This window comes from Erpetoichthys calabaricus, chromosome 7 (genome assembly GCF_900747795.2).
Source record: "Erpetoichthys calabaricus chromosome 7, fErpCal1.3, whole genome shotgun sequence".
Classification (NCBI taxonomy): domain Eukaryota; kingdom Metazoa; phylum Chordata; class Cladistia; order Polypteriformes; family Polypteridae; genus Erpetoichthys; species Erpetoichthys calabaricus.
Window position 1 is genome coordinate 144,565,865 of NC_041400.2, and position 72,089 is coordinate 144,637,953.

General features: G+C 35.5%; 1 protein-coding gene across 6 annotated transcripts; it reads left to right on the plus strand.

Moving 5' to 3' along the window:
- The first annotated feature begins 754 nt into the window (after positions 1–754).
- Positions 755–55,044, plus strand: pik3r1 (phosphoinositide-3-kinase, regulatory subunit 1 (alpha)). 6 transcript variants are annotated; one of them, XM_051929694.1, is made up of 16 exons: positions 755–1,111; positions 5,238–5,914; positions 36,496–36,588; positions 39,525–39,602; positions 40,271–40,402; positions 41,560–41,761; positions 41,853–41,935; positions 47,685–47,787; positions 48,211–48,309; positions 48,439–48,619; positions 48,865–48,990; positions 49,289–49,431; positions 49,614–49,790; positions 49,917–49,991; positions 50,076–50,246; positions 50,550–55,044. In XM_051929694.1, the coding sequence occupies exons 2-16, from the start codon at positions 5,584–5,586 to the stop codon at positions 50,737–50,739; spliced, it is 2,184 nt and encodes a 727-aa protein (XP_051785654.1). In that variant the 5' UTR covers positions 755–1,111; positions 5,238–5,583; the 3' UTR covers positions 50,740–55,044. The 6 variants fall into 6 exon arrangements, with proteins under 6 accessions (XP_051785654.1, XP_028661329.1, XP_028661330.1 ...); XM_028805496.2 differs by having other exon boundaries at positions 755–1,107; positions 5,233–5,914; XM_028805497.2 differs by having other exon boundaries at positions 755–958; positions 5,233–5,914.
- The last annotated feature ends 17,045 nt before the right edge of the window (positions 55,045–72,089 follow it).

Sequence of the window (72,089 nt, forward strand, 5' to 3'; positions counted from 1 at the left end):
CAGGTCTTCTTAGTGCGAGGCAGCTGCGCTACCACTGCGCCACCTATGTAAATTCAGCTCGAGTAAAATGATTCTGGTATTCCACACAATTTATTTAATTTGCATTGAACTTAAAATGTTAGCGATTTCAATCAAACCATCGAGAGCAACATATCTCTTAGAAATCCCACTATTTCGAGCGGTTAGTATTAACCGTTACGTTATCATTATGTGGAGCTGCGGCGTTGAAAAGTAAACATTGAATGTTTAATAGGAAATAATTGGGGGTTATATGTGGGTGGAGGCGCAATATTGCCGCTACAGTTGCACCGATGACACAGCTGTTTTAGTGAAGTCACATGACATACACTAACACGTTAAAGTTGATCGTAATATAATCAAGTAGATAGAGTAGTTTTCTCTTGACTCGTCACTACCCAAAAGTTGCTGAGCTGGCGCAGTTCTTCAGTATAATCGGATCGAATGCCAGATGTTGAATTTTTCCGCAGCGTCATTAAAACGTTGTGTGTTGATTTTAGTAATAGAGGCCGATCGTTCTTATGGAATTGTAAGTTTTGCTTGTTTGTGATAGAATTCATATTTTTTTCTTCTTCACGGAGGGGCGATACCTGCATTACCGCAAAGACAGCACAACCATGAGCGCGCTCCTCCTGTCTAGTTGCATAACAGGCGAGAGGCCGGGCTTGCTACGCGTCTGGTGAGTGCGTCCCAGATTCCCACGCGGAAGGAGAGGGGCGCTGTGTGTGTGACGCTGCTATGACTGACGGCTTCGCCTTGGCGAAGTCGCTGACTGTCTAGCTGGGCGGATTTAGTCGTGAGGCGTACCAGCGAGCACAAAGAAAGCCTCGTGTAGACGTGTGCCCTGTCCTACAGCTTTTGCTTCACGGTGGTACAAAAAGCCAAAAAGGAAAGAAGACCGATTCACGCCGGTGTGTCTGGATTTCTCCTTGTATTGGAGGTGACCGAAATCTGATTTAAAAAAAATTTTTGGAGGGTGTAAGAGGTGGAGCTCAAAGTTGGAATAGCTGCAGTGTTCTATAACAACGGGAAGGAAAGGAGAGAAGTCGAGGACTGTGGCATTCCGGTGGTTGTCAGCCTCCAACTGCTGTAAGTGAGTGGCACCCTGGTGCGTTTCTTTTTGCCCATGTGAAGCACGGGGCCCGTAGTGGTGGCTTTACTTGCGTGCAAAAGCGTCTTAATCCTTTATTCTTGTTTATTTTTTTAATTAGTTTTTTATAAATACGACGGATGAACCTTTGTGCTTGTGCTATTTGTCAGCAACAGTTGTTTCGTGTTACGCTTTCTGCACGTCTCCTACCCATACGGTGCCTCCAGTCCATTGTCTCGACTGGGCTTACGGTCAGCAGTAATCTGTTTGCACCTCGAGGTCTTTAGTTGACTGTTTTGAAACCATAATTTATTTTTCGAAATATTGTTCACATAGGCAGGGTTGTGGGTAGAAACATTGTGAAACAAGAAATCCGAACTGCGGTAGAGTGGTTCTGTTGACAGGGATTTTAAGTTCGATGTGCTGATCTAGAATTTTGACGCGTATAGAAGGTACTGGAAGCTAAAGTGCAAAACGGTTCTTTTTCTCCCACTTTGGGTTTAAGTTGATCGAACTGATTAGGTCAGTATGGATGCAACCATAGTAGTCAGTTTAGCCAGTAGGCTGGAGGAGCAAATTAAAGACTGCGTGAGAGCTCAAGTTGCTGCAAGTCTGCCAGCCGAAAATGAGGAGTAGTGCAGGCAATGTATTATGCGGGACAGTCCAGACCAGTTCTGATGTCCGTACATTAGCAACCAGGAATGTTTGTAACTTGATTATCGAATTGTGTAGGTGTATCATTTTATTCATCCTTAAAATGCCTTAGGGCGGCTTTGCCCAAGTGTAGAGTGCATTCTCATAATAATCGAGAAAGTTTTTTTGTTAGTGCACCAGTCCCTATTTTATTAAATTTTCTAACCTTGCCTGATAGCTAAGAGGAAGTCCGTTTCATGCAGAAGAGGAAGTTAAGATAAGGTTTTAAGGAACAGAAAATTGGGCTGATTTTAGAACATAATCAATTGCCATGAAGTAGTAAAGATCTTCAGTTGTACGTTTAATCTCATCTTGCATATTTTTGCAGTATTTTTTTTTCATCTCCTGAAACAAGAATATATAGTTATTACCAGTGTTATACATCCAGTCGTGTGTTGGTTTTTAGATGTTTATTCAGCATTGATTGTAGTTCCCCCTTTTCAGCACTCACCATATGTACTGCTTTTCTACCTGCGATCTTCAGCACCGTTTAAAGAAGCATTTACTTTTTCCTAACACAAGTTCCTAACATTTCCCAGGTTGAGTTAGTTGTTAGGAAAACATCAAAAATGCCCCTCGGCGTTGGCAGGCAGTGTGCTTCAATTTTGATTTAATACAGTTTTTGTCTAGACATTTAAAATTGCTGGGATAAAACCAGACAAATCTATAAAAAGTAAGTAAAATAATTTGTGCTTAACTGCAGTTTTAAACTGTCAATTTTATTTGACATTTGTGCAAAATTCATTTTTGGAGCATAAGGCAAAACCTTTTTCCCCCATATTTCAACTTAAGTTATGTATTATGTTGCACTGAGGTATGTTTATGTTAAGATTAGCAGCATTCTGGCTGCGTCAAAAGGGGACCAAGTGAGCAAATTGGTGTATGGTTTAAACTAATTGTGTGTGTGTGTGCAGTTCTTGCTGGTACAATTCTGAGAAAAGAGTCCACAATTTTTGTCAACCTTGTTTGTTCATCGTGGTTTTATACTGCATTCTTTAATCAGAAGTTGTAATTATTAATTTGTAACTTTAGCTTGTGCTTGATTCACCAATGCATTTCTCAACCAGTTTAGGACTGTGGATGGCCAGAGCCTGGCCTTGCAGAACAGGGCACAAGCCAAGGTAGCAAATCTGTAAGTTGTTCTGCAGGAGTGATTTAATGGTTAAAGTTGTCTAGAAAATGTCTACAGTAGAACATTAGAGTTTGAGTGGTGGCATGTTTTATTTTTGAGTTTCTCCGCTTTTTGAAGTGTCTTATTAGTTTCTCTCATCATCATGTTCTGGGTTTGAACCACTGAGACTGTGAAATTAGGACAGCAAAGAGGGCAGAGGTTAGTGTGACGCTGTTGGGTATTGGGGGCAGGATTAGATTAAGGGTTTCATCATTTCTTACACATGGAGTCATTTAGAATTAGAATTTCATGGCTAGAGCAGTTCTAATTCTTGTTTTCTAAGAAGGATTATGTTAATAATAAAAGGCCACAGGCTAAACTTCAATTAAAAATAATTATCGTAATCAATGACAGACATCTACTTTTTTATTTTAAGTGCATGGTTTTGAAACATTTCATTTTCAAATTTAATTTTAGTATATTTTCTGCATTCTTGGTTAGGGGAATGTACCTTTAAACGTTTTCAGTTTTATTTTGTTGTTAAACAAGACCCATGCATCATAAAATGGTAAGGTTAAAAATCTCAACTTTTGTTTTTGCTTATCCTGGGGATTTAAAGTGTTATTTTTTGATATACTGATCAAAACATCCATCCAGTTCTTGAATCTGCTTATTCAGGACAGGGTTATGGGGAAGCTGGAGCATTTGCCAGCTACCTTTGGGCACAAGGCAGAACAATCCCTGGTCAGGGCGCCAGCCCATCGCGGGGGAGTGTGTGTTTGTGCATGCGCGCACGCATTCACGCACAAAGACAGACAGACACACAGGACAATTTAGCAACACCAGATCACCATCACCTAACCTTCATGTGCTTTGGTCTATGTGAACAAAGCACAGTACCCACAGAAAACCTTTGTGGACATGGGAAGACCATGCAAACTCCACAAAGAGAACACCTGGTGCACAAACCTTCATTTCCTTACTGCAAGATAACAGCACTACCACTATGCGAATGAAGTTAGTACACTTGGATGTATAAACTTATTGATAGCATTGTTCACTGTTTTTGTGGAGTATTGCAGAGTAAAAGCAGTTAGTCTAAAAAGAGGAGCAGAGCATGAGTCAAGAGGATGGAAGGTTGTACCTATGGGGAGAAAAGTTGACTCTATCTGCTGCATGCCTTATATGCATGTTACTCACAATTGTTTGGTCAAAGTCACATATAGCCAGAGTCTGAGGCTGCCCTTCAGCAGTGAGTTGTACACAAAAATGGATGACTAGGAGCAAAAAATAGAAGCCAGATAACTTAAAGGTGTGTCTTTGAGCTGTTTGGCAAACCTAGATTCCTGGGAAAAAATGTATCTGTAATATCCATAAGCATTTCACAACTGTCCAAATTTAGAGCTGTAAATCAAATCAATTGCTTCATCCTGAACACATACGGTGAACTATGAAATTTATCTATCCATCCATCTATCTTCTTAACCCACTTATCAAGAGGAGTGTCACGTAGCAGCTGGGGGCTGTCTTAGCAATCAGGCACAAGGAAGGAACAACACCTGGACAGAATGCCACAACATTGTAGGTCGAACACACACAAATTAGCAATGCCAGGTCACCTACCCTTTATGTACAATTAAACTGTGTGAGGTAAGCGGATCATCTGGATGGAGCCCACAAGGATATAAAGAAGGTCATGCAATCACAAGACAGGTTGTGGAAGTTTATTGTCATTCATTGTTATTTTAATTCAGACCAACTTAATCCAATTAAAGATAACTTGCATTTCTAGAGCCAATCCTGGCAGTCCTGGGTGCAAAGTGGGGAAACAACCCTGGGCAGGTTGCCAGGTGTACACATATCTATACTCACTCTGGTGTTAATTTAGAGTCACAAATTAGCCTAACAATCACCACTTTTGAGATGTGGGAAGAAACCCCATGTAGACATGAGCAGCCCATGCAATTCAAATGAGCAGATTGTGGGATTCAGTTTTAGGAATCTGTATCAGTGAGGTTGCTGTGTTGACCACCATGCCATCAGGCTACCCAGGTTTATTTTTATTTAGAAGAAAATCATACTATCATGGAAACTTTCTGATTTTTTTATATGGGTGTGTGTATATTTTATCTGTAAAATTCAGACTGTAAATTGTGTATGTCTGCACACAGAATGTATATGATAAAGCACTGAAAGAGAAGAGCAAAATGCAATGAGGAAGGATAGATCAGCTCTTTCTCAATAATTGGAAACAGTGTTTTTCTGTGGGATATTATATATTTACTATTCATATAACAAATAATTCTTCTGTGTTTTCTAGGTCAGGTGTGCAAAAAGACATCCACAGCAGAAAGTATTTGATAGATGGGCACAATGAAGATTCAGGAGATTGCAGATCTTCAAAATCAGTCTGCATTGTGATGGTTTAATGGGATATAGAATTTACTAGTTCAAACCAAAAAGGTGCCCAGCAGCCTTTTCAAAAAGATCATTTTGAATAGTTGACTCTCTTTTTATTTTTTTTCTGGTTTCAGCATCCTTTACAAAAACTGCCCTGTTTCACTGAAACACTTGTGTTTATCTATGATGCAATACTGGAAGGTTTGAAGACGGAGTTATTCTTTTTTCTATATTAAAATTTTGTTCCAGCTTCTTCGAAAAAGCTTTCAAAATGAGTGCAGAGGGATACCAGTACAGAGCGCTCTATGACTACAAAAAGGAGGCAAAGGATGATATTGATTTGCATGTTGGAGACATTTTACTTGTTAGTAAGGGCACTTTGCTGGCTCTTGGATATTGTGATGGATTTGAAGAAAGGCCCGATGAAATGGGCTGGCTAAGTGGTTTAAACGAAATGACTCAAGAAAAAGGAGAGTTCCCTGGAACATACGTTGAATTCTTGGGTAAGAAGAGGATATCTCCTCCAACTCCAAAACCACGACCTCCACGACCCTTGCCTGTTGCACCTGGAGCAGGAAAAGCTGATTCAGACTCTGAGCAAGGTAACAATCTATTAGTCTGTTTTGCTTATCTTCATTCTTCGTTATTAATATTAGCAATGAAAATAGCGATTTCAGTAAATGCCTTTTTTAATGCCAATTGTTTGTAGGTTTTGTGCATTAATAAATTGTACCAATTACATTCAAAACAACTTTTAAATGTAAGCTCTTTAATTTTTAGGATTTAGTAGTTTGTTTTTCATTCTTAACGTTTTAAAATATTTTCCAGAGTATATTGTTATTGTAGGTTGAAAAGCTGAAAATGGTACAAACTTAAACATGTACTTATATGTCATTGCAATGTAGAAATTGGCTTGAATGTCCATTGCTGTCTCAGTTAGCTGGTTTCTGCAGAATTCTTGCTTGTTCTATAGCTGGAAAGAGAGGCCAAGTTTCACCATTCAGTGATGTATGTAATAAATTGGTTAAAAATTTTACAGTATTTGAAAATACAGAAGTTCTGTTTTGTTTATGTATTATTTTGCAGACCATTTCAAATCCTGCACCATGCTATGCCTGTACAGTTTATCCTTCACCCTATAATATTATGGCACCTTCTTTTTTATATATATATATATATATATATATATATATATATATATATATATATATATATATATATATATATATATATATATATATATATATACATATATATATATACACATACATATATATATATACACATACATATATATATATATATGTGTATATATATATATATATATGTATGTGTATATATATATATGTATGTGTGTATATATATATATATATATATATATATATATATATATATATATATATATATATATATATATATGTATGTGTATATATATATATATGTATGTGTATATATATATATATGTATGTGTATATATATATATATGTATGTGTATATATATATATATGTATGTGTATATATATATATATGTATGTGTATATATGTATGTGTATATATATATATATGTATGTATATATATATATATGTATATATATATATGTATGTGTATATATATATATATGTATGTATATATATATATATATATATATATATATATATATATATATATGTATGTATGTATATGTATGTATGTATGTATATGTATGTGTGTGTATATATATATATATATATATATATATATATATATATATATATATATATATATATATATATATGTATATGTATATATATATGTGTATATATATGTATATGTATATGTATATGTATATATATATGTGTATGTATATGTATATGTATATATATATGTGTATATATATGTATATGTATATATATATGTGTATATATATGTATATGTATATATATATGTATATATATGTATATGTATATATATATATATATATATGTATATATATGGAAGCGAAGGTCTGTGATACGGTTTTCATATTTGCAGCTGGAGATCCACAAAGGGAGAAGATGAATCACGTATCATAAAGTAGTTTTTATTCCTGAGCTTTCAGCTCCCGCCAGGAGCCATTATCGGAGGATAATGCTTAGACATACAAGAATCCAAGGCAATATATAGCGGATCGGTGCGGCATCCGCAGTAATGCGGGCGCTGCATCGGTCGGTCGTGGTGAAAAAGGAGCTGAGCCGCAAGGCGAAGCTCTCAATTTACCAGTCGATCTATGTTCCTACCCTCACCTATGGTCATGAGCTATGGGTAGTGACCGAAAGAACGAGATCGCGAATACAAGCGGCTGAAATGAGTTTCCTCCGCAGGGTGTCTGGGCTTTCCCTTAAAGATAGGGTGAGAAGCTCAGTCATCCGGGAGGTGCTCAGAGTAGAGCCGCTGCTCCTCCTCATCGAGAGGAGTCAGATGAGGTGGCTTGGGCATCTGATCAGGATGCCTCCTGGACGCCTCCCTGGTGAGGTGTTCCGGGCACGTCTAACCGGGAGGAGGCCCCGGGGAAGACCCAGGACACGCTGGAGGGACTATGTCTCTCGACTGGCCTGGGAACGCCTTGGGATTCTCCCGGAAGAGCTAGAAGAAGTGGCCGGGGAGAGGGAAGTCTGGGCATCTCTGCTCAAGCTGCTGCCCCCGCGACCCGACCTCGGATAAGCGGGAGACAATGGATGGATGGATGGATATATATATATAATCATGACCAGCTGATTTAACATACTTGCCTAGCACTAGCTATAATAGTACAACATGCAAGCATAACATTTTCGTGAAGTATAAAAAGGAGTATCTCTGTAAATTAAAAATGGCAGAATCTAACAAATGTTAGTTCTGTGAAGAAAGACTGGTTTCCAAAATGCTCTAATCATTTTGGCTTTGGAAGCTTTGTCATTTTACATGGTTATAGTGCCCCAGAGTAAATTGTTACTGAAGCAATAATGTTCTGGGTTGAGCGACAGGGCATATTGGAACAGGAGTACGATAAAACTTTAAATAATACTCTGTCAACAGAGCTGAAAAAAATGGAATGTGTTGGGAGTATGCTTAAAATGTCAGGAGCAATGTGCATACCTTTTTAGTGGATTTGAACTTCTCGTCATCATTGTAGCGGCATTGTAGTTTGAGTCAAATGTTTTTTAATTGGCGGAATGAGTGAAAAGGCAAGCGGCTTGATTGTGCTTTTTTTTTTTTTCTTTCTAAATTTTCAGGAAATGATTACTATGCCGTTTCTAAAATAAATGTAACCCTGTTACAAATTTTTAATCTCTCCCTCTGTAAAATAACAGTAATTTTTATTTAAAGATACATAATAAATTTAGAATTTATAAGTGGGATTAAGCTTACACATTTCTAGGTTTTATTTTAATTTTCCTGCTGTAGAATAAAATTATGAAATGTAAAAATAGCAGTATAGTATGTTTGGGTCTGATTGGATGGTTTCATATTTGGTATTTGAAGTTTCTTTGCATGTGCATTTCTCCTTGTTGCAGTTCTCATGGGTAATATGGATCACTGCATTTACAGTTTTAGTCTTAATAATTTGGACTGTTACTGATTATGAGGTTCTAAAATTTTTGTTAAGTTACACCTTTTGACTTTTTAAATATAGATCATTTACTAATCAGTGGGCATTCTCTAATCTGCACTTGCAGTCGATTCAAACATAACCGTACCATAAAATTAAGTTTAGCAGGGTTGGCTTTAATTGTGGCTGACTATTAAATATAGGCTATACACGTTTACTGATGTGCAAGGATTAATTTGGATTACTTTAGTGCCATCTTCTGGTAGGTACTCCTCCATCTTAAACTATGCTTCTAGAAGTTTTGGTTTTAATGTAAAATTCAGTATAATTTTAGAGTAGCTCATCAGATTTATGTTTGATTGTAATGGTTGCCGTTTCTTAACATACATGGATGGAAATTCAACAAATTTATTGACCACTGCGGAAAATTTAAACAATTGAAAAGCAATGTGATCTATTCCTCTGTTGTGTCTGAGTAAGCCAAAACTAAACTTCATCTCCTGTTGCTTCACTCCTTTGTGCCAGGAAGAAATATAGCTTTGAAAATGGATGAAATTTCACAATATTCCCACAAACATTGATTCTTTATTAAATAAAATTATATTTACTTTGAACATTTTTCAAAAGGAAGCAATGACCTAAATTGGTAGTTTGCCAAGTTACTTTTTTTTATTTTGAATTTTTAACTTTGTGAGCTTGTTTTCTTCAGAACTATGGAGTTATTGGTGCAGTGGTGTTGAAGTTTAAATCTTTTTTTTTACTTAATTTTTTTCTTCATCTAAATTATGTTTTGGGTTAAAATATAACATGTTTTTGTTATATTTTCAGTAAAAGCTTTTCATGAGGTCCAGCTGCTCATATTTAAGGCTCTCTGTTACATAGACATGTGTGTCATTTGATGCAGTCTATGTTGCTTTATTAATAAGCACTCTCTCAATTTAATTTAAAATGCATAGTTTATATTGATTAGTTTAAATCACAGATCAGTAATTATTAGTTGTATTGGTAAATGTAAGAAGTGTGATTTTTTTTTTTTTTTTAATACTGCAACATTTAATTTGAAATCCTAGTAAGTACACTGTAAAATTATACAGATAAGTGTAGTGTATCTTTATTTTAAAGCATCTAATTTTGTTTGAGTGTTTAACCAGGACTTTTTTTTTTATTTGATGTTGTGTAATGGAAGTAAATGCTAAAAAATACCTACATATTTACAAGCTGCTCTTTTAATACAAATATGTGGATGAATTAGATTACATATGTTGCAAATGGGGCGGCACGGTGGCGCAGTGGGTAGCGCTGCTGCCTCGCAGTTGGGGGACCTGGGTTCGCTTCCCGGGTCCTCCCTGCGTGGAGTTTGCATGTTCTCCCCGTGTCTGCGTGGGTTTCCTCCGGGTGCTCTGGTTTCCTCCCACAGTCCAAAGACATGCAGGTTAGGTGGATTGGCGATTCTAAATTGGCCCTAGTGTGTGCTTGGTGTGTGGGTGTGTTTGTGTGTGTCCTGCGGTGGGTTGGCACCCTGTCTGGGATTGGTTCCTGCCTTGTGCCCTGTGTTGGCTGGGATTGGCTCCAGCAGACCCCCGTGACCCTGTGTGCGGATTCAGCTGGTTGGAAAATGGATGGATGGATGGATGTTGCAAATGGAAAGTGCAGGTAGAGGGTGAATCTGCTATTAATAAAGCTCCATGCCCAAGTAGCGAAAGATAGAGTTTTTATTTATAGCTTCTCTTATGATGATTAAGATTGTATCCTCATGGGTATGTTAAAATACTGCTGGGCGGATATGGTAACCCTTGTTTTTAAATACATTTTTTGTTTGATGTTTTAACTATAAAAATCCTTTAGCGGTCAATTTTCTAATATAAAAAGACTTCATTTTCTCATTATCCATTATGGCTTACTGTTGCCTTCTCTGGAACACTTCTGTATGATAGAGCTTGCTAATAATGCAAAAAAGAAGGAAAAAACATCTTAAGTAATAGCTATTTAATTTGCAACATGTAATAACACCAGCTCCCATGTAAGCGTTGTGTCTATTCAAGAGTGAAGTTCTCATGGCCTCCTCCAACACCCCCTATTACTATTTCATCATGTGAGATGCACAATTCACAGCACTGAGAATAAATCTATAGCACCACATCTAGGCACTAAAGGATTTAACCACTATATGCAACAAAAGATTAACCAGTATACTACAATATAAACAGCTCCATGAAAATAATGCAAGAGGAATCTGAAATTTTTTTTCAATATCCGGCTTTCTAAACTGGATATGAGATCAAAAAGTGATTCAAAATTATTATATTTTTTTGTGTTGGGGGCTTTACTTCAGTAATTTAAATACTGTTTACAGCTGGTGGACATTTAGCGCAAACATAGTAACACATGGAGTATACTGGGCATGAACAGTTTAAAAACATTAAGGTATACATTTCGGCTGCCCATTCCCAATCCACCAAAATGTTTGTCCAAAACATCATGAATTTTGTAGTATGTGGCTAATAATTACAGATAGTTACATTGAATTGTTACATTCAGGCTTAAGAAAAATGGAGAAAGTAAATAAATAGGATGTTTTCAGAAAATTTAAAAGCCTTACTCTAGGTAGAAATAACTAAAATAAGACATTTCCAATTATTTTGGTAAAAAAAAGGTAAAGTGTGACAGCAGAAAAAGTGTTTTGTCAGAGAAGAATGCTTTTCTTAACTGCATTGTAAAGACTAAAAGACTTTAAAATGGCAACTTAATGCTAATAATGCAGCAGCTCTAATCACCTTTGCTATTTAAGAGGAGCTTTTAATCCTGAAATGTCAATCATCTTGACAGCATACAGGCATATATTTCCCTGATTCCCAGAGATTAGGTTTTTCCAATAGAATATTTTGAAAATGTGGACTGTGAATTAAAAGCATCTGCAGCTACTGCTTCTGAGAGAAAAATAGCAATCACTCTTGTGCAACATTGATGCTCATTAATAGCACTTCAGCTTTTCAATAGGACAACTTTCAAAAGGACTGCTTTAAGAGTGTAACACTTTGAGTTCATGAGAAATTAGTATTAAAACACTGGTTAAAAAAAGTAAGCAGAGCACATTACATCTTTTTATGGTTGTGTGTATATTTTTGTGCTGCTACTTCATTTTGATCGAAAAGGGGAACATTCTTTTCTATTTTTCTTTAAGTCTGACATGAAAGCAGTAAAAGCCATTGATTCAAATTATTTGGTTATTTGTTGACTACTTTGTTATTTTTGTCTCATTGTAAATTGTTAATTAATTAAGAAAAGATGAATCATTTAGAACACTTGAAATACTAACAACTAAATGTACTAACATTTTGTTGTGTGTAGAGAAATTCAAATTTAAAAATGATTTGCATTTGTGAAATGGTACATTCCAAAGTGTCTAATGCAGTGTAGCATGTTCACTATGATTCACCACATTTTGTTAAAAATAAAACTTGAGCTTGAATTATTGCACAGGTTATGGTCTCAAGTAATGTTTAATGTGTACAGGAGCTGTAGCTTTTAATCATCATGGATGTCAAGCTGGCCACTTTGCCAAGTTGGTACCACCCTGCTGACCTAACAAAAAAACCTAGCACTAAAGTTTTTTTATTGTTGCAATACACAGGTATTCAGTAGTGCCATTTCATATATATTCCTGGGAAGAGGAAGTGTCTAAAGACACAATTAGGCTTTTTTCCATTTACTTTAGGAGAATTTGATTTGAAATGACTTAAATTCCTGTTTCCCTAGTTCATTAATTTCATTATTCTTGTGAAGTGTGTTTCCTTTTTGGTAGAGGAACTTTCTAATTTTTTTCATTACTATGGAAAGGAAATCCAGTGTTCCAGCATACAGCTGTTGAACACTAGTCTTGTAGAGTGGTACAATTTCTGTGGCAACAGCAACTGGCTAAATCCTTTCTTTGCCATATCAAATGAGAACCATTAATAATGGTTTGCAGATTCACTTTCTGTGGTACTCTGAAAAGACAAATGCCATTTATACAGTTGCTCCCTAGTGATCCCTCTGTGTTACATAACATTTAATTAAGAAATTGGAACTTGAAATTGGCATGAAATCTGTAGTTAGGCAGGATTGTTTAAATATGTTGAGCTGGGTGTTTCACTGGAAAATTTAACAGATTCCTGTATTTTGTCATATGTATCTGTAAAACACAACAGTATTCACTAAATGATATGCGTAATGTGTAAACTTATTTTAAAGTACAACATATAAAATGCATTCACATGTTTGTGTGTAATAATGACAGAGAGAGAATGATGTCCAAAAATGAAAGTGGCATAAGCTCAGAAAAACTATTAAATATTGTTTCTTCATTGTATTAATAGAAGCTTCAATTTTTATATCCTGATCTAGCTATATAAGACACTGAAACTGCTTATGTAGCCTGAGTTTCCTTGTAGTGCATGCATTTTACAAATTAAATAATTTTATATATGGATTCTTTGAAATCTTTCATTGAAAATATGTCCTTTGGTTTGTTGCGGGGCATAGACTCATTGGTGTTTAAAAATAAATAAATAAAAAAAAGTATTGTGACGGCTGGCCCTGTGTATAAGGGGAATATACAAGCAGGAATGGGTAGCCTGAGATGGGATCAAGCCTATACCCTAGGGGAGAGGAGAATACATATAATGCCATTAACAGTAAGTAACATTGAACATGGTGCCAGTCAGAGGACACATTGATACAGGCCCAAACTCACTCACTTAAAGCAAACCAATTTAGAGTATATAGTTAATATAATATGAAAGTTAATGTAATATGAAAACTAGTGTACGTAGAGAAAAACTCATGCACATTCCACACGGACAGTGATGAAACTTAGGTTTAAATACAATCTCTTGGATATATGAGGCAATGGTTTGAACTACTGCACCACTCTCCCATCTCCTGTGTTATGAAAGAACTGTACTAATGCAGCAGCACGCTACAGAAAGATTTTTTTTTAACAGCAGTTTAGGTATCCTAGTCTTATAGTAAATACTCATTATTATACCATTGACCATTCCTTCATGAATTTTTAGACCAAGGTATCAATGTGAAAAAATGTGACTTTTTTTCCCTCCTTTATGCATACAGTATATGTAAGAATGTGTATAAACTACTGGATAAAGCTATTTTGCGCATAGTTAGCTATTGATAACTGCATAATGTGTTAAATTATAACCTTTTGCACTCACTGATGTTTGGTGAAATGCAAAGTATTTAGTTCAAGCCATCTAGATGTCAAGTTGCTTTAACATCTGCAGAAAGATGGGGTGGGGGTGGTGGCCTGTGATCTGGTACAGATGGTAAAAATGTTTGCTTTTTTATTTTATTTTTTTTTCTTCTGTTTTTTCTGTCTGACTCTCACACCACCCACAGACTCATCACTCCAAATGAGTAAAACAGTCATTTTGTAGACAGGGAGTGTTTTTGTTACCACAGTGAGTATACTGTCCCTGCATGCTACTCTGAAAACTGCCACAGCAAATATCACTAGGAGACTTGCATTTTGCATATCTGACATGGGTTAACAACAAAATTGATTCTCTGCTAACTGAAATGTGTATAATGTTTCAATTTATAGAAAATTGTTTTATGTAACCCTTGTTTGTGATAAGCTTATTGATTATAGCTAGTAGTGTGAAGACAGAAACACCATTGTTAGATCTCTCATTTTAAGATATTAATCTTCATCAAACAATTATCTAACATAATTGTAACTTGTAACTATGGCCATGTACTGGACCAAATATTTTGATCTTCGGTATTGATACCAGCTTTCAGAACTTAGTTCTGGTACTGAAATGGTACTGAAGCAAATAGCAGATAGTTCCCAAAAACCCCACAAATGAGCCTTAAAAATGTGAGCCTTCTCGATGTTGGCAAAAGCCCTTTGAAGAGGAGGGGGTGGTTTAAGGGGATTCTACAGCACAGCACATCTCACTGGCTTGCTACAAGAAGCAGTTCCCCTTTGAATTCCATAGTGTAGAGTTTCTTAATTTTTTTTAAATCTGAGGACCCCAATAAGAAAATGAATACTGCACTTGGACGCAAGAAGAGGATTTTCATCATAATGATAGTGGAGTCATAAAGGGTCAAATCAAAAATGGTCATTTAATAAAAAAGTAAACATTTTTGTTTCCTTTCTAGCATATTTATCACACGAGTATTACTGAAAGTGAAAAGTGGGAAACAACATATTGTAAAAACAATACTCCATCCAGACTTACGATCAGGATTGCAGTGTAGCTGGTGTTAGCAATCAAAGGACACAAGGCAGGAACAACCTCTGAACAGAGTGCCAGTCCATCTCGGGGTTAAAATATGAAACACAAACTAGAGCTAATTTAGTATTGCCAGTCCAACTAACCTACATGTCTTTAAAATGTGAGAGGACACCAGAGCACCTGGGTTAAACATGCGTACACACGGGAAGAACATGCGTGCTCTATACAGGGAGCACCTGAGGCTTGAATTTAAAACCGTTACATTCAAAACTGGGATAGATTAATGAAATATATTGCTACAAGTCGAAATTTCAGAGGGACAGCACAGTGATATTGGGATTTTTGAAAGTATAGTATAGAAGATCATTTAACTTGGTCGCTAGATAAGGAATGAAGTAGTTAAAAAAAAACAAATCAGATGATGCAGCTTATTTGAATAATATATTTAAAATGATCTCCACCATTATCAATACATTTTTCTAAAAAACTCTGTAAATAGTTTAATATACCCTGGGTTCCATTAAATGGTTTAATTAACAGAGCAGAAAACAAACAAAAAAAAAAATCAAAATAACCCCTAAAAAAATGTAACCACTATTTGCACTTAATAGGAGTTATGGAATAAATCTTGCTGAAAACTTTTAACATAAGTTGGAAATGTTCAACTCTACTACCTGATATCTTGCTGAATGTCTAGATAAATAGATAGATACTTTATTAATCCCAAGGGGAAATTCACATACTCCAGTAGCAGCATACTGATGAAAAACAATATTAAATTAAAGAGTGATAAAAATGCAGGTATAACAGACAGTAACTTTGTATAATGTTAACGTTTACCCCCCCCCCAAGTGGAATTGAAGAATCGCATAGTGTGGGGGAGGAACGGTCTCCTCAATCTGTCAGTGGAGCAGGACAGTGACAGCAGTTTGTCGCTGAAGCTGCTCCTCTGTCTGGAGATGATACTGTTCAGTGGATGCAGTGGATTCTCCATGATTGACAGGAGCCTGCTCAGTGCCCGTCGCTCTGCCACGGATGTCAAACTGTGCAGCTCCATGTCTACCATAGAGCCGGCCTTCCTCACCAGTTTGTCCAGGTGTGAGGCGTCCCTCTTCTTCTGATTCTCTGTGATCATTCCAGCGTCTTTCACACTGGCACGGCACTATACATGCCCACCCCCACCCAATTCACTCACCCCTCATAACCTCATCACATGTAAATTGTCACATCCTTGCCCCACACTGGCTGTTTTCATTTTGACATTTGAATTTAGTGCCACAGTTGCGTCACTTCACAAGCTTGCCTGTCAGTTCCTGCTCTTTATCTCCATCTTAGTTGTGTCTGCTGTGAGTCTTCTCAGACTGACTGTTTAATAGGTTGTGAGATGGCACATGAGGAAAACATATTTTGTGCTACTGAAACAAAGGCTTTCTGTGATGTGTTAATGGCGTTGCTTCACATACTACCGCAAAAAAAAAAAAGTATGATTAAATAGTATCAGGAATATCACTCTGCGCAGAATTCACACTTGGATGAACTTCTGACTCCTCACAAACATTTGAGGCCTATAGTTAAGAAACACCGCTCTATTGCAACAAAAGGGACAGGAAAGTGTCCTTCACAGAGTCTACAGTGTGTCGGACAATGGAAGAATGAAGAATTGAGCACAAGGTCTTTGAAAGGTACTGTTTATTTCTGGCACCAAAATCCCTATTTCAGAAATTGGGTTTTTCTATACCTTTTCAATACCAGTATACCACGCAATCCTGGACACAGTATATTATTATTACTGTTACTTGGAAATACATTATACAGTGGTTTTTATTGATGCTATACATAAAAGTAAAATTAATACTTTGAACATCATTTGTTGATTTAGAATTTGGTTGTGTCAAAGAAAATTATGTGTTAATATTTGTGAGCTAAACACACGTGTACACACAAACACATAGCAGAAACTCATGTCCTTTACTATTTTGTGGGTTTTAAGTAGTTCTTAAAATTAATTTTTTTTTTTTTTAAGTAGAGTTTTAATTAGTATTTCTTTGTGTTCTGTATGTAAAATGGTTAATAGTTCTCTTTGGTTCTATTGATTAAATCTAAATCTGCTGAATTACTTCTGTGAACTGCTTTGAAGAATATATTTGGGAGAGATCAAATGAAGCCATTGAGGAATCTTGCATGTAATTAAACTCTTGGTTTTAAATGATAGGTTTACATGCATGTGGTTCTGTGTGCATTTCAGTAACAGTCCTTGCACCCTAGATGTTTTTTCTTAACATATGTGGACTCAAGCTGAAAAGAACAACACTCTGCCTTTGTTGATGTGACACATTGCATTCTTGGAGTTTGAGATAATGTCCTTACCCCTTGAATGGGCCCCGCTACTGCTATGGTCTGCATCTGCTAAGATGAGAATATTTCATGGAGGTTTGGTTTGCTGGGCTTTGCTTATGATCCTGCTCAGATGTTTTACATGGTATACTAGACAGCTGTTGTACTGTAGGGTTTGCAAATTAATAAACCAATGATATGTTACAACTTTAATTGTTTAATGTTGATTATTTTAAGGTTTTTTTATATATATGTTTTTATATGTTACTTCTGACAACTTTGTCACCTTTGTGCATAAACATCAGTTGCTGTAGAAAATCCATTCATCAATGAATGCATTTATATTCAAGCATGTATTTATCTACATGTGTACACTGAACTATCCTAGCAGTAGTGGGTGGAAGACAGAAACCAGCACTGGAAAGAATGTACCTTTTATATGCTTGTGTGTGTTATTTTTTAATTTTTATTTATTCATTACTTATTGTTTATGATAGCATGTAAACTTGAAACAAGGTGGCTTCTAGGTTGGTGCAGCAATCCTAAAGAAAGGGAAAAAATTATCATTGAACCATTCGATTAGAAGTGTAACAAAAAATTTAAGAGCCAGATTCTGTTTTTATGGTGAATATTTGTTTACCCCTCTGCTGTTGCGCATATCATCAAGGTCTTTGCAGAGGAAGCTAAGAAGTCAGAAAAAATTATTGGAGAAGTATCCAGCGAATATTTTAAAAAACAAAAAGGTTTATGCTGCAAAATGGAGAAAAGCTGAGCAATCCTCACTCCGTAACATGAATTTACTCACTAGCGGCTTAGTGAATTTTATATATATATATATATATATATATAATATATATATATATATTCTAGAGAGAGATAGATAAAAAAAAAGTATGAATTTTTTTTTTTTTTTTTAAATTTTGGCATCTAGTTGGTCATGCAAAAAGTACTCTTCACCTTTTGCAGCATTTTTTATTTCTCTTGTTTATCTACTACCGACTTCTGTGGGAAATTTTCATGTGAATGCCCTACCAGGTGAAATCTTAAAAATGTTAGTTTTAATTTCTGATTTAGCTGAATTGTGATGTAGTCCAACATTTATGCTATTTCATATATTTTTTAAATGGAAGAATTCCACATTAGTATTTTAAAATGTATATCTTATTACAGATTTTGGTAAGTTATTGCATATATGTTTTTTTTTTCCTTTACTACTCTCATTTCCACCATCTAGTGGTAGTAGATGCTTTATGCATATACTTTTGAAACTTGGAACATTTTCAAAACCTGTTTCATCAAAGTTTGTAAAATATTGTCATTTTTAATCTGGTGCTATGCATAGATTTTTTCCTTTTTACTAATTTTTTTTTTAATTTTACAAGTCATCTACAAACTATCAGCCACTGATTTAATTAGCTATAGGACAATAAGTTCAGTTTTTACATGAGAAGGATGCAAAAGCAGATGCAATTTTTCCAGAAATTTGCACTGCAAATTGGATACAATTTACATGGCATACAGTCCATATGCATGATACATTTATGTGCTATAAACTTCTTTATTAAGTATGGCTTGAGTAATGGACATTTGATTTATTATTTTATTATTTTTAGTAGTTTGTCATATTGCTGTGTGTGGCTTATTTTTAAAATTATTCTGAAATTTAAAAATTGTTTCTAAACTGCATTTGCTGACAGTCTTCCACTTGCTCATAGTATGATTAATGTATTGTTAATGGTGGGAAAACTGCTGAAATTCTCAGCAAATTAAGGCTCATTCAGTCCAAACCCTTTTACGCTGTGTACTGTGTGCCAGCAAATCATATAGATGGTACTATTTAACTGAACTGAAAATTTTTACTAATGTTGCAGAAAAGAATTACAGCTAGTTTCAAACAGATTGATAAATATATAAGCTTAAGTATGAATCTGTTCAGGTATACCTACTACAAATTTTGGTTGCATCTTGTTCTTTTAGTTTGAAATTTGCATTACAGACATGAAACTCTCTGTTTAACTGCAAACACTTGACTTCGTATTTAGCATTTAGTTGTGTCCACTCACTAAATTGTGTATGTTACGATAAAAAAGAATCTCTTGAAGCTAGCCAGTGTATTTCCCGGATTCTCTAATGTATTCTCAGAAACCTTTAATGCCATGAACATCATTAAAACATTAGAAACATTTCGATGATAACGGACCATACAGCCCAACCACGCTCACCAATTCTATCCACTTCTCCCTCCAAAATAACATCAAGTCTAGATGTGAAGGGCCCTAAAATCCTCCTTGGTCGTTTTTTTTTTTTTATGTGTCTGATTCTCTGTGTGGGAAAAAATGTTTATGTGAAATTTACCCTCAACAAGTTTCCAACTCTTTCCCTGTGTTCCTGTTGAACTCATGTTAAAGTAACTCTTGCAACATAAAACATCTACACACTACACTCGTACTCCCACTTCTTTTAGTTTGAAGCTCAACCTCTCATGTAGTACCTTGTCAAATGCTTTCTGAAAACCATTATTACATATGCACTGCTTTGATTGTATCCTTTTGTTGGTTTTTCATAGAATTCCAGCATGTTAGTAAAACAGGACCTCCTTTGTCAGGACGCATGCGGACTATTCAGTGAAACTCCTGCACTTTCCAAGTGTCACTTTATTTTTTTTTTTTCTTAATTCCTTCCATAAATTTACCTGAGATGCACATTAAGATTACTGTCCTATAGCTACTTGGAACTGCCTAGTCACCCTTTTTATATAACAGGATAATAATACCTATTTTCCAGTCCTTAGGAATTTCCCCAGTACACAGTGACTTTCTAAAAATATACATCAAGAGTTTATATATGTACTCACTAAATCATGTGGCCTGTTTTGAGGGATTTAGATGTTTTGCAGGTATTGCATGAATTTTTGGTTTATTATTTTTATTATTTTTTTCACACATGTCAATACTTATAGAAAAATAAGAAATAAAAAAAAATCATGCCTTTAGGCACTTGTCTCAGTTGCAGCCATTTTAGAATATTTAGCTGTTTTATTACGGTGTATGTGCGTGAGAGATTTCCATGTGTGCTTTATTACTTGATCACCTCAAGAGACTGCTATTTAAATTGCCAAATCTTCTTACTGGAAGCAAGGCATGTCTGTTGGCTGGATTAGCGACATGTCCAAAAAGCAAAACCGTTTAGGACCCATGAAAGAGCAGAAAATTATGTGTTATAAGATGCATGTGGAAACTCTGAAGTTTACAAGAAAGAGTAAAAATGTGGTCTTAATTTCTCCTGAGCTCTAGATGAAGGAAAGAAGGTAAAATGGTACCAAATAGTACTTTTATAGAGTTGCTGGTTTTTATTTAACTGAATTGCAGTTTAACAATTAAAAACTATTTTTTTTTCATAACTAAAAAGAGGGTTTTTTTTTAAATGATGATGACTTCATCTTTGTATCCAGAGCTGCTTAAAATAGTAATTTTTGAGCCTCTTTTAACTTAGTAATACTTTAAGAACCATATTAATGCTTTTTGCATTGAATATTGTTATGCAGATGAAAATTCAATCTGAAGGATTATTTTAATTTGTGTACAGTATTCTTGAAATCTTAACTTTGTAGATCCACATCAATTTAATGTTGTTATTGAGCTGTTAAGTAATTAACTCTGTTGCTGAAATTCACAGTTCTGTACTTCTTTAAGTACAGCATACAGGACAGCATAAGTCTTTATATTGACTTAATTTTTCTTTTGAATCTACAGCCTTGGTGGGTAAACATTGGTGCTGGAAGCAAGAAAGACTGCAATGTCAAGTCTTGGCATTAACATACTGTATTACCAAAAACAATTTGCTTTTACTTATGTGCACTCCAGCTGTAGAAATATGCAAATTCTGGGTTCATGTAAAGCTCTTTAAAGACCTATTTACTGTGAAGGATGCCAAAAAGATTGGTTTGTTTTTAAACTTTTTCATTACTAATTTATGTTTCTCAATGGAACTCCTACCTCAGGGCAATAAAGATATTGTCAGAACACAGTAACACTACTCTTCCTGTATCACACTTTAAAAGAATGACACATGGAAACACAGCTTTGGTAAACTTGCCAACAAACAGACTTTGCAAATACATGACAAGGAGAATGGATTACTTGTGTTACATTGAAGGCTTCAGTTTCAAGTGTAATTTGGAGATTAATTTTAGTGAATCTTCCAACACATTGATTATGTAAGTGATCCATTGAAGTGACTAAAGGATCATTGATGAAAATAAGGCTTTTAATGTTTTAGGGTCTGATTTTTGTGGTATTAAGGCAATACATAATCAAAAATGTGTGAATTCCATGGGATGCTTTAACTGTGTAAAGTTACAGTATTTGTTACCTTTACTTTAAAACATTCTTGTAAGCTGTAACCGAATAAATAATAAAATTAGTGTTGATAAAAATCACATTACTTTTTTTATTTTACTTGGTGATGTTTAAAAAATTTTATGGGTATTCTAAGTGAATTCTAGATTTTGGGTATTTTTACATTGCTAATAGGCATAATCTTAAATATTTTCTTTTTGACCAGTTATTAGGGTGGTGCAGGTCCACATTCAAAACATTCTGGAATTAATGTTCCTGGGCTGATTTGTTGTCTTTGGTTTATTAATGAACATTTCATAGCTGTTAAGCATTTTCTTTGAAAAGTACAGGAATTTAGGAATGCCACTGCTAAATTCATTTGCCAAATGCTAATGATGTTTTTCCCTATTCACCATTTATAATATGTAATCTACTGCACAAAGGAAGAAAGCATTTCAATTCAAAGTGTTTCAAAGAAAATGCTGTTTGTTGCAAAAAAATTACGTTTTTAGTATTTGCTTCCATCACAATTAAATGGAGTGAAAACTCGGCACATTTCATAAGGGCAGTTGCATGAAATTTCCCAGAGGGTGGAAAATAAAAAAAACTACTACAAAACAGGGAGCGGGGTTGTTTTGTTTTTTTTTAATTGTTCATCTCTTCCAGGCCTTTAACTTTTGGGCTGTCTCTTTCATTATTTAAACTTGAAGATAAGAAGCTTAAACACATTTCTGCATGTATTTGATTATTTATTTTATCCTTAGAAATAACAAGTCCAAAATCGTACCGCATTCCACCTTCTTGTTGTCTATTTAAAATACGAGAAGGTTGTAAAAATAGACAGGTTATAATTATAAATAAGGAAGATCTGCATGTCCACACTGGATGCAAATATAGCTTATCTGATATGTAGTGGAAAGTATTCTCTGACATGAAATTGAAGTCCCTTCAATGCATAGACAAGCCTTGGTTAGGCATGTGAGTTGAGTGCCTTGGCCATTTTTTTTTTTTTTTTTTTTTTAACCTACCAAAAGAGAATTTTTGTCAATGAGATGTTCTCAACTTCTTACAGGTACATTGTGGACTCAACCTGCATTGCTTACATTGTTAATTTAACATGTTTTGTTTATTTGGTCAAAAACTAAGGCTACTAATATATTCAGTCTAAACATGAAGTTACAGATGCAACTGCCTTTTAAGCTCCTGTGTTTTGGGTTTCCATGTTAGTTATTTAGTGATTTAGCAGCTACCAGGCTTTTGAGCTGTACTGTTAATATGCACTTTGACAACAGTATAGTTATTCTAGAGTATGCTACTGAGACAGGCGTACCACTTTTCCTGAATGAATCGGCACTCATTAGTTGAATCATGTACAAGCATCTGTATGCCTTATGAATGTCTGATTTGTTCACTTTTATTCACACATGCCATCAAAAATGGCATAGATGGAATTCCATCTAGTGATGGAATACTGGAATACTGAATAGGACAGTGTTTATGCAGATTCTACTGTTGCTGTTTTAAGATGAGAACTTGCAGTGTCACTGTGGTGGCAGTCTGTGAGAAGACAGTTTGTAGAATTCCTAATTTATATATGGTAGATTTATTTGTGACTGTTCAAGATCATGATATGCAGTTGTTCTCAGGCAGTATACACTAATGCACTAATTGTGAAGTTCAGATTGTGCTCTGTGATAGACTAGTATGAAATCCTTTTGAGACCTGGTTCCTTACTCCTGTCTTTTGGTATTTTCATGTTGCCCTGGAACTCTATACTGAGTAAAGCAAGGGAAAGAGGTACTTGCATATCTACATGAAGATTGTTTTCACTTTGTAACCTCCTAACATGTCAGTTCAATTGTTGTTTGGTTTAGGGAGAGCTTTTTTGGAAAAACAAATTTGTGGAATCAGTAACCACTCAGCCTCCAGATATACCTTTAATCTTCTTTTTAATGTGGAAAATGTAATAAAAATAACAAATACCACATGCAACCCTTTATTAATACCATTCAATACCTAAAAGTGCTTTGTAAAAGGAAATGCCTTCATATGGTACAAGCTTAAAGTATCATAAAATCCTGTACAATTATAGTTTATCATAAGCAAAAATTGTTTTGCCCTAATCTCAATCTGATTGTAGAAAACTTTCCTTCAACCCCACCTATTTTCAAAATATGATGTCTTCCTCTCTGCCTGAGTAGAGTACTGGAATGGACAAGAATATAAATTGTCAAAAAATGGCACTTTACTCTGCAGACTGCAAAAGTGGAACAAAGAAACAATGGTACATTTGGTAAAAATACTGCAGTTTATACATTTTATTAACACCATATAATCACATCATTATCAGTTGTTTGTGTGACTACCATTCTGTCTTTTTTTTTAATAAAAATTTGCTTTTTCTACAGAATGTTACAATTGAATATTGAAATTTAGTAAGACTTTAAAATATGCTTCAATCTATTTTCTGAAATGCCCTGAAAATGACAAATACTGTTTTTTATTGTGCAGTTTCTGATTTACTTGGACTAACTTTACAAAACCAATACTTCAAAATCATAGTTTTTTTTGTAGTTTGATTTGGCCCAGTCATATACTTCGAATTATATAAGTATAGTTTCCATGGAAATGTGTTCAGATTTGTGTTTTATGGGAGAGGAAGCATATTCATGAATTAGTTCTGCAGTGAACTGTCATTCTGTCTGTAACTGTTTCCTTTTGTGCACGCAAAGATGGAACAAATAAAAGCATAACCTTGCTATTTTGTAATTTCAAACCTGGCTCAGGAAATGTTTTGACTAGTATATCTAAGTGAAGAGACAAGCACAGCAGGGTAATAATAATGCTTTTTAATTAAAAGTACTAGCATTGAAATGTCAGTGAAGTTCTAGAAGTGTGCCAGGTTACCCTTTAATAATGAAGTAGTATTGCTTCATAATAATAATTAGCAGATACATTGTTTGTATCCAGTAATATTTTAGATTATATCTACTACTGTTTTTGTTCATAGGAAAACAGAGACTTCTGAAGCTGCATAAAGCTGGCACAAATCTTTCCAAAACAGCTACAACTAAGGCATTTGTCACTGGTTAAATACCACTAGAGTCTTAACCACTTTCACCACAGCATCTGCTTGTTTTGCCTGTAGCTGTCTGTTTGTTTAATTAATACTGCAGGGAGTATGTGAATTTTCATCTAATCATCTTTGAACGGTCCTAAATATTTCTCCAGTTGACATGTTGATAATTCACGTTATTAGAATAATTGCTTTCTGTGTATGGTGTTAATTGTAATGTGTGTATACATCTTTTTTTAGACTTACTCTTTAGTTTCTGAGTATACTTGTCAAATGGTTTTTAAAAGATTCTGACATAGAATACTTTTGTAAAGTTTGATATAGGCCTTATGATTAAGAAGAAACTTTTTTTTTGTAATGTGGTAAAGAGTTTTATGCAGCCACTCATTGTGGTGCAAGGCCTTGTATTAACTGTAGAGGGAGTTGTTTATTTGATTAAATGAAAGCAGTAAAAAAAAGGTGTTTGCCAATGATTGTAAAATGTGATACATTTGCTTCCAATTTTAGGTGCCTACTTTCCTGCATTTTCATTCCTGTTGTTGACAAAAAGAGGAGGTTAGGTGTACTACCCCAGATCTCAACAACACACACACACTTTTTGTGCACCTAACTATAGAAAACTTTTCATTCTGTGGCAGGGTAAATCATACAACAATTTGACTACTGTACATAACCCAGAGCATGGGGTATCACACTCTGATCCTGGAGGGCAACATTGATTGCAAGTTTTCATTCCTCCTTCTTGATAAGTAACCAGTTACTACTTTTGCCTTAATTATAATATACTTCTTTAATTGTCAGTCAGTCATCATCCAACCCGCTATATCCTAACACAGGGTCACGGGGGTATGCTGGAGCCAGTCCCAGCCAGCACAGGGCGCAAGGCAGGAACAAATCCCCGGGCAGGGTGCCAGCCCACCACAGTCTTTAATTGCTTTTTCCCTTAACTGGCACTCACAGTAAAAGATGCAAACCATGTTAAAAGATTACCAGCTAACTCAGGACCTGTAACAGTCCAGAAGGGCCACCATTTTCATTTAACCTAATCTGTTGTTCACCTGTTAATTAAACCCATTGTTGAATTATGTGGCTTGTTTGTGTTCACATTATGCCTCACCAGTCATTTACAGAACTGATTTTCTTTATTCTGAGATCACTGTCCGATCCAGATGATGTGTGTACCACAGCAGATTAATATTTCTCAGACCTTCACTTTTTCTCATTAGATTTTTTATTAAGACAAGTATTGTATGAAAGACACAGGTGCAAGTGGGATCAGAGACAGACAGCTTTTCTACTCGCGTGCTTTACATGTCATTATTGCTTGTCTGCTGGTTAAAGAAGAAATTAAACAATTAAAATGCAAGTTGGTTAAAATTAAAGCAAAAAAAGGAGCGATTGTAATGAAAACTTGTGGCCACTGCCACCCTCCAAGTTCTGACTTTGACACTTTTTTTTAACTTTCTAAGTCATTTGCTTTCAAGATTAGATTGTGTGGATTGAGGGGCTTATTCTGGCAGAAATAAGCATAAAGAGAAAACCAACCTCAGATTATTTTATGCACACTCACTCTAGGAGAGGATCACAACCACTGTTTTGGAGGTGCTCATTCTCATCCCAACCACATCACAATTTACTAATAGAACTTTTCTAATGTATACCAGAGAACAATCTAATGAAGCCACTATTATCTGCAAACAGAATAGATGGCATTTTTGGGTTCTCACCTGAGTACTCCTTACTCCACAGATGCATATTGATAGATAAGACAAACCCTTGAAAGATTCTCCAACAGTAAATGTCACAGAACAGCAGTCCAGGAGCTGCATATACTTAAAACACCACCCACAAAATAAAACAAGGCACAAAGCTTTTTACATATTCATAAAGCACATATAAACTAGATTGGCTGACACCCATTGCCCCTTAAATATATAGAAGGTTAGAGAATTGGTTTTCTGTTTTCTGTCCAGACTTCTCATTGTTCATCCTGAATCTGGAGTTCAGCTACAGTATATTGGAGAGACTGTTACTATTAGTACTAAAAATTATCTGAGCATATGGCCTAAGATCAGATGGCACACCAGTAAAGTTGAATATTGACCTTTGGCCAAAGTGTAATGCGGTACCAGGTACAGTGTTCATCCATGCCTAGCACATGAATTCAGTAATAAGTAATTTCTTGGGTTTAGATCAGGCAAGCTGTTTATCCCACTCACACCTGTCCAGGTATTTTACCACCTTGTGAGAATTGAAGTCTCCTAGTAGGACTATAGGGTCAATAGATGACACCCTTTTCATCAACAAATGTAGTGTTCCTAAAATGGCCAAATACTAACGAATAATTGTATAGTGCATACATTCAAGCTACAATTAAGATTTTAACTACTGATGTTCAAAGTCGCACAACTCTGTTGTTCAACCACAGTCTCCAACTGTATGGGGTCCAGCTGAGGATTGTATTACCTCAACAACTTAGTGCTTCCCCCTTACAGCAACTCATGAATAGAAAAGGAGACACCCTTCATCAAAAAGTTTAGTTCCAAAGCCAATTCTGTGCAGATAGGTGAGAATGACTATACTGTATCTAGCTGGTATTTTTCAGCCTCCTTCATGATTCTGACTCCTTCCCCACATTAGAAGTTATGTTGCATATTCGAAGAACCATTTTTAATTGCAGAGATCTAGTGTGCCTGAATCAGTCCTACTGTTTTCTGTTACACTGCACCATACCCTATTCAATTCCTTTATGGTTAGTGAGATTTTTTTAATTGGGTTGTAGTGGGCAAGTTTGGTCACATGATTCCCGATTGCTTGATGGAAAACTCCACTAACAAGCATCGCTCCAGAAGTGGGAAAGTAGTATCCAATTTCTGAATGATGAACGATGTTTAATTTGTTTGAGACTATCATGAGGGCCTTTAATGGATAGTTGTTAGGGTTATCCAAAGCAAACTGGTCTAAAAGTAAGGGCCAGACCTTTCAGGAGCACATATCTGCATATTACATAGTTCAAAGAGTCCTTGAGGCATACAAACACACGACACCTCCCCACCCCATGCCAAAATCACAGTCCAAGGAGGGGTAATGGGGGTGGAAGCTGTATCATGCTATTTTTAGTCTGAACTAAGACCTTGAATACCTCAGTCTGAGTTTATTATACTCCTGGTATGGTGTAATAAACTGTAATACATACATATAACCTCAGGTTTTGAAGCCTACAGCCTTAAACTCTACACTACACTGTTTACTATCCAAACAGCCAATTTTATTTTTTTTATTTTTGGAACCATTAGTTTTGTTTCTAAGGATTGTTAGTTCATTAAAGATTTTTTAATTTGAAATTCCTTTTTGACTTTCTCATAAAGATGTGTCTTATTTTCATTAACTACTGTAAATGTTAAACAGCAAGTCCATTTGCCAATAACTGGATGCTGTAATGGAAAGTATGAAAGTGAATGAATGCTTAGACTTGCAAGCTTCACCTGTCTTGTGCAGTTTAATAAAAACTATTAGCGAAGGCATCATCCTGGTGGGTGGCTTAATGTCTGAAATACTTTTTTACAGTAGCTCTTTTTGTTACAAAACAATGGATATTTTATTATTAAATGTTAAATGTGGGTGCAAGATGGCCATTCCTTGCCCTGACATTTTTAAGTGGCTTAGTGCCCTGTCTATACCTCAGTTTTTTCCGTACCAATTTGGAGAGACATTTCTCACCCCTGCTGCTATAGACGCATTTTTTTTTTTTTTTTTTTAATAAATTGGACATGATTCCAGTCTGACCGTGTGTTGCCAGGGTGACTGTTCCCACGGATTGGATGGAAATACATGAGAAGATGCACCTGATTGGTTAATGTTATAGCCTCTGATAAAAATAGATGTGAAAGGCATGTATTTGGAACAGTGATGTGTAATGCATGCATGTGGAGCAATCCTTACAGTTTATGCAGTGTTGTTAAATCAGTTGCTTTTTAAGTCATCTTAAGCCAAAACAGAGGATAACAACAAGTGAGCACCTTGGCAATTATGATAACAGTTGATGAAAATATTCTACTGGACTGCAGGGAAAGCATTTACAAGCTTTACCAAACCTTTGACAAAAGATGCATGGACCTGGGTTGGTGTGGGATAGTGCAACAATCAATATTCCAAAGCCATAATGTGAAACCAGGTATTTAAATGTTATACATAACAAGTGTTTGTGGATTGAAGAACTGTATATTTTTGAACTGTTTAAATATATTTGATATATATTTGATGATGGTGGCATTTATACTTAATACATGTAAAAGTTTAGTATCATCGGGATAGCTCACTATGGTTGAGGTTTTCATTCAAGTTTAATTTTATGTTTAGTTCTTCTTTCATTATCTGTTTTACAATTGCCTGATCAATGTTTGCAAATATTAGGTCTCTGAGACACATCTGCTGTAATTAGTTTTAAAGTTGAGCTGTACACCTCTAGTATCATAATACACATACAATGCTGCAGCATAAAAAGTGTTTAAGCATGAGAAGCCATTCACCAGTAACTGGAATTTGTCAATAAAATTGGTTGACCTCTAGTGCAAATAATACTATTAAACATTAAATTTCAAAACATAGCGTGGATTACATTAATGTCGGCAGCTTTTTTTTTCTCAGTAATTTTACTCTTCATTTGTTAAGGATAACACATTTAAAAAGGTACACTGAAACATTAAACAAGACCAAAGGATGTGAATTTTGAAAGAGGTACAATGAGTTTTAGTCAGAGCAAACAATAGTTTGGAGAGAGCAGTTAGAATTGTGGATTAAAACTACACAGGGATAAAGGGATATATATGAAAATGTATAAATCAATTAATTGAGTTGCTAAGTTAGTAAGATATGATTGGAACATTTGACTTTCTTAGTATATTTTGATTATTCATAATTGTATATTGTATTATATCAGACAGTCATCCTCTAACCTGCTATATCCTAACACAGGGTCACGGGGGGTCTGCTAAAGCCAATTCCAGCCAACACAGGGCACAAGGCAGTAACAAATCCTCGGGCAGGGCACCAGCCCACCGCAGTATTGTATTATATATTTCCCTTAATTTCAATGTCAATTAATGAAAGAAAAAATTCCCTATTTCTTTCACTATTTGTGAAAATTCATTGAGGACATATTGCTTCTTTGTACTTAACATGGTAAGAGAACATTATAAAACTATGAGGACATAATCAATATACTTAACATGACTTTTTAGCCTTAATAAATTATCGTTTTTCTTCATGCTCATTGGAAATGATTTAAGCATGAGAAAACAATCGTGAAATACATGTATGGACGAACTGTTTTGCTAAAAGTAATATGAATGGGTTAAATACATGTAACCAAGTGACACTTTACCTAAGATTTTATTGTAGTTGTGTTTGGACTCATATTTAGACATTCGTATCTGAATATAGTCAATTATATGATGGTGCAGGCTTTACAAGGTAGTAATTTATTTCTGGATAGAAATTCATAATTTCAGAGCAGTTTACAGGATGAGAGACCTGTGAATTTCCTACATTATACTCTTCCGGAGTCTGAAATAATTGTCAACTTTAAATTTGGCATATTACAGCTGGTATTGCTTTGACTTTTGAATTGTGCTACTTTTCTGCTCAGAAAGTTCAACTACCAGCCTCTCGTCAAACTCTCAAACTAGTTGCTTGCTGTATTGTTTTGGAAAACCAGTACCAACCAGCTTAATATCACTGCTTTTCAGTCATTTCAGTAGTTGTTTATGCTGTTGATAATTTGGGGAGCATGCAAGAAGCAACTCCCTTGATTCTGCTTAGAGTCACTTTATTTCTGGCTGAATTTACTGTATTAGCCTTTGATACTTTTTTGTTTATTTAAGTAAATTTATTAAAATGTTAATGTTGTTTGATGGAAAAGAATACACATTTTTTTTTGATATAGGGAGGAAAGAGAGAGAATTGTAGTAAGTCGTTTTTCATTTTTATAACAGCCCATGTGTGGCACATGCAGAGCAACTAACTGGCAGGTGGACATAAACTCCATGGGGTCCCTAGACTCCACCCACTTACAATTGTTTGTAAATTATTTCATTTAATGGTTTGACAGAGACAAGTAGTTTTAAACAACACTGTTTCTGTATCTTTCCTGCAGCTGTGCTTTTCAAGTTGTGAATTTTATTTTAACATAAAATGTTCACCTCAGTTGTGCAATTTTAATCATTTTGGATTAGTCAGACTTTACATAGATAGTATTTTCTGATAAACTCAACATTTACTTGTGCACTAAAGTAAGCCATGGCGTTTTCTGTGAAACAGCTGTACCTTGACCACAGAAGACAGTGTTACATTTACATTTATTTAGCTGCTGCTTTGAAAAATTGAGATAAGGATGTTCAAATTAACTCCATAATGGATAAAGATGATTGTATGTTTAGTTCTATAGTAAGAACGCAGTTACCACAACATTTAACACTAGTAGTACAGGGATATTATAGTTTTAAGTATAAGAGACTTTAATGGAAAAATATTAAAAAATGACATTGATAATAATAAGGTGAGATATTTGAATGAAATGTATGCATAACTAAAATAGAAAAATATTGGATAAGGTGATGCAGAACTTGTAATGAATATTGAGAAATGTATATGATGTCACAGTAGTGCAGTGGTTACCCTTTGTGTTTCAAAGCTCCAGGGACCCAGGTTAATTACTATTATAAATTACTATGTGCAAAATGCATATTATAGTTTGAGCATCTGATACAAAAAATCTAAGCAAATTCTAAATTAACAAAGGAATTCTGTATGTGCTTTGCAAGAGTCAGTGGGTACCTTATTGTAGAAAACATCATTATCTTTTGACTGGTGAAAAGAGAAACCCAAAACTTGCAACCTCTAATTTTTAATCCAAATTGTATAGGAAAGCTCGTTGGTCTCATTGACAAACATTGTGATCCTGCGGTGTTAGTTTATGAAAACATTCTCTTTTTAGAGGGATGTACAGAAACAGCTTGGCCAGTTCCTTAACCTTATTCTACTCTTATACACACAAGTGTAGATTTTCCTAGGCTTCTGAGTGTTCCATTATAAAACCTTAATTTAAACTGTGAGAGTGTACTTTAAAATTATCGAATGGATAGGTGATATATACACTGGAGTTAATGGTGTTCCTTTTTACGTTTAGCACTCCTTAAATCATGTAATAACATTTCTGATAACGAAGTTGTGTAAAATATCTTTGTTGCTTTAAGTTTAAAGGAAATTGCAGTAAAAGTATTATTAACCCAGTTCAAACATTCAATTTCTGTCTTAGAAAGAATGTTGAGCAGAGTTGCTGTGAAGTTAAATAAGGTGGAGGTTTGGGGATTATGCTGTTTTAGAAAACTATTTCCTAATGTGAACACTTTCATGTTTGTTCTATTTTCACATCATTTACTTTCTTTATACAGTTTTTCCTCTAGATGTGAAATAATTGTTAGACTAATTTAGGGTGTTCTATTAATCACCATTAGCCTTCAGCCTGAATTACCAACACTTTATTGGACATTCATCATAATTTTTATAATCTTATTTGTCTGATAGGGTTGATGTATTCTGTCTTTTTCTAGCCTTATTGGCACACATATGCCGGTGATGACAGTTTCTTGTCTGGTTTCATCATGCTGCTGCGAATGTGATATCCTGCAGTTGGTGTCTGTGGTTGTGTATATGTATTAGTACTGTCTGCCTCCTTTCTCTCCCCAAACCCCCATGTCTATAACCCAATTGTGCATACACAGAGTACTTCTTGCTTCTAATTTAGGTCTATCATCATAAGGCAGTCCAAAGCATTAGGGGCTAAATCTAGTCATAGTGTATAAAGTGAAGTGAAGAAGACTACTTTCTTTTTCCTGCCATTTCTGACAGCCTAGAAACAATTTAAGCAGCACTAAGATATCAAAATGCAAGGTGGAGTTAATTTCAGTGCCATGCGTTGGACTCTTTCCTAGAACCCAGTAACTGGGAATAGGAGTTCTTTGGTTTAGAATTTCTCTTGCTATGTGAAAGGCTAAACCTGATGGAGGATTTATGAGCATGCCATTCTTTTTTTATGTAGCAGTGTGCTGGTTTTCTTTTGCCTGTTTCTAGGAATATATAATAATTTAATATGAAGAGTCAAAGAAGAGCCCTTTTGGGGGGTGTTTTTTTGCATAGCTCATTTTGCTTCATTTCTCAAGCATTTGTCTTTTTTATGACAAACTGAGGAAACGCATAAAAACAAAATTGGCTAAGATTCACATGATTAATATTCTTTTCTTTGGTAAAGACCAGTGGATACATTTTTATAACCCACCGATAAATTTTGGTGCAATGCAAAGACAACACTGGCTGATCTCCTGATATAATACACTCTTACATGAGCACACAGACATACGCCTCTATTCAGGTTGTCTTGTTCATTCACTTTAGTAGTAAATTACGGGTGAAATGTTCAACTGCTGCCTACTTTTTTTTTCTTTCTTCATTGTAAGAGCATGTGAAGATTGTGATCACCTAATTGTAACATGCATCAATGAGGATGCAGCATTTGGATGTAACTTTTGTGTATTTCGGATAATGCATAGTACAAATGCCACCCACTACAAAGACACTGCCAGTGTTAAGGAATTATTACTGTTGTAAGAAGCTAGCAGGAACCTTTGTTGCACTCTGTTTAATAAAAATTACTTTTTTCCACCTGGAAGTACTTCAGTTTTGAGTTTGATGTACAGGAAATGGAGTAAATTGCTTGCAATACTTTTTCTGGAATGCTTTAATCAAAGTCACAAGTTTCTGATGTGTATCCTGCCATTCATAGACTGTGGATTAATCATTTATTCAAGTACTGCATATACAGTGCATCCGGAAAGTATTCACAGCGCATCACTTTTTCCACATTTTGTTATGTTACAGCCTTCTTCCAAAATGGATTAAATTCATTTTTTTCCTCAGAATTCTACACACAACACCCCATAATGACAATGTGAAAAAAGTTTACTTGAGGTTTTTGCAAATTTATTAAAAATAAAAAAATTGAGAAATCCCATGTACATAAGTATTCAAGCCTTTGCTCAATACTTTGTCGATGCACCTTTGGCAGCAATTACAGCCTCAAGTCTTGTTGAATATGATGCCACAAGCTTGGCACACCTATCCTTGGCCAGTTTCGCCCATTCCTCTTTGCAGCACCACTCAAGCTCCATCAGGTTGGATGAGAAGCGTCGGTGCACAGCCATTTTAAGATCTCTCCAGAGATGTTCAATCGGATTCAAGTCTGGGCTCTGGCTGGGCCACTCAAGGACATTCACAGAGTTGTCCTGAAGCCACTCCTTTGATATGTTGGCTGTGTGCTTAGGGTCGTTGTCCTGCTGAAAGATGAACCGTCGCCCCAGTCTGAGGTCAAGAGCTCTCTGGAGCAGGTTTTCATCCAGGATGTCTCTGTACATTGCTGCAGTCATCTTTCCCTTTATCCTGACTAGTCTCCCAGTTCCTGCTGCTGAAAAACATCCCCACAGCATGATGTTGCCACCACCATGCTTCACTGTAGGGATGGTGTCCGGTTTCCTCCAAACATGACGCCTGGTATTCACGCCAAAGAGTTCAATCTTTGTCTCATCAGACTAGACAATTTTCTTTCTCATGGTCTGAGAGTCCTTCAGGTGCCTTTTGGCAAACTCCAGGCGGGCTGCCATGTGCCTTTTACTAAGGAGTGGCTTCCGTCTGGCCACTCTACCATACAGGCCTGATTAGTGGATTACTGCAGAGATGGTTGTCCTTCTGGAAGGTTCTCCTCTCTCCACAGAGGACCTCTGGAGCTCTGACAGAGTGACCATCGGGTTCTTGGTCACCTCCCTGACTAAGGCCCTTCTCGCCCGATCGCTCAGTTTAGATGGCCGGCCAGCTCTAGGAAGAGTCCTGGTGGTTTCAAACTTCTTCCACTTACGGATGATGGAGGCCACTGTGCTCATTGGGACCTTCAAAGCAGCAGAAATTTTTCTGTAACCTTCCCCAGATTTGTGCCTTGAGACAATCCTGTCTCAGAGGTCTACAGACAATTCCTTTGACTTCCTGCTTGGTTTGTGCTCTGACATGAACTGTCAACTGTGGGACCTTATATAGACAGGTGTGTGCCTTTCCAAATCATGTCCAGTCAACTGAATTTACCACAGGTGGACTCCAATTAAGCTGCAGAAACATCTCAAGGATGATCAGGGGAAACAGGATGCACCTGAGCTCAATGTCCATGTGCTTTATCAATTTTTTTATTTTTAATAAATTTGCAAAATTCTCAAGTAAACTTTTTTCATGTTGTCATTATGGGGTGTTGTGTGTAGAATTCTGAGAAAAAAATGAATTTAATCCATTTTTGAATAAGGCTGTAACATAACAAAATGTGGAAAAAGTGACGCGCTGTGAATACTTTCCGGATGCACTGTATGTATAAGATATTCATGAAAATAATTGTGAAGTTAAACAGACTTGAAAACTCAACATTGTATTAATGAAGTGCAGTGTGTTTGGTTCTTTCAGTAGTAAACCATAATAGAAAGTATTGTAACTGATATGACTGGCTAGTATTTTACTGCGCAAAATAATAGTAGAATAACCACTGACATTTTGTGTACTTTAGAAATATTAAATATAAAATAAATTTTAATGCAGTGCATAAACATCGAGAGAGCAGAAAATCTACTTAATTTTTGTAGACTTCTTTAGCTGGCTGTTGGTAGCAGAAATTTTCAGTTTGTTTAAAGCAAAATCTAATCAAGTCTCTGGGGGTAAGGCATAAAATCTAAAGTGTTACATAGATAAGAAAAAATATGATTTACCTTGTATATTTATTTACATTATAGGTCATACTATAAAAAGACTAACCAAGTAAAAATGCCATTGAAAATGGCAGTCAATATGAATAATACATTTTTAGGTCATATACTGTATGTGCAAATGTGTGCTTATATTTACTTTTTAATATTAGTGCAGCACACTTTTGAAATAAGTACACATTGTAATATTTGTGTGCACATCATCATTTTTTTCCATTAGCATTATGCTCTCAAGATGCATCCATCCATCCCATTATCCAACCCGCTATAGCCTAACTAAAGATGCAGCAGCTTTTATTGTTAACAGCAGCTTTGTTATTAGTTTTCCAAATATCTCTCTTTGTCTGTAGCAAGTGGTCAATAGTAGGGGGAAAAAAAAACATTTCATGTTGTGTTTTAAACTGATAATTTTTGAGGAATGTATTTCAAGAAAGTATTCACCCCACAGATTCTTAAAGGAGCTTAAGTGTTAAAATGAATACTTCTGTTTTGACCCCAGGTCTTGTTATATTATACTGTGTGATTAATTTGTTATAGGACATTTGCCTCTAACGAAAGGTAAAGACATAGTTAAAGCAAAACTTCCAAAGTTCTGGAAATGTACGACATTCATTTTGTAAACCTAAGTCTGTAAGGACCATCAGACTACCAAGAAAACTGTACAGTAGCTGTTTACACAGACATGAATCAAGAGCCTGTCCTGAGTTTAAAAATTAATCTGTGATATTGCAGAATATAAATATGACTAGCTGTGAAAACTCAGTTGAAATGTTCTTTTTTCTCTGTCTCTCATCTTTAGCATCCACTCTTCAGGATCTCACAGAACAGTTCTCTCCTCCTGACATAGCCCCACCAGTGCTTGTAAAGTTGATAGAAGCCATAGAAATAAAAGGTAAGATCTATGCAATTGATTTCTTTATTTTAACAAAACAGTGAATATTGTTCAGAATTTTACAAAGTGTAGAAGATAGTTCAAAATAGTATGCTTCAGAACTCCTGTTACTTCACTAACATATCTTTGCAGGTCCCAGTTTACATTTGGTCCCTCACTGTGGCAGTTAGTGTAAATATAAATAAATTATTTGCATTGGTGGAGTTTTTGTGTAAAACTAAAGATTATTCTATACATGGTTTACTATTTTGTGTTAAAGTTATGGGTGCTAGGGTTTGGAGGTTTGTCTTTGGCAGGAAAAAGTATATTGGAATATAGCAGACACACAGAAAATTCTTCAAGTGAATTGTATTATATTGTAAAATGCATTCACCCGTGATCACTTTAATTCCATTAACTGTAGTGAGTAGCATACTGTTTAAATTTACTCAAAACTTCCTTCCGCCGCACGTTCTCCTAACTTCTCCTGTCACTCATCTCCTAACAGACGTGTCCGCTCCTTACAGAACAGAAGCCGTTTACCCAGTCCCATCACTTACAGCACTCATTCCACAATTTCTGCTCCCCAGCAGTGCATCACAAGCTGCCTGCACGTCACAATATATTAACAAAACCTAATATAACAGAATTTAAAAAGAAAATTACAATAGAGAAGAATATTAACATTAATTCACACATTACAGTTAGTGATTTCCATTTTCAACACATTTTTTAATTTTGTTGGCATCATGCTTTATAACATTCACCATTACTCTTCCTGTTCCGTAAATTGAAGCAATACTTTCACTGTTTTGTAAACATTTAATAAGTTCAGTTTTTTATGACAATTCCAACACCACACGCTTACATTTATCAGCCATAACAATGTATAGTAGATTAATTTTAATCAAACAGAAAAGCTGTGAAATGCTATTAAAACTTAATGTACGTAACTGTCTCTGTGATTTCAAAATACTGTATGATACATGGTGCTGGGGAAGAACTCTATGCGCTAGCACAAGGGAGAGTTGCTCCAATGTGCACAGCATGCAGCACACCACACGGCAGTACCAGTACAGTCATTTTTTTTTTTTTTTTGGCCCCTGACGGTTAATTGAGTGACGGATGGTCGAGGTTTTACTGTATGAACTTTTCACTCTGAAACTTATTTTTGTAACAGCTAACAAATGTATTGCTGATTAATGTAATGATTAGTGTCATTAACACAGATGCACCTCTTATCCATCAAAATGCTTGTTAATGCTCTGCTACTCAAATAGATTCAACTGTATTATGTTCACCCTACTTTAACAGGTAAAAGTAGAGCTTTGTGTGTCTCTCACTCAAATGCTCTCTTAAACCACCACTGAGACAATTATGTTTGCATTGAGTTACCAATCTGGATGAACTACACAGCATAGCACTCTGGGTAATTCCGCAAAGCGGTAGCCTCATGTATCATACTCATTTCATATACAAGACATCGCCTTGAAGACACTGACGCAAAATCACATTTCACATTTTGTTTCGCATGCAAGTTTTTTGTTTTATTTTAGAAGAATTCCTTCTGTCATACTGGATCAACAGGTTTTTCGCTCACTACTATGACTAATATTTTCCAAAGTATTACTGAATTGAATTCTGTTAGTCCAAGAGACCATTTTGAAGTACACTAATAGCTTAATGTCTCATGACAATACATGTAATTAAGAGCAATTCCCCAGAAAAGAGAGTACTACTAGAATATCTATGCAATTTTAAAACTACATATTAAACATTACTGTTATTAACTGAAGTTAAACAAACATTTATATAATGCTGGATTTTTCTTTTATGCCACTCAAAAGATATAAGGTAAAACTGTAATGGGACTGAGTAATCAGTGTGTGAGATTATGAATATTGACTTCTTCATCCCTGTTACTGTGTCATTTGCTTCTTTATTCATTCATCCATCTTCTGATGATTGGTTGTTAAAATTACTTTGGCAACAAGCTCTAAGCAGTATGTCTAATAACAAATTCCAGCTGTTCCTCAGGCTCCCAGGTTAGTGTTGTGATATAAGGTGTGCATTTTCTTTCTGGATAAATCTTACACACCATAATTGATATTTATCCCAAGGGCCATCTTCACAAGGTCACTTCAACTTCCTTCTGTTGTTGCATGAGGCTTTCCATTTAACCGGGCTAAAAATTGCTATATGGAATCACTCTGTGGGTTAATCACCTGCAAAACAAAAAGATGAGTTTGAGCAAGGTTCCAGTCATGTGTTCAGTACAAATGAAAGGTCTAAAATTGGTACTTGGGCTTATCATTCAAAACAATTTAAGACATGTACTAAAATTGTGATTTTTAAAATAAATTTTATATTTACCAAAATCTCAGAGAGAATGAAAACTAAATGATAATGTTCCAACAGGCAAGAATCAAAACAATTTAAGTTTAAACAAGTTTGAGTTTAAACAATTGCTTTAGTACACATATTACCTACTGTACGTTTTTGTGAAATTACTATTGTTAAAATTTTGCAGTTACAATTGGAATTGCAATACGTTAGACACTGAAAATTGTTCAGTGTTGTGTTTCTTTAAACTACAAACATAAGGAGTATGGTGGTGTCATGTTTGTCCACAAATCGCTGCCTAGCTAGTATAACTACTCAAGTGATTCAGATAATGAATAAAGTAGCTAGCTACTTATTATTTGTGGAACTGTGACTCTTCATTCTTTGATCACAGAGTGTCTGTCAGTAGGCTTACTGATTCCACTCTTAGTAATTGAAAATCAATGGCAAGCACACAACATTCCTATAACAGACGAAAATAAATTGACGTATGCATGGCATGAAAGGAACTGTAGCTTTTCATTACCCATCTTGTGCAATGAGAGTTGTGTCTGCATAATTTGAAATAACTTTGTTTTCTTTAATAATAATAGTTGTTTTTTTTCTCTCATTAGGTTTGGATAACCAGACACTCTACCGAAACTTTGGGTCACACATAGGTCCAGAGTTAAGACAGTGTTTAGAAAGTGGTGGTAAGTTTCAACCTAAATGCATAAGAAAAAAGCTTTAGCAGGCAGATGTTTTTTAGATTTTTTTTCTCTTCTGTATTGTACTGCAACATCTGCTGTCATGTTGCTGTGATAGTAAAACAAGTCACTTGTCACTGAGTGTCGCTGAATATGCAGTAAATGTTATATTAACTAGATTAAACCCTAGTTCTTCATAGTTCTGTAGAAACAGCTGGCTCATGTGCTTTAAACTTTAGTTTGAATCACTAAAACATTATTTTATATACAACATTTCAATAATGGGAAGCATTCTAATGGTGTTTTACAACTGTAGAGCTAAAGTATTTGCATATTATAGCTGTCCTTTACAAACTTAGGGTAACATGGTGAATTGGAAGCAGTGCTAGAGCTAATGTTTGGGGGGGGGGGTGCCTTAGCTACAAAGCTACAAACACTGTTGTTGGGATGGAGAGTGTTGGACTGTATGTATTGGGTATGTTTTAGCACTGTAATGACCTTAGGAACAACATGTCATTGTGAGAGAATTTAAAATAAAATTTTGTGGTTGTATGTTTTATCCAATTCCATAATGTGTAATATTTAACAGAAAAGTATTTGGTGCAAGTTAAAATTAATTGCATGTATGTATGCTGTTGAAATATGGTATAGATGTCCCTTTTTTGTTCAAACAGATGCTGCTTCAGTTGATTTTGATCAGTTAGACCTACAGACTTTGTTGGAAGGTCTAAGAAGGTATCTGCAGGATCTGCCAAATCCTGTCATTCCAGCCTCTGTTTACAGTGAAATGGTACATGTGGCACAAGGTAAGATTGCTTTTTTAATAAATGATTACAACATAGACAAAATGAACATACAAGACTATTATTTTTGATACTCTGGAGAGGGCAAACATAACCTGTATTTCTGCTTGAAAAGCTATCTAAATGACTGTCCAATTATGAATCATTTCTTCAAGAAACAGTGCATTGTTAAACTAAAGTGCATCCATCTAGCCATTTTCTAATTTGATTATCCAGTTCAGGATTGTTGGAAGGTGATAACTATTTCAGCATCTCTTTGACAAGTGTAAAAACATTGACCCATGCAAGGCCAAATAAAAGTTGACAGTTAACTATACATGCATGTCTTTGGAAGACATTCTAAGAACTTGAAGCAAAACATTCAAAGGCAAAGCGGATATATTTACCCCACATAGCCATAGTCCAGGCAGGGATTTCAACACTGTTAACCACTGTGCCATTACACTACACTGTTCATCAAACCAAACTGAGTAACATTCCTTTTTAGATTTGAACATTAGAGAAATGGCACAAGTCTTGAAAAAATAAATGGGTTTACCAAAAAAAAAAAAAAGTGGAAGCCTCTTTGTTTATACATTAGATCAGTATGTTTCTCCCATTTTTATTGTTCTGGTACATTAAATGTAATTCGAATGCATACATTTAATCGTCTTTATTATAAATGCTTTAATTTAGCAGATTTAGTAGATTCAAGTTTAAGTTAGAGCTATGCCTCTTTTCCACTGTCTGCAAATAGATTATACTCAGTACTCTTTATATGATCAAGCAGTGAGTTCAGGAAACCAAACATTGCAGTTATCTTGTTTAAAAGAATATTCATTCTCACAAGACCTGTGTCTGTGAAGTCTGCCTGCCACATGAACCGGAAACAGGATGCTGTTTCTGTTATATTAGCATTAAAAAAAAAAAAAAAGGTGCAACAAACAGCTCAATCTTTCTTCACCATCTCCACCATATACTCAGTATACACATGCATCAAGTTCCTCTAGTCTTTATTAGTTACTGGTCAGAAATGCTGCTTGTACAGTTTGTTTAATGATGGACTTTGCTCCAGGATGCTTGTAATTTTAGGATTAATGCTGATTGTTTTTTTCATTGCTGGACTGAAGTGTTGGTTATTTCTAGGCAGTTTAACAAAACAGTATCTTTCTTTCTGGCAGAGGTACAAAATGCAGAGGAGTGTGCCCAGCTGCTGAAGAGGATTGTCCGGTCACCCAATGTGCCTCAGCAGTATTGGCTTACGCTTGATTATCTAGTTAAGCATTGTTGTAGAGTGTGCCAGCATTCAAGCAAAAATTTGCTAACTGCAAGACTTCTGGCTGAAGTTTTCAGCCCTTTGCTGTTCAGGCACCAGGCAGCAAGGTACACTTTTATTTTTAATGTTTTTAGTTTTACACTCTCATCTTCACTTGTAATTGCTAAGTTTGTAAAATAATTGTGTTTCCTAAAACAGCTGTGATTCAAATCCTGAGCATCACATAAAGATAATAGAAGTTTTAATAACCAGTGAATGGAATGAAAGTCAGGTTGCCCCAGGTAAGAATTTGTTTATTATATTTAAACGCTGGTACATTTTGAAGTTTTGGATCTTTCTGCATGTTGCTAGATTGCTATGCTTTTTAAATTAAGTAATGTGTTAGTTTAAAATGAACTATCTTCAAGATGGCAAATATTTGGGAAGATAGTGATACTGCTTTAAAAAGCATTACTTTAAACATAGTAATATAGCATGTTACACGGGAAGTTTTGCACTGTCAAGAATCTGTAACATAGTAGGAATTTTGTTTATTATTTTAAGCATTCGGAATGCTTTTAATTTCAAAATTTATTGTTTATCAGATGTTTTTGAATACCTGTTGTTATGGTGTAACTTTTAGAAGACGTGGTTGAAAGTCTGGGCCTGTCTGCTTAGAAATTGTTTACCGATATCTAAACATTAAAATTAAAAAATAAATTATTTTAGCATCAAAAAGGTATACAGTAGGTGTCCCATATTGGTCTTGGCATCTTCAATAGCTCATTTTTGGTTGCAAGATGCCAGATCTCTATAATTGAAGTTGTTGCCTAATCACCATTTCTGTTTTGCTGATATTCTGGTTTCTGTTACTGAATTTAGTCTTACCAATGGTGTGAAAACACTAAACATACAGTTGTGCATTTGCTTGTTTGTATTTTTATCAAATATTTTTTATTAAAAGGACTATTTGTAGCATATAGCATTCAGTGAAAATAAGTCTCCATTTATACGTTATCTACAACTTCAATTTTGTTTTTCTGTAAAATGGCCATAGTAATTAAGCTATTGAATTACATGGCAATGATAATGAGGAAATTGGGTGTTACTAAGATATGAATCTATTCTGATAGTAATCACTTGAGCCGATATTAAATGTAATCATGGAACACCATGGCATAAATAAGAGCCAGGATTATCTGACTGAGATTTTTCAAAGTTTTAATCCCCCTATTTCTCTCACTGTATTGGTCTTTAGTCTAATTGTCAATTATAAGCCATATCTGTTTTCATTACACTGTTTTATTCCTAATTCATAGATGTGCAGCAAAATGTATAATTTTGTCTTTAAAACATGTATAAAATATTATCAAATCATAAGTCATCATCTCTTGGGTTAATTTGTAATACAGATCCTTATATAACAGAAAGACTGGTGTTGTAACTTTGTAACAGCAGAGGGTGCTCTTTCTTTGAGAAGGATTAAGTTCAGTCCCATTGTGTCATCATGATAGACTTATTTCATGTTTCTATAGCAAAGATTTGATGGGTCGTTTTGTTTGAAGTGAGAGATTATCTTAATACAATATAATTATTAATTGTTACCGAATAACTCAGTTGTGTTCTGGTTTTTGATATAATGAAAATAATTGCAGGCATAATGTTTATAAAGGGGCAACATGTCTTTTGATATTAAGGTAATGTTAATTTATTATTTGTTTTTTTTTTTTGTGTTTTTTTTGGTTAATTGTTTCTGTGCAGTCAATTTACGCTTTATCCATCTATTCTTATATTTTAAAATTGAAATGAGGCCTCTTGCTTACTTAGTGGTTTTCTGCTATAGCACTGTTGGGTTTATATGTTGCTTTATAATGACTTTTGTGCCTCTCATTTGGTTCAGTTTCATACATATACTGGCTTTGGTTTGATGTAGTAGGATTTTTCTGATTGTTTTAGGTATTGTGTAAAATAAAACTGATTTTTAATCTGAAACAACTTACTGGTGTGCAGTTTAACATTTGTTTCGAAGGATGTGATTTGTATTGTCCAAAAGAGTTTTTTGGTAATATATGACTGACTTTTCATGCATATATGCCTTTGTTAGATTTTTTGTTATCTTGATTTTTACCACATTGTTTGGAACTGGAGAGTTTAATTTTTTCTTATTGGTAGTATTGGAAGTAAATTTTAATTTAATTGATAGCTTAAGCATTTAAGAGTTTACAGTTTCACCATCTTAAAAAATAAGTAGAGAACCCTTCAATGAAAGAAAAAAATGTGTTTATGTAATCCTATTTTCTGTGCTACTATTCTTTTATAAGTTACTTTAAGTTATTCTTGTTTATCAAATGTAATGAATAAAGAAACTCTGATGATGAAATGGTATCCCTAAGAAGTTAAATGGTCTTTGGTGTGTTCAGAAGTAGCTTGCATGTAGTGTATTTGCTGGGATCTGAAAACTGAAATTTTAAGTGAAGGGTTATTGCTGATGACAGCTTAAACTTAAATGAACTGAATCTCCTAGTGCTGGACACACGCGCAGACATGCACGCACACACACTCTTTCTTTACTGCCACCTACCTCTAGCAGCTAAAACCACCAGCTCAGCAAATATTTCCGACAGTGTGAGTTAATCATAAGACACAGATCTCTATCAAGAGTTAAGAGAAGTGGGAGCTGCTCTGAGTACAGCCCATAATGACACCAGGTTCATTCCTGTAATCATTAACTCTATAACGAGTTATAGAATCTTCCTGGCTGCTTCCAAGTTTTATATCATTAACTCAGCCTGCACTTTCCATACCGCGCTGCACGTAGCACCTGTGGTATTACTGGATTACTGGAGTTTTAATTAGGAGCAGTACAGTTACTATTTAAGTACTGCAGAAGCTCTTTTTTGCATTTAACAGTGGTGGAAATTGAAGCCTGAAGCATTCTTTTATTTGGAATTTATTTGTTTTTTTTTTTTGTTTTTTTTTTGCGATACTTAATGGAAGTTTTGAAGGAAATTTAAGGCACTTTTTGTATTTTTTTACAAAATACAGTATTTTGGAAAATGCACAATTTGCAAAGTAAGTAAAAAAAAATGACATGGTCTAAGAGAACAGAGGTGTTTTATATCTTTGTATGTACTTAGTATTAAAGTACTTTTTCCTTTTGGTTTTACTTTGTAGTAAATTACTTGGTATTAAATTTCTATATATTGCATACATTTCAGTTGTCCTTTTTTTTTTTTTTTTTTTTTTTTTTTTTTTTTAAAGTAGTAGTATGTCCTGAAAGTGCTTGCTAGACCGGTTTATTGCAAGTAAGGGTGTTTTCTCCACACTGTTCAATCACCCTGAGGGTATTTGAAATTCCTGACCTATATCAGCGTTTTTTTCAAGAAGATTAAGATTTATTACTCACACCTTGTTACCTATAGGACCACATAATTTTTTTTTTTTAAACCTTTCATATTAATCCTCTTATTAGATATTGGTGCTTCATTTTTGTTGGCTTTAGAATTTTTCTTGTCCCGTGTTGTTAACTAACAGAGACCTATTAGGCTCTACATTCAGAATGTATAATTTGTTGCGTCTGTTAGGTTGGCTGTGAGAAGAATGGAAAAAGAATCAAATGAGTTTAGATCAATCACTCTCTCAAAATCATTGTGCCTTGTCACAGGTTTTATTTCCTCTGCCTAATCTAATTGTGCCAAGACATGATTAGAGACATGCAAAAGCTATATTGTAGGATGCGAGTTTGTATTTTCCAGGTTGCTGACTTTTTAATCCTAATAGAACGATTTATGAAGATATGTCAGTTGGGATTTTTTTGAACATGTCACTTGTGCGTTTATGTATATTTCTTGTGCAGCGAGCATGCTGAATTTTACTGCTTCATAACAAACCTAAGAGCTTAGAAGGTTTATTATAAAGTACTGTGGCTGGATTTCCTTAGCATCCTTCTATTATATTTGTAAATGTTGTTTGGGTAAAATATTGCAAATTGTAACTGTTTATGTATCCTCTATTTTTCATTCAAAATAGATATTTACTGACCGAGGAATTATTATAATTATAACTGCCAGTCAGAAGTGTGTGTTTCTTTTTTTGTGTGTGTAAAACAATGTGGCATAGCCAATACTGAAGTATAAATGCAAGTATATTTTAAAGATTTAAAATATCTTCAGTTTTTTTTAGAATATTTTAGAGGATTTTATTTTAAGTACTCTTATTGTTCTGAAATATGTTAGCTTTGGTACAGCAGTGCTACGAGACTATTTGTTAGTTAGAGACGTGCTTGTCCATTCAACAGAGGAGCATACACACAGCTGCATTCAAGCCTGTCAGCTCTGGGGTCAGGCATAAACCTGCACATAGTTTATTGAGGCAGAACAGCAGTGAAAGCAAATGATCTGAAAAAATACATTGAAGATCTTATTTGATAAATCATTGCTTTGATTTCTTTTGTTATTATACATAAGTCCCTTTTTAGTGTAATTATATGTACAGGTCTAAAGCAGCATATGAGGCTTTCAGGTTTCATTCTGTTAAGCAGACAGAGAGCTTTTAAAATGACATCATTGCTGAAGGGAAATGAAAGGTGCAGCAGGCACTGAAGCAGGAGGAGCCTGGGGACAGTATTCTTGTGCTATTGGCTGGGCTGTTTGATGTAACAGATTACTGTGCAGCCTTTTATAGCTTTTAAAATGAATTCCAAGACACCATTACAAAGAAACACTGCTGCTTTTCTTATTTGTGGACTTGATCATTGATTTCTTGGATACCAATGCACAACACGGTGTGTAACATGGAAGATTTAGAGACAGATTATCCAAGAACTGACATGAATTGCACTGCTGATCTCCTCTTTTATATAGAAATGGATCCTCCAGGTAACCCACTGCAGTAATGCTGTATTACAGGGGTTCTTTTGTCAAGTCTTTGTTAGCTGTCTGAGGATGTTTGCCTGCATAATCTTTATGCCTTATTGTGCATGTGTTTCTGTGTGTTTGGATTTTTACTGTGTGTGTATTGTGCTTTTCAATATGAATATAAAAATAAGATTAGGTTTTTCCATTCATGAATACAAAGAGAGCAATTTTATTTGAATAGCAAACAACCTAAATTAAATGGGCTTTTATGTATTATTTAGATGAGATAATAGAAAATTATATAGAATTGTATGTGTTTATGGCAGTCTTTTAAATTTTCAGTGCTGTAGATCATTTTATATCAGATAAAATGATAGTTTCTGTAATGAAATGATTGAAGTATTAGAAAGCACATCGAAGCTAACCCAAGTATATTGCCATTTCTGCATCTTTTTTCTTTAAAATGTAGGTTATTACATTTTTTTTTTTATTTTGTTTTTACATTTTTTTTTATTAATGTTCAAAGGTGAATTATATACTGTTTGGTGCAAACCAAGTATATCATTGTAGCTTTGAGTTGCCAATGCAGATAAGCTCTGTACTTTAGAATCAGATGTCATACTTAAGACAGACCTTTCTGAAGGGAGTCTTGAAAAACGTTCTATATGAATATTAATTTGTTGAATGTATTTCAAGGCACTGTTGTTTCTTTTGTCTTCGAAAAAGATTGTTCACTATGTCCTTTCTTGTCATATTGCTTTCTTAACAAGTGCCTCAGTATGATTATAAATTACTGTATTAGAGTGGATTGAAATTCTGAAAGAAAAGTGAACTTTGCTGCATATGGTTTATTTCATAGAACTGCAGAGAAATGGCATGTTTGTTTAGGAAACTTCTCGAGTAATTTGGTAATTATTGACTAGAGTTCTCATTAAGTTAGGAAATTTTACCAAATAGCATGCTAACCGCTGAGAGAAAATTTTTTATGAAAATAAGGGAGACTAATAAGTAATGCATTGAGACAGACACAGCTGAACATCTCCTGAGGCTATTGAAAATGCACAATTCATATATTTTATTGTTGTGTATTAAAAAAGATTCCACAAATATTTTAGCAAATCATTTTAGATAGTCTGGAAGCAAGATGTTTATTAAAGGATATATAATGTAACATACTTTAATTTTTCTTCAACAGCATTGCCTCCGAAACCTCCTAAGCCTACTGCAGTTGCAAACAACGGTATGAATAACAACATGTCCCTGCAAGAGGCAGAATGGTACTGGGGTGATATATCCAGGTATATAAATTCTGTGTGTTCTTTTGTGTATACCTGAACACCTTCAAGATTTAAAGGAACATGATGAAAACTGAACACAAAATAAAACAGTTGTTCAGTGCTCAAGAAAGTAGTTATTTAGATACAGGCCTTGAAAGGGGTTGTGTGCATGTCTGAGTCCAACTTATATCAGGTTAAAATAGTAATGTAGTTTAAATTCAAACCCTAATGTTACAATTAAAAATACAGATTTCATGTGGACATCTAATGAGTTTTGCTCTAGCCTTTACTGTAAAAACATGTGCCTACATAAGTTATGAAGAAGAAACTGAAGTAATAACTTCATATTAGCTGTTTCTAGTGGGTGTAGTGGTATTGCTTTTCATCCAGCATTAAAGCTGTGTTTGCACAACAATCCATAACATTTCATCATCTTTATTTTAGGGAAGAAGTCAATGAAAAGTTGAGGGACACAGCAGATGGTACTTTCTTAGTTCGTGATGCCTCAACGAAAATGCATGGGGATTATACGTTAACATTAAGGTAACCTGAAAATATATATATTCACTTTTTTAATTACTTTCATGAAAGAAGAATTAAGAATGAGTGAGCTCATGGAAATAATGGTACTGTATATTAACAATATGCATCTGTTTTAATTTGCCTGAACAGGAAAGGAGGAAACAACAAACTTATTAAGATATTTCATCGAGATGGAAAATATGGTTTTTCAGACCCACTTACTTTTAACTCTGTGGTTGAGCTCATAAACCATTATCGCCATGATTCACTTGCTCAGTACAACCCTAAGTTAGATGTGAAGCTGCTATACCCTGTGTCCAAGTTCCAGCAGGTAAGACATGGCATCTGCTTTAGTAAAATGGTATAACAGGTGTCTATATCTGCTGCATTTCTCGGAATTTTTTTTTTTTTTTTTTATTCTCAATGCTTTATACATACATTTAAAATATATTATAGCTCTTTTTAGTTCCTGTTGATTAATATGTTAGGATTTATTTGTAAAATATACATACTTTATTACAATAGTAACTGTAAAAACTTGTGTGTGTGAAAGTTGTATTTATCTCTGATTTACAGGATCAGGTTGTAAAAGAAGATAGCATAGACGCAGTTGGCAAGAAACTACATGAATATCACCTCCTGTATCAGGAAAAAAACAAAGAGTATGATAGACTATATGAAGACTATACAAGAACATCACAAGTAAGTATTTTGCTAGTCTCCTTAAGATGCACAATAGTAAGAATATCTTGTAATGTTTAATATTATTCATTATTGTTTAACTTGAACTAAGCCTCTTATCTTTATACTGTTTTAGTTATAATTCTTTGTTATTCAGATGAGAACTGTGTACTGTTTATATATTTTATTTTTATAATACTATATATTGTGTGTATGTATAATTTTCTGTCTTTAATATCAGGATAGTTCATTCAGATTTGTGCCTTAAGCATTCAATATGCAGATGGTGACTTTCTTTTTATCGATTTCTTTTAATTAGGAGATTCAAATGAAAAGAACTGCTATTGAAGCCTTTAATGAGACCATCAAAATTTTTGAAGAGCAATGCCAAACACAGGAACGATACAGCAAAGAGTACATAGAGAAATTCAGGAGAGAAGGAAATGAAAAAGAAATTCAAAGGTACACATTACATTTTATGTACTTATAGGTGAAAATATTACTCGTAAATATGTTACTGTACCAGACAAATACAGTTTTAACTGTCGTGAATGGAATATCAAAAGTTCATATATTAAAAAAAATGTTTTAAATGTTTCAGTTGTGAGATGTTTAACTTGCAATGCCTCCTTTGTCTCTTTCAGAATCATGGTGAATTATGAGAAGCTGAAGTCTCGAATCAGTGAAATTGTAGATAGCAAACGGCGTTTGGAAGAGGATTTAAAGAAACAAGCATCAGATTACCGTGAGATTGACAAACGCATGAACAGTATCAAGCCTGACCTTATTCAGCTCCGAAAAACAAGAGACCAGTACTTATTGTAAGTATGCCAGTGGTTATTGTGGTATTTTTTTATTGTTTTATTTTATGGCCATACATCTTCTTTGTTACAGATTATGCATTTCAGATTTTGACCTTTTTTTTTTTTTGTTTGTATCATTCTCAGGTGGTTAACACAAAAGGGTGTAAGGCAGAAGAAACTCAATGAATGGTTGTGCATGAAGAATGATAATACAGAAGAGTAAGTGTATATTGTTTTTTCTTAATTACAGCATTGAATTTAAAGAGAATATGTGAAAGCTTAGTTTTGTTCTTCTCATTTTAGCCAATACTCTATGGTGGAAGATGAGGAAGACTTGCCTCACCACAACGAGCATTTATGGAAACTGGGGAACATCAACAGAACTCAAGCAGAAGCTTTGCTCCGAGGAAAGAGAGATGGGACATTCCTTGTCCGGGAGAGCAGCAAACAAGGCTGTTATGCCTGTAGTGTTGTGTATGTATAATTTGTGCTGAATCTATAACTCTTAAGATCAGAATTTTTAAGGAAAGGTTTTAAATTATAGCCATGTGAACTACATTTTACTTTAATTAATTTGGCCTATATGAAAGGCTAGGGTGTTTTATTGTTTTCATCTGTTTTTATATTTTGCTGAATTACCTCACTATTATCAGTACTTAAGGTTTCTACTTACGTGTCTCTATGTTTGTTCCTTGAAAAGCAGTTCAAATTGTTAAACATAAAAACATTATGCGTCTGACATGTATTTCTGTTTTTTTTTTTTTTTTTTTGTTATAGTGTGGATAATGAAGTGAAGCATTGTGTCATCAACAAGACTCCTACAGGATATGGGTTTGCAGAGCCATACAACTTGTATAGTTCCCTTAAAGAACTGGTGCTTCATTACCAGCACACATCACTTGTACAGCACAATGACTCTTTGAATGTGACTCTAGCATACCCAGTTTATGCACAGCAAAGACGATGAAGGCAACATGCTTTATTGGACTGATGGCCTCTTGAAAGGAATACAAAGGATGCCTTTGGAGCTGAGAATGCCTGTGTATGTTTTATCAGGCCTGACATGAGCCTACTGCACATTTCAGCTGGAGAAGGAAAGAACGTGACAGTAAATGGTGTCGAGCTGTGAATGTACTTTTTTGATTTTTTAGTGCTTTTAAAAAGAAAAAGAAATAAACTGTTAAGAAATAAAAGCACAAAATGGGACTGCTATACTATCTCCTGGTCGGAGGACACAGAGGCCTTTTCTTAATGGTGCTTGTTTACATTCTTTTCAAAGCTTTACCAGCTGGAATGTCAAACGCTGAGACATGGGGTGCAAGAACTTTTTTTTGTACAGATGGTTTTTTTTTTTTTTTTTTTTTGTATTATTTTTCAAATTTTGTTGTTTGTTCTTGTGTGTGTGCGCGTGTGTGTGTGTATATATAAAACCAGTTACCCTGTTTGGGATGGGAAGCACCCAGTTTTCCTCCCCCATCAGTCCAGCCTTCATTTTTAGTGCTTGGACCAGGTGATTTATGTAGCAAAATGGCACTTTCAAGTAACTGAAACTTCTCTTGAGAGGACTTGACTACGAATGTGGTACAGCTTTGTAAAATCTAACCTCAAGATACTGATTTTTTTTTTTTTTTTTCTCCTTTCAAGCACTAGTGGAAACTTGTGAATGACTGTTTCCCCTGATCTTTGGACTAAAAGCAGGAAAGACCGACATGGTATATCATATTGTACATAGTAAAGGAAGGACTTGAAGCAAAACTATGTAATAGAACCTAAAATACCAAACATTTTCTGCTCATCCTTCATTTTACGCTAATTGTGCTATGCAAAACTTCTGCTTTTTCCATTCAGTGCTGAATTTTTATTTTAAATTGTACCATTAATATAAGCTTGTTTTTATTTTCATTTTTTATTTGTGTCATTGTCCCATTACATATTTAACGAGATCCCTCACTGCATACCCACAAACAATTGGCTTTATTATTAATGATTAAAATATACTTTCATTTTTTGCAATGACAAAACTTATTTTTTGGTTTTATGTATTACAAAGAATTTATATAAAATGCTTTGTTGGACAAAGCTCGCTTAAGTTAACAGAACATTTTTTTTTTTTTTTTTTTTTTTTTTTTTAAATTTTCACCCCTATCATGCATTAATGATTATTTCTTTCTGAACCTGGAGGATATTTTTATGTAACTGGGGGGTTGGGGGTTGGGAATCCCAGAGACAGTGGAATATTCTAATTTGAGGTTTTAATGTAAAAAAAAAAAAGAAAGAAATTGAAAGAAAACAGCCTAATACAATACATCTGTTAATCTTGAAAGATCCCCACATGCATTGCCCTGAAATGAAACATCTGGGTGGTATGAACGATAGTCTATGTGGGCAAATTAACTTTAGAAAGGTCGGTGAGGATGTCTTTTTTTTTAATATTGTAGTGTATTTTCTGTATCAGAAAACCCCTTTACTGTTTAAAATTGATGAAACTGGTAACTTGTGACATACTTGTTAAATTAAATACCAGTACACTTTAAAAAACTGTTACATGCACTATATAAAATATAGTATCTAAAAAGCTAACAATAAACAATAAAAACACTTTTAAAGTTGTATGCATTTTAGATCAGATAGGGTTTATTCTTTCTTTTTACATCACTAAGGTTTTGGAGCATTTTCTGTGCTGAGCACCATTAAACTCTTTTCTGCCTTTACTATTTTGCACTGTCAAGTATGTGTCCTCTCATACACAGGTATTCAGAATTGTTATTTATTCTGCCTGTCACTCATTTCGCAAAGGTGTATATTTACACATTTTATTTAGTTGCATAAATAAAAGATTAAACTATTGAAGTGAGTGTATTAATACAATATTTTGTTGCCTGGTGATCTGTAACTGTGTAAAATTGCTTTTGCCCAGTGTTTGCATGTGTTTCCTCTTTGGTCACTTTTAGTAAGTATTTTTTTTTTTTATCAGATACTAAATTTACAGGTAAAATGCACAGAATAGACTGTACACCTGAAACCCATAATGAGTACTTCATTCTATATTTGTCCCACTCTTTAAATTTAAAGTGGCAGTATATTTTAAACTATTGCCTTAGTTTGTGCCAGTAGCAACAGGCTTGGGACAGCAATTTACCATGGAAGGGTTGCCAGGCTGTCATACACTTAACACATATGTACACTTGTTTGGTCATATTGGTTCAGTTTAGGGTCCACCCTAAACTGAGTCTATTAAGTTAACATGCTTGTCTTTAAGGTATCAGTGGAAAATTAAATAATGAACCTGGAGTACACCCTCACAGTTTACGAGAATGGGAAGAGTTGTAGGAATCTGGTACAAACTACCAAGTCATGTAGTTGAATCAGAAATCTTGACAACCTTTGAGAAGTATCTGGATGAGATTTAGGGTCAGCTTAGCTGTCAGCTAACCAAACGAGCTTTCATGGCACTGAATGGTCTCTCTCTCATTTGTGAAATTTCTTATATGCAGGCCTGGATCCTAAAAGCAATGAAGTGCAAGCTTGAACTATTGCATTACTAGTCTCACATCTGGGGACAGCATGTTAAAAGTTTATAGCGAATAGCAGCAAAGCCTGCCACTGCAAAGGCTCCGCCCACTGGGTTTCTTCCTAAAACACCCGCCTGCACTCTTCCAGTTCGTGCCATGGATTCAGGGTGATAGGAAAAGATACTGAGCTTAAGACTTGAAGCTGCCAGAAAATAAAACTAAAATTGTTATTATCCGTTCAGGAGCTCAGTAACTAAAGCTTTTAAGGTTAATTTGTACATTTTAATGAGTGTAGCAACAGAAGAGACAGACAGACACGCATACGTGTAGGACACTGCAGGTTCTTGGTCAAAGTGTTTCTGTCTGCTACAAATTCTGTCATTCTGAATATTGCAGCATTTTATGGTATGAAAACAGCAAATACAGTTTAGAAAGCACAGTGCTGTGTAGATAATACTACGTGTTAAAATGCAGCAGCTATATTCTGGCATGGCATGTTTGCATTTCCAGTTAGACAGTAATGTTTACTTCCTTTAGTTTAGATGTGCAGTTAGAAGGTGGATATTGTGCAGCTTTGTCCGTGCTTCTGCTGGTGTCATTACAAACTTTTACTGATTTGTGTGTTTAGTACACCAAAATCTGCATCTCCCGTGGCACTGATTTTCTCTTCCTTTTTGGCTAGATGTGACATTTATTTCAAATGCATATCTTGCAATTCATATTTTCATCTATATAGCTGCCAGTTCTTTCAGCCTTCCCTTGATTTCATTACTGTTGTAACCGAAAAACAGCGAGCACACACAGCACCTGCGATAACGTATTGTTCACTTTTACCATTGGTCCATTGATGTCTTTGAATGCCAATGTATAATCTGATGTTATCCCCTGCAACAGGTTATGCTTTTTTTATCACATGCAACACTCATTGATATGTTTAAAATTAGTCTTTTTAGATAGATAGATAGATAGATACTTTTTTAATCCCAATGGGAAATTCACAAAACACCTTTTTTTAGGAGACTTTTCCACCATAGACAGTTTATCGTAATCAGAAGCTTGCCATTCTGTCAGGCCAGGTTAACAAGAGCACACCTTTATTCTTCTTTGCAGCCCCAAATCCACCTTTCTTCTTTGAGTGTCACCTTCATGAGGCATTGAAATGGTCTAGAAATGTGACAAGTCGGTGAGCCTTCTAACTGTTCCCATACAGTTTTAAGCATCATTCACTCATTATGGTCTCCAGACGTTTATAAATAGAATTCTGAAGGTCTTCCAACTTGCCGGGAGAACTCATGGGGTGGTGGTAGGATTGGCACTCCAGCCACTGTAAAAAGCCTCACACCGTTCCATTCCATTCGAAGTAGTGTGGTGCTGGGGTGTCGCCCGTTCCACGTGGGTGCGCTCAGGTCCTAATTTGAGATCCTGAAGTGGTTCATCGTGTGGTGGGTGCAGCAACGCGCCGTAACAATGAATGTTCCCAACCTTTCTTCTCTCTGGCTCAGCGAGACTACTGCACCAACCTTCCTGGCAACGAGAGATACTGATTGGCAAAATAAGGAGTGGATTGTGCATTCTGGTTTTGCCTTTTTCAGTTAACCCAATGTACTGGAGGGGTTATTTGTAACACTATAATAATTTCATTAGTAGGTCATTAATAACATTATGAGGTTATACAGATTATTAGTTTCTATACATTCAAGTGGTTGTTTGTATACATCATTAAATGAGAGCTCATTTGTTGATAACGCTTTATAATAACTTTAATAATAACCCAGTAACACATACTGTATAATACTTCTTCACATCTTTAACAATAATTTACTCATTAGGGGCAGATTATTGTGCAGTGGCTAATCTAAACCTGAAACTATTCATCCATTGCAATGGTGTATTAATAAAAGTAATGAAGATTATTATATCATTACTGGGTTATTAGTGTATTGTAATGTATTAAATATTTGTTCGCAAAAGGAGAACATATAGTTGCATAGCAGAGTCTGACTTTTTAGTGCACATTTTTCACATGTTGCGTTTACATGCATTGCTTTTTTCATTTATTATGTCAACTACAGCAAGAGCCATCTGTCCATCAGTTGCAGTCATTTTTTGGCCTGGAGAGAATGAAATACTACACTCTACATATTTTAAACAAGGTGAAAAGTATTAAATGGGCACAAATCATTCAGTGGACATTTTGACAAGCTGAATGGTGTCAAGTTTCATCCCTCAACTGTAGCTTTGGGTGGGTAGAACAGTGTCTGATATTCTTTATATGCTATTAGGTTTTTCATTTTTCCCCTTTTTTTCTTTCAGTTTTGCAGACTATTTCAAAGATGACAAATGAAACCATACTCTATATTTTAACAAAGTTTTAGCATACAGCCTGGAAAAAAATAAAGCCTATAAATCCATTATGTACTTCGTTTATTTCAAATCAGGCTTTTATACTGGAAGGGTTTTTTGAAGAGGCCTAGCATAAATAAAACATGAAAAAGCTCAAAAAATATATATTTTGACATTATCATAGCGACCACAAATTATTGTTGCTTGCTTGTTCTTCTTGGTAATCATTTCCAAATTTCCCCAAGGGATTTTAATAAAATTGCTCAGCTGAATTGTCTTACAATTGGATTTTTCGTCTAGTATGAGAGGCACATTCTTTTGTTCTTCTTGTTTCCACAACTACTGTACCATCTTCTTTTTGTTATGCTTAAGCTCATGATAATTATGTCTGTTTTGCATTGCTTTCATCCTGTATTATGCTGTTAAAATAAAGTTTCACTTTCACAATATATAGTCCACTTTCTTAATTAAAGAAAACAATCAATAATGGTTGATTTCATAAGTTAACTAGAGTATTTTTCAGGCAGCCCTCTGTGCTGTCTGACTGAGAAAATGAGATGTAATAAAAATGACTTGTGAAAAGTACCCATAAATAAGTAGGAAAAAAATGATTTTTGGAAATTCAACCTGGCTTAACACAGGGTTCTCAAACTTCAGTCCTAGAGGGCCGCTGTGGCTCCAGGTTTTCATTCTAACCCTTTTCTTAATTAGTGACCTTTTGAATTAATTTTAATTGACTTGCTCTTGAAGACTCCAACCCCTTAATTGTTTCTTTTTCCTTAATTGGCAGCCAAACAATAATGAGATACAAAATGAATCAAAACATAACCAGCAAACTGTGACCATCATACAATATCTGAAAAATAAAGAAAGATGAAGGTCTCAGGAATGCTGATCTGCTCAGGTCCACAAAACATTTTAACGGTGCTCTTAAAAAAGAGAAATGAACAATTAAAGAAATGTCTGCTATTGCATAATGAAAGCAGCAACAAGCCATGGAATTAAAGAACGAGTTTAATTAACAACAAGACTTGCCGCCTATTTAAGCAACTGGTTGGAATGAAATTGGTTGGAGTCTGTGGCCCTGACTTAGTTGGTCTTCTGTTCACTCACTCACTTCATATTTCATTTCTGTTTAAGGAAAGAAATGAAGAAATTCCAGGGAACAAATCTTAAAAAACAAGTCAGTTAAAATTAATTTAAAAGAAGTTATTTGGGAGCAAAAACAGGTTACTAATTAAGAGAAGGGTTCGAATGAAAACCTGCAGCCACACCTGAGAGGCAAAAAGATGTACTCTTAAACACAGTGGCGTAGCTAGAGTTTGTGCCACTCGGTCCAGGCAGTGCTTCAATTTGCCGCCCTCCAACATATCTGAATATGTTAACCTATTTAAATAGAGAATTAAAATGACGTATAGAGAAAAATGATGATAAATTTTGCATAGATGTATTCATATATAGAGAAGCAGCAATAATTTTTAACATATAATTATTTATAAGCATCAACTAGACAAGAATATAGTACAGACACACTGATAAGACGTGTTCTGATTATTAGTTTAATATAATTACACTGCGAAAATCAGAATCAGTGTAGTGTACAAGTGATAGGTGGGGATGATTTCTGCGCAGAGCAAGAACGCGTTCAGACTGATAACGAAACAAAATTATAACTTGTAAATTAGTTGTTCATCTTCCTAGAAATTATTATTGGTGTAATGTTTATGTTTATTTTTGTTATTGCTTCATAAATTTCAACTGCTGTGTCTGATGCCATCACAGAAGGACAGTCTGAAAATTATTTCTGAAGCATTTGTGGATAAAAATCAGAGAATTTGACTTTTTTCATTCATGAGTGATATTTTTCCGAACGCTGCTGCTTATACACGAATTGTACTGAGCATTTTTGGCCAACAATGCCACCCCCAAAAATGTGCCGTCCAGGGCGGATCACATCCTCCACCCGCCGATAGCTAAGCCACTGCATAAACAAAAGATGTAATCCAGCGAGACAATAAAATTGTTATTCATGTTAGTTGAGAAGTTAGTTGAGTTACCTGAGGTCTTAGATGAGGTACCACTTTGGCCAATGGAAATGTTTGCCTGCCCTGGGGAGGACAATGTCCTCCCATCAGCCCCAGTGTACTCCTGCTACCTGATGGGAATTGCAGTCCCCACGTCGGCGCTAGATTTTGCGTTGCATCTTCCCTTTACAACCCAATATGCTATAAAGCCTATAGTTCAAGTTGGACCGATGTCAAGGCAGTTCAACCATTTTTGTGTGACTGACAAACATGCAAACAAACATCTTATGGTTTTACTTATATAGATTATAGTAATTTACTTTGTTCCAAAGTTCTGAGAGGAAACATTTAATTTTTAAATGAATTTCTGGTCTAAGGTTTGGTAAGCTGTCAAGAAATGGGTCGATGGTTCACTGTTTTATTTGTTTGTGCACCAGACCCTACACTTATATATTGTTGCTGATTTGGCTGTCACATGTACAGTAGGTCCACTTTTGGCCTTCACAAAACTGCAAACCGAGCTATGCATGTGTAAGGCAGACTCATCTGAAAATGCAGCCTTTGAAAGGCCTTTGAGCACCAGTAGAGCAGAAGCATGACGCACAAATGTACCCCTCCAGTCAGTTCTAGAAGCCCCTTGTTTAAATCTACCTGAACTAAAGAAGATAAGAAATGAGGTGTTTGGCTATCATTATGACAAAGGTGTTCTAGTAAAAGAATCAATAATACAACTTTGGCATTTGTACTACCTAAATTAGGAGTATAGTGATTAGCAGAGTTTCCTATAAAATTATTAATAAAGTCTTCTGAGCCCCTTAGGGGTGGCAGTACCTGCTTCTGAGCCTTAGGTCAGAAGTACATCACAATTGCCAGCTTTTGCTCTTAATATTATGTTAATTACATAATTATGCTTCTTTTTTTATCTCATTTTCTTGTTGAGACTTGTTTTTAAAGTCCTCAACCCTCTGAGATTTCTAAATGTCCACTCTACCATTCACAATAAAGCTTTGGTTAGGTACCAATTTCCTTATTAACGTATGGATGTAGAATTATCCCCTAAAGACTGTAAATTAATTTAATCCAAATAATTCCTCTTAATTGGAGAACACAACCTTCTTACAGGCAGATTGGAACTGCATTAGATCTAGTAGGTAACAAGTGGGAAACCATTATTCCTCTTTACAAAATTCCTTTTTGCATGAGGCATAGATTGTCCATGAAAATGTGGAATCTGCACATCTGGACATTTCACATCTGTCCACAGATTTATCCGGTGCCTCCTGGCTCACCTTTCGACGTGTCTTAATATCTTTTTAAGCAAGACATTGAGTTTTTTTCGGGTTCCTCCTATTTTTGCCCTCTAGACCAATAAAACTCTTACTTTCAGGCCATTTTCGGACCATATTTTATGTAGGAAATTGTACCCTTATGATAAAAAGTAAAACCAAAAGATCAGAAGTTCTGCATGCCACATCAACCGATTCCAGGGATTCGGCTATTTCAAGGTTGCTGTTCACAAATATTAAATATTTTTCATATTTGATTCTTTACCGATGGTCCTAGCCTGCTAAGTGGTATTCATGACAGGTTAAAAGTGATACATTTCAAACACGACTTTATGAGATATCATTCTAGACTATTTCAAGGTCAGTGATTACAAATGTGTTGTTATTTTTCTAGGTATCTAGCCCTCTATGGACCTCTATTAGAGCGTGAATAATGTTCAATTTATATTACAGTTGAGAATATTTAGACTTTAATGTTTACATTGAAGCAGACATTTTAATACTTGAAATATTTGACACAACACGTCTTGTTTGTCCCCTGCTAAGGACTGGCAGCGTGTCCATGGAGATTGTTCCTGCCTCATGAATGGTGGGATAGGCAACCTTGCTCAGGATTAAGATAGCTTAGAAAATGATATAGTATGGTATTCTTGTTAATTATGATTTCTACCTCATGAAGTACATAATAACATTTCTTTTGAACATCCTGAATTAAGGTGGCGTAAGCAAATTTTTCAACATGCTTAAATTTTTATAAATTCACAATAATCATTGTCATCAACATAAACAATAGTGCTCTTTTTTATTCAACTGTTTCTAATTCTTTAGAAGTAAAAATCACACTGATATCATGTTGAGTTCAGGAGTTATTGAGGTTAAAAGGTGCAAAGGTCCAGTAAAAATGGCAACATTTAGTGAAGTTCTCTTAAGTTTTTTAATAGCTATTTATGCATAAAAAAAATCAAAACTTTGATTAGTGTACATTCTAAATAACACTATAGCAGAAATAACTGCAAAGTTTTATTAAAACAAGTGTGTTGGTTTACATGTGATGCTGTAATATACAGAGAAAAATTCAATGATATATATTGTAACGCTTAAGTCACTGTCTTGCACCGCAGAGAAGATGCTGAGTCCAAAGGCTTCAAGAAAACCAACTTTATTCCAATTTAAACAGGAACAATCAGGGTCTTTATTCAAATGGGAACTACGACTTTAATACACACAGACACAGCAAGCAAGCAGTGACGGGGCCAAGTCAGTGGCCGGGTTAGACTGTTCCCCGCATCAACCATTGGGTGACAAGCACGTTACACAGTGAGGCTGTTCACCTGTGATTGCCTCGACTATGGACAAGCAATTCCTTCCTATGTTAACAGAGTGTCGATGCACAGCGTACCTGGGGAGTTATCAGGGTCTCAAAAATCTCACCTATCCCCCACCCCCCAGCTTTGCTCACTTTGGGGTGAGCAAAGTGACAGTCTAAGCTGGGTTCGGCCAGATGTCAGAGGACATCAACATTGACATGTGCAGACCTGGGACGATGGCGAACATCAAAAGCAAATGGCTGCAAACTATTAAACCACCTAGTGAGTCGGGAGTTTGTATCTTTCTATTGGTACAGCCACTGGAGCGGCGCATGACCCATTGCTATGGTAAACTGTCTGCCCCACAAGTAATAGAGCAGGGCCCTCACTGCTCACTTAATTGCCAAACATTCCTTCTTGATGGTTGAGTAATTACGCTCCCTGGGGAGTAATTTACTGCTTAGAAACGTGATGGGATGTTCTTCCCTATCGAAACACTAAGAAAGCACTGCCCCCAAACCGAAAATACTCTCATCCATCTGTAGAATGAACTCCTTAGAAAACCAAGAATGAAGACAAATCGTCCTTTAAGCAAGACAAGGCCCTCTCAAAATTATTGGTCCAGAAATCGCTGAATTTTTTTTCTGCCCTTCGTCAGGTCAGTGAGAGTGGTGGCTCTGTGTGCAAACATTGGAATGAATCATCTGTAATAACCAGCAAGTCGATGGAAATCCTGATCCTGCTTCTGCGCTGCCGGACGTGGATATGCAAGCACTTCACCCATCCAACTGAGGATTAGTCAAACCATTCCCCATAGTGCACCGAAAATAATGTGTTTCCAACATACAGAATTTTCACTTCTTAGGGTTAGCTGTCAACCCAGCCAGCCTTAAACTGTCAAGCACCGATTGCAGGCAGGTTGAGAAACGACCTCTAATTATTACTGAAAATGATCATATCATCGCGATATGCTCCAGCATACGCGAAATCTGATCCATCATTGGCTGAACTCAAGCAACCTATCCAGAGTGGTGAATGTGGTCTTCTCGCAACTGGACTCCGCCAGGGGCACCTGCCCGAGTTTCTCTAACAAGTCAACAATATACGGCATCAGGTTTGCATCAATTTTGGAATCCTCATTCAAGCATCAAAAATCTATACAGAACCACACAGAGCCGTCCAGTTTTAGGACCAGAACAACTGGGCTTCACCACTCACTTTAACTCTTGTGAATTACACTCAACTCAAGCATCTGCTTCACCTCCTCATGTATCACCTTCCTCGTTGCTTCTATAAGACAATATGGGTGCATCTGTATTTTAATGCCAGGTTACACTTACGATCTAGTGTTCAGCAATTTCAGTCCTGCCAGGCACAGCCAAAATGACATCTGTGTTCCTTCCGACCAGTGACAGCAACTCAGCCTTCTGGGTGTCTGTCACATCCTCACCAAAAACAACCTTGGTCTGAGATACTGTGGTAGAGGTGGCCAACATCTCCTAGGGTTTGTGTTACTCCTTCAAAAGATTCACGTGTAAGATTTGTACAGGGAATCCTAACCTCATAACTAACAGGAGACATGTTTTTCAACAACTGCCGGACCTATCCACTTCACCTGAAATTTATGTGGGTCAGACTGGATTAAAAACAGTAACTGAACGCCCTTTTTGAATTTACAAAGTTTGCTTTCTTGGCATAATTATGTTTCTGCACATCTTGTTCACACTGCTGATGTTCCACAGCGATAGAACACAATTTAGAAACTGATCAACAAATCTCACCCTGTGAGTTACAATGTGATCACTTCTGTCGCATAGTCAGCATATCATTTATCCAGTAATTTGCTCACAACATTCAAAACACTTTCTTGCTAAAACATTGTAAGATAGATACTTCCAGAGAAAGCAGTGCACATCATAAACAGGAAAGGTAATTCACATGGGACTGAGTTTTTGAATTGAAGAATTGCCTCACCACCTCATTCATTGGTCGAGAGTACTATAAAAACTTGCAGCAGAAGCTCAGTGTAAAAGTCTTTTGCTGATCCCCCTATCATTTGTAGGAAATTGAAGATCAAAAGGAACATCAGTTAGTTTTGCTACAGATGGGCCCAAAGGAGCGTTAGCTCATACTACATGCTCTTATCTTAACTTTAGCATGATCTTGTGAGCAGAATACAAAGGAAAAGAATATAAAACATAGGGGAAATTATAGAACTCGTCTTCGCTTGTTTTGTTTTTTTTTTTGTTTTTTTTTTGTTTCTGAACAGCTAAGCTTAAAACCAATCCAGAAGGAAGACTGGTTGATAAAAGGTCATATGGTCTTTTTCTGGTATTCTGTGTCCTTTTTTATGCAAATGCCTAGAGCATCTTTTGTCTTATATTTCATGTTTATTTCCATATTGATCCTCAATAACTAAGTGGGAAAATGCTGGTCCAGAATAAATAATGTATAGCTTATCATAATATTTTTTACTGCATGCCATGCTTGAAATACACAAAATATGAAATACTGTAAGAAAAAGCCGTGAAATTTCACATGTCCAAAACTGAATTATAGAAATACTGGAAATAGCCAACTTATTTCATGCAGAAAATTGAATTTTCATAAAAGAGAGGAAAACAAAGGATTTATCAATAGGGTTTTACTTTCATTTTGAATAGGTGAACATATTGTTCATTAATCAAGTTGAATGAGTGTACAGGTAATAGTTTGGGATTTCTTTATGTTCCTGTGGGTTTTTAATGAAGTGCAACTGTTGACTACACAATTTTCTTAGTATATCTGTGTATCTGTGTGTATGTGTGTTTGTGTGAGTGTGTTCCTGCCCTGTGAAGTACCCAGCAATGGAATGTCATCCCATCTTATGTTAGTTTCTACTTTGTGTCAAAAGAAAGTGGCAGAAAATGGACAGATGGACTCATTGTGTGCCTAGCAGCAACAGCTTTGACTTTTGCCCTATACACACATCTTAGACACATGCTGGAAGGTTCATTGGCTGGGAATGGAAGTACAGGGAAAGAGAAAGTGAGGGAGGCCAATGCTGAGGAGGATGGATACAGTAAAAGGAAATCTATAGGAAAAGAGTTTGACTGACGAGGACGTACAGGACCAAGCTGTTTGGAGAAAGGTTGATCAAGCACATCCAATCCACATAGAAATGGGAAAAGATGAAGAGGAAGAAGAAGAAGAAGAAGAAGAAGAAGAAGAAGAAGAAGAAGAAGAAGTGGTGATTTTTCTGACCATTTGCATTGCTATCTGGTTTGTGAACTTCAGTGTCTCTGACCGTAAGCAACAGGCAGTGTACACCTCATCAGGACCTCTCTGCATTCTATTAACAACATCTTTATAAAGCATTGCATCTGCAATCTTATGGCATTGTTATAATACCACTGCCAACCCCTCACATGATCTGTTTGGACCACTTCCATCTAGCAGAAGGTACTATAGCATCTGAACTGGTTCTGCTAGGTTCAGCAACAGCTTTTATCCTTTTGCTGCCTGCCCACCACCTTCAGATCTGCTCCTAGTAGCTTATTTATATGCTGTACATTTGTTCCACTTGTTACTACTGTTGTTTATTATTATTAGTTGATGTTATCTATTCACTTACTTGTTATTAAGTTATCCATTTATAGTATAGAATTATTCTTTGCCTGTCTTGTACTTGTCCTGTGTTTATGTATATGTTGCACTGGGGTCCTGGTGAGTGTTATTTCGTGACACTGTATGCTCTACTACTGTGTATGGATGGTATGACACTAAGGCCACTTGAAACTTGACTTCATTGTTTCATGTCAGAGTTTCATTTTTTTGTTTGCTTTACTATGACCTTTTGGCAATGCAGACAGGCTTATTGCAACCATATGGTTAAATCCCAGGGTCTTTCTACAGTATTTCCACGTTTGCATAGTTGACATTGAGATAAGATGGTTACTGACATCATTATTACCTCAGAATTATAGATTTCACTTCTGACTGCTGATTATTTATGTGGTTCATATGCTTGATCTATTTAATCAATGTTTGTGGTCATTCTTTAAAAGTAAAAAAAAACACATTCATTATTGAAACTTTCCACATAAACCCTTTAAAAGATCATAAAGACTCAATTCAATTCAATTCAAACAATGCAATAAAATCAGTATTTTTATATTGTGTTAGAATGCAAGAATCTCAGGAAATATCGGTAGCCTATTTGCTTGGCCAATGACATATATGACAACTTAACATCTTATTATTTAATCTCAGATAGGTAACGTTACTTAGGGTATGTACTGCGATGATGAATTCAATATAGTCAGCTACCCTGCTAGGTAATTTGCAAGATTAGCATGCTAATTATTGATATTTACACTACAGAGGTGCACAGTGAAGCAAAACACATAAGTAGAGTCCAGAGGAGGAAATAAAAACATAGAATAGAGAGGAAAGAAACAAACTTGATGGGCAAGGGATACACGGCTGCTACTGCTAATATTATGATTACTCCTGCCTTCAGTTTTGGAACAACATGATAGTGAGGCAACGTGGTGGACTAACACTAACACACCACCTCCAATAAAAGCGAATTGCTCAGTTGCTGTTAACTGTTTCTACAATAAGCTCATTCTGCAAGCTAAAGTCTTCAAGTTACAGGAAGTTGGGTTTCTAAGGGTGTTGAGTGACACTGTTAAAACCTCACACTGTTCCATTCCATTTGAATTTGTGCGATGCTGAGGTGTCACCTGTTGCACGGCTGCACTCAGGTCCTAATTTGGAATTCTGAGGTGGTTTGGCATGCGGTGGGAGCAGCAATGCGCTGTATCAGTGCATGCTCCCAACCTCCTCCTCCTGCAGCTATCCCTAGCAAGCATTTATCAAACAATACATAATGCAAACATATTCACTTTATGTAATGAAGTTAGCCCACACTCTGACACCACAAACCAATCCATCAAATGCTAAAGAAACCTAGCAGCTGACTTTGCATTGAACATCAGCTTTGCTCCTGTTTATGGCAGTCCTACCACCTCAGCAGGGCACTCAGTCTTGCTAGTAAGAAATGAGGAAGTGGCTATTAGTCAATTAGCCAGCACCAGTAGCAATGGGCCTACAGCTGCCCTTGGATCCTTTACAAGCTGTAGAAATGGCCTAAAACCAAGAGCTGGGGGAGCCTTAACTCATATTAGTAAAGTCTCGCATACATGCTTTCCCTGGTAAACATTCTGGGGATGAAAACATGTTCCCATTTTATTTTTTTAACCAGTGGAATGATAAATGAAAGTGGCTATGTGCTGTTGAGATGAATTTTATTTTTTGCTATGTAAAAAATATAGCAGCTTTTCATCAGGACTGGTGGATACAAAAGTGAGAGGTTATTCCAACTGGCTCAAAATAACTTCAAAATTGTCAGGAAATTACCAGTTTCCAGTGATGCTGTTCAAACACCACCTGGGTAAGAGAAAATACCAGTAAGTGGTAGGGTAATTGGCAAATTATTAACCCCACTGTTCCTACAGCACCCGCACCATCTAAACGTGTTTCTGCAGCTCTGTCAAGTCTTACTCTGGAAGCAGCATAGGAAAGAACATGTTCAACGAATTAGACATTTTGTCTTTTGAAAATAAAAGAGGAAGGAGTTTGGCATTTAAGGCTAGTGTGGATGATTTTGTCTACCATCTCCATATTCACATGGGACTGAGTTTTTGAATTGAAGAATCTGTATATTCCATAAACATCATATGAGTGCATATATTTACAGGGTCATTATTGAAATGTGTACAGAAGTATCTATCTATCTATCTATCTATCTATCTATCTATCTATCTATCTATCTATCTATCTATCTATCTATCTATCTATCTATCTATCTATCTATTGTATAGTACCCTTGACTATCTATCTATCTATCTATCTATCTATCTATCTATCTATCTATCTATCTATCTATCTATCTATCTATCTATCTATCTATCTATCTATCTATCTATCTATCTATCTATCTATCTATCTATTGTATAGTACCCTTGACTATCTATCTATCTATCTATCTATCTATCTATCTATCTATCTATCTATCTATCTATCTATCTATCTATCTATCTATCTATCTATCTATCTATCTATCTATCTATCTATCTATCTATCTTGAATACTGACATGTAGGACTTGTGTCAATGCCTCGTATCTTTACAGACATAAAGAACGTTGCTTGCATTTTTCTGTGTGGTCAATTGCCCCTTCCACATTTTTTCTAGTTGTGACCTTAAACATATTATGAGATGGATCATACTGAATGTTCTGCTGGCAAAATGTGATCATGTAGCAGTGAGAATTTTGAGATGCAGACTGTTGGTCCATACAGTAATTTTTCTCACAGTAATTTTTTAACATTTTGTCTGCAAGGAATATGAGGGATGACCAACTGGCTATCTATCGATCTTGAAATTCTTACCTATCTTGAAAATCTTCTCATCAACATGTAGCATATCCGGCACCATGATTAGTGAGTATAACTACCTTACCACAAAACTTCAGTCATCCTTACTTGAAAATCTCAGGACAGATTTTTTTAACACTCTACCATTATGTGAGCATTGATGTTGCTTTTGTTATTAAATTTGACCACAGAGCATTAAAAAATATATGGCTAGGTGGATTATTATGGCAGAGTAGACTCGTAGTACTTTTCGGTCATTTTGATGCTATGGCTGGCTGCTGTCACTGAAACTTCCCTTGTCTTTGTTTATAATGATACGTGTTAGCTAGGAAATATAATTTTCACATTGGGAGAACTAATTTATTTTTTGAACTAGAGCACATCATATTCCAGTTATGTCACTGATTGTGACCTGCTGTTAAATTTGTTATCGATTAATCCCTTTGCTTTCACAAATCTTGTTGACTGTGAGCTTTGCTACTTACAGTAAATGAATGGTGCATTTAAGGACTTTAAAATTCCAGTAACTTTTAATTAACATATAGACTCATTGTTACCCAATGGAACCCATGTCATTATCCCAAACCAATTTTATATCTAGTTCTGTGATTTTTGTTAATTTGTACCCCAGAGAAGGCAGCTGGAGGGGGTGGCGGGAGATGTCCCCAGGATACCACTGGCTCCCCCACAGAGAGATGTACTGGTTTAGGGGACGAAACATCAGTGAGTGGCGGTTTCCAGCTGATAACCCTGCAGCTGACCTAAGGGCACCGGTGGAGGTGTGACAGGCTGAAGAGCAGAAGCTGGATAAACCATCTTACCTGTACAGTGAACTTCCTAGAAAATATTCATTTATAAATTAAATAAATTTGACTAAATATGTAATCAATTTACTATCACTTAAACAATTTACCAATTATTGCATCTTAACATATTTAAGAAAAACAGCAATTTTTTTCTAACATATCTTCTTTTTCCATTTTCTTCCATACTTGAAACAAGACAAACAGATGGCCAGAATGTATCCTAAAAAATTACTTACTTCCAAATAACTTTGCCACACTGGATGGTGAATGTTCATATTTACTTGTGTCTTATGTTTAAAAATAAAAGCAGAAAATATATTTAGATAACCAGCATTAACCTTGAGTTGAGATTCTCTCAATTTATTATACAGTAAATAGCAATAAGTATTTTTGCCAATTTTATTTCAGGCTGCAGAGTAGTCATGGATTAATAAAGAGATAAAAGAGCAGAGTTAGTGATGTTAAAAAAAGATCTGTAGAGCCCTGAAAACAGCAGTGAGTGGGCTTTATAATTGCTCCACTCTAATTGTGTGCTCCGCTCTCTTAAATTTTTGATTCCGATGTAAAATGTAAAAATAAATATTGCTTTTAGTGGATTTCTTAGTTTTGAAAGAACAGTCATTAACAGTTCTTATGTATTATTTCCTTTTTATCTGATTGAAATTAAAATTAACTAGATAGATAGATAGATAGATAGATAGATAGATAGATAGATAGATAGATAGATAGATAGATAGATAGATAGATAGATAGATAGATAGATAGATAGATAGATAGATAGATAGATAGATAGATAGATAGATAGATAGGAATGAGGAAATGTAGCTTTTACAGATACTCCTACAAATATCACCACAAACAACTACAACAACGCCCTCAAACACAAACAAGAACTGCAAAAAAGAAAAGGAAAAAACTTCTGATTCCATTAATGATAACAGAGCATTCCCAGTGAGGCATTATGCAGATGTATTGCTGTTGGTATAAAGGAGCCCCCTTAGCGTTCCTTGACACACTTCTGCTGAATAATTTGTTGGCTGAGTGTGTCAAAGCAAAGATGTGCAGCATTGTTGGTAATGACACTCAGTTTTCACTTTAATTCTCTCCTTTGCTACTACCGCCAGGGGTTGAGAGTGTGTCACATACTGTAACTGAGCCTGACCTTTTATTTAACTTGTTGATTTGGTGGGCCTCTCCTGAAGTGATGTTATTAGCCCACCACACTAAAACACAGATAATCACACAGGCCATCACAGAGTTGTAGAACATGTAAAGGATGTCATACTCACATTAAAGGAATGCTGTCTCCCAAAGAAAAAAGTCTACTCTGCCCTTTCTTATATACGTTCTAATGAATACTTGACCAGTCCAGTCTATCATTAATTTGGACCCCAGGTATTTGTAACAGTGCACCATATCCACATATATTCCCTGAATAGTAACTGGGCTTAGAGGCTCTTTGGTATAGCGAAGGTCAAACAACACTTTGTTGTTAAGATGCAGACAATTCTCCTTACACCAAGAAACAAAGTTCTCCACCAGACTCCTTTCCTCTGTCTCATCCCTTTATCAATAACCCCATTAGTGCAGAATCATCAGATAATTTCTACAAGTGACATGACCTGGTGCGGAATTTTCTGTGAATGGTCTGCAGGAAAGCGAGAAAAAAAGGTCAGCGCACTCCGCCACCCCCTGGTCTGGCGTGAAATTACTCTCATTTAGACCCTTTAGCTGCCTCCCATGTGCACGTGTGAGACACATGTGACTAAGAATTTCACTGTGTTCTGTACATATTATCATTATAACACTATAAACCTATTTATCAGAACAAATTGATTTTCAGCACCTATAAGTCCAACACATAAGAGTAGGATATGTGCAGAAGGTATATAATAAGATGGAGTTTGACTCTGAACCTATCACATTTTAGCTCCCAGCTCCATTCCCTTAGTTATGCTGCTTTGCACCCTGCAGTTTGGCTTATATGCCTCATAATATTCCTGCTGAGTTGCCTCTAGGATTGTATGCTGCTCTCTTATGTGCATTGCAGTTTGGAAACTGTAGCAGATGTTGCTTGTCATTTACGCTGTGTAAACTGTGAAGGAAAGCATGATATCAGTCTATGTATGTTTTGCTGTTGCCCCAGTGTTGTCATTTTCTGGCATTAGGCAGTTTGCACTGAGGTTTTCCTAGTAGGGGTCACTATTCTTGTCTTTCTTGACACACTCCAACTGTCATATTCTTCTCATCTTGTTTTCTCTCTGCAATCCAAAAGATGCATGTAACTGGGATGACAACTACATCAAAAGGCTAAGTTCAGTGATCCATTTCCTCAGCTGAAATTAATGAGCTGATCATTATTGTTTTTAGTCATTCCCATGATATGTACTTAATTCTCATTATAAGGCCTTACAAGAAGACTAGATACAGTAGTAGAATATGTAAAACATTGGAGGATATTGGAAAAATAAAGAAAATCAAGTGTACAGCTTTAAAAAATTAAGATGTAGACTGTAACAAGGAAGCCATAAGTCTTCAGTTTTGAGTTCATGTTTACTGTTATGTATAAACAGTACAAAAAATGTCATTTGCATGTCTCCCACAGATTAGTAACAGTAATACAACAGATAATGTATACTGTACAATACAGATGATGCATACAACAGCAAACACTTACTGGAACATCAGACAATATATCCTTAAACACTCCTGCCATTGTCATTATGACTGGTTATGAAGTAGCCTATGGATGAAAACTGTCCCTGTATCTAGTGGTGTGAGTGCTAATGGTCCTTGCACCATTTGCCAGAGGAGAGAATGAAAAATTCTGTGCCTTCTTCTCCAATACCTGTAATGATTTCCTTACTACAGTAAGGTAATAGAACCACTGAGCATGGACTTCAGATTATGATGAGCATAGATAGAGACATCCGGATTTTTCACAGACATCCTTCTAAGTGACAACCAAGATGCATTGTGCCTGTTTTGGGACATCAGAACATTAGAACAGTTCTGACAAGACCAGGCCATTCAGCCCAACAGGATGATCCTATTCACCTTGATTCTTCAGAATAACATTTAGATGAGATATGAAGGTCCCTGAAGTCTTAATCTCTGCCACCCTTCTTGGTCACTTTGGTAAACACATTTAAGAAAACCTATAAACCTAGACTGATGCCAGTCACAATATGGACTTGAATGTAATTTTGCTATAGTTTTAATTTATGTGATGTATTTTGTGTGATGAAATAAGATCACAAACAAAATATAAAGTGTTGGGGAATTGCCCCGTATATTGCTTGGATGCAATAGATGGTCAAAACGATTCAAAAATAAATCATACATTCGACAAAAAACATGGGTCTGAGCAGTTCATTTTATACAGTAGGACAAAATGGCTACAGGAACTGATGTGGCAGGAAGTTTAGGTGGATGTGGAAATGTCGTCATCCAGAAGTGACGTCAACCTCGTCTTTGTTCTGAGGTTTTGTTTTGCTGATGTGCTGACCTCGCTTGTGTTATTAGCGGCTAAGTGAGTTTCTGTTTTGTCGGAAGTGGAGCCCTTACCCCGACTCCACCTCTCACTTCCGGTTCGGACAGACACACACACTTAAACGCATAGATGATTATATATAAGATTAGTTTATTACTTTTGGAGGTTGGTGTTTCTGCACTGTCAATGATGGCATATAAGTTTGGATGGCATACTTCATCTTTGTTGGTCTTTGTTGCCAGGCACTATTCATTGACATGGAGCCAAGATTCTGAAAAATAATGAAAAAAAAAAGAAAAAAGAAACAATATACTGACAAAAATATGACAGAAATGGTTTTCTTTCCAGTCAAAGTATCACAGTTGGCAGAATCCACCAATAACTGCAAAGGTAGTACCTTAGATCAGCGTTTCCCAAACGCGGTCCTGGGGACCCCCTGTGGCTGCAGGTTTTTGTTCCAACTGGATTCCTAATCAGTGACAACACCTGATAGCACTGATCTCATTTAATTAGCTGGTATTGTTTTTTCTTTTATTCGACATTCAGAAAAGCATAGCAGCATGATTTTTGCATTTATAAGACATTTAGAAACATTTCTGCTTTTGCTATAGATTTAAATGCTTAACTCTCTTTTGTTGATTTCATTATACTTTGTCCTTTCTCTGTGCAGTTTTTCCCCCTTTGTTGTGTCTTAATAATGACAATTTAAAACGAGCAGATCAGACACCCAGGCAAACAGCACTGAATAATCAAAGGCTGCAACTACTTTAGAATCAGACCAACTAATTAGTAAATAATGGATTAAGTAAACAATTAGGAGACCTAGAAAAGCAGAATGAAACTCAAGATGAAAATACTGTTAAAAAGAAAAAAAATACATTATTCTTATATAACTGCTTGATACATTTTAATATTTTCTTTTTTTAGCAAACTTAGTTTTCTAATTTCTATATTGTTCCCTAAACACAGAACTTGGGAAATATCAGTTCACTTAATTAGTCCAGGAGTTCAATTAAAAACAGAAGCTGGTTGGAACAAAAACCTGCAGCCACAGGGGGTCCCCAGGACTGCGTTTGGGAAACACTGCCTTAGACCCATTGATTGATTTAGTAATGTCTGGTGAGG

Excerpts from the sequence above, each read along its gene's own strand:
- pik3r1 (XM_051929694.1), top strand. The coding sequence starts at position 5,584 with ATGAGTGCAGAGGGATACCAGTACAGAGCGCTCTATGACTACAAAAAG. Across the intron at positions 48,620-48,864 it reads CTGTGTCCAAGTTCCAGCAG|GATCAGGTTGTAAAAGAAGA; the intron begins GTAAGACATGGC and ends TCTGATTTACAG. Across the intron at positions 49,432-49,613 it reads AATGAAAAAGAAATTCAAAG|AATCATGGTGAATTATGAGA; the intron begins GTACACATTACA and ends TGTCTCTTTCAG.